This window comes from Falco cherrug, chromosome 1 (assembly GCF_023634085.1).
Source record: "Falco cherrug isolate bFalChe1 chromosome 1, bFalChe1.pri, whole genome shotgun sequence".
NCBI classification, from domain to species: Eukaryota; Metazoa; Chordata; class Aves; order Falconiformes; family Falconidae; genus Falco; species Falco cherrug.
The window spans coordinates 91,717,508-91,788,348 of record NC_073697.1 but is presented as its reverse complement, the minus strand read 5'-3'; the positions used below and the strand labels follow the sequence as shown (position 1 = coordinate 91,788,348).

The following is a 70,841-nucleotide window of genomic DNA, read 5'->3' as shown; positions in this document are numbered from 1 at the left end:
CTCCTATGTGGTTCTCTGGACACACATCGCTGAACTTGCTGTGTACAGGAGTCTTTGAGAGGGAATGCATTTGTGGATTTCATGCCTGTGAGCTTCACGGTTACCCCAGTATGAGCAGAATAAAGAAGGCTTAGAAATGCTGATGAAGTTAGTTAGTATACTGGAACATTCCTGTAGATTTCTATAAGTTCAGCTCCCTAGTAATTTCCAGGGCTGAAGTCTGAGCTCACTTCCAGTAGTGCAGCTGCTGTAAATTTATACTAATTAGCAGTAGTCTGAGTAATTTGGGGAGTAGTTAATGTTTTGGCATTTGTATGCTTGTTTGTTTTTCTCTTTGGAGGATTAGGGGGAAATGTATCTGTGCTGCATATTGGATCTGGTAGCAGGAGGGGGTGTTTCTGTTGCCAGTTTTGGACCAGATTTCCCGGCTTGTGCAGACCGTGTTTGTAGAAGTGGAGCTCAGAACGTGGCCAAGCCTTGAGCACACAGACCCCTTTGATCCCAAGCAAGCCCTGTGGCTTAGCACCAGCAGTTCTGTCCATCGGGTATCCTGTGCTTCTGGAGGCGGTCTTGAAGCTGTCTGTGTCCTCTCTAGGTGGGGAAGTGTGCGGGTCTAAAGGAGCATGATGTGCTTTAAACGAAATCGCTGCTCTCTGTGAGAGGCAGGTGAGACATGAGTAGCAGAACTCAGATAGGGCAGGTATGAGCTTCAGGATGATGCTTCATCCATAAAGTATTCCTGATCCACAGGCATCGTTTTGCACTAGGCTGAGATTTAGCAGTTTAGGACTGAGTTGCTATGCAGGATGTGCGTCATTCCTGTTACCTTCCACTCTTGGAAATGAGCGAGGCAACAGCAGCATCTGTCCTGCTCTGTCTGCATGGAGACTTAATAACATAACCAGGCATCAGACATACCCCCCAGTGCATACCCCTGCGTCACAGAGTGGGAAGCATCGTGCTGTTACCACTTCATGTCTTTTTTGGTTTCCAAGGTCTTGTATTTCACATGGATGGGTCTGTCCTGGTCCCCTGTTCTGCAGGAGACCCAGCTAAGGTCAGCCTCACAGCGCTGAGCTTGTCACGTGCTGTGTACATCAGGACTAAGAAATCTAAAAAATAGATACTTCATTTAAGCTGATTGTCGAAACTCTCTGTTATCTGTGAAAGGGTAGGTGCAAGTCATCACCGCTGTTGTGGGAAGGTATAAGAGCTCGATAAAACACCTTTCTTTTGACTTCATGGGGAGCCTGGGGTAACCAGCATGGTCTAAATGTCTAATCAAGGGGGTGTGAAGGAGGGAAGGGATGGTTCCACGCGATCGGTTAGTAGCAAGACAGGAGCAGAGCCCAGGTTTCATAATTTCCCACTCCCAGGACTTCACCTTGTTTATTATCCTAATATCCCCTGTCACCTTGGTTTATAAGCATCACACTTAAGAGAAAGGGGAGATGTCACACATGACTATGCTGGGGGTGTAATTGCCTTGTAGCTGGATGTCAGAGCTCTGCTACTGGGAGATAAGGGAGGGGTGACAGAGCATGAGAGGGGACCACCTGCCTCATCGAGTACAGGCGCTTACAATTACAGGTGACCATGTAATAGCCGCTTAATCTGGAGGGGTCCCCAGAACATCCACCACATACGCTGCAGGCCATAAAACACTTCCCAACACCCTATAACAAATTTAAGACCGTTAGTACAAAAGACCAAAAGCCACAAAAACTCGAACATGCAGGAGAGATCAAGGGCATTGCCAGTGTCCCGGGTCTCGGCAGTAGCAGGGAAATTGTTAGGTGAAAATGTCCAGATGATCTTAGGAAGTGGACCATGGCCCACCCTACAGAGGAAAGCAAGAAAACCTTACCAGTCCCTGCCAAATCTGACCCGAGGGGAAATTCTTTCCTGAATACAGGCCAAAACCCAAAGTAATTGCACATGTACTCTTTAAAAATGGATTTTATTTAGGAGAAACACATTGTCATCATCATCCTGTAAACTGCGCCAAATGTGTGCTAAGGACTTCCCGTAGAAGGAGAAATGGAAAGGCTATAGTTTTTATCAGAAATGCTGTGATGGGTAGGTACCTCCATCCCACCACCACCTGACTGCAGCTAGGTGGAGGACCCTCTGTAGATACCCCAGGTTTCTTGGGGAAGAGGCATTACTTAGCTGGAGCTGCTTTTTTTTTCTTGCCAGAATCCCCCAGACAGCTGTGGTACATTGAATTGATGGCTTATAATCAATCTCAGTCTTCTGAAAACAGGACAAAGCTTTTTGGAGGGTGTACTCAAGGTCCTGGCCTGAGGAACTTTGCTCAGGGTTGGTACGTCCATCATGGTTGATTTAGCATAAAGCAGCTACTCTCTGCCTCTGATGAAATTCTCTCTGATGCACAGGGCTTGTAAAAGCCCTAAGTACCACTTAAATCTAACTAACGGATACTGAAGGACTTGTTCTCAAGGCAAATTTGCTTCTGTTTCCTGCAGCCCCAACCCTGTTTCTCTCTTTTCCATCTCTGCTCCCTTTGATTCGACTTTCTGTTCTCAGTTACGGCAGCAATTGCAGTGAGAGCTATCTAGGCTGCAGTTTAACCACGGCTGTAGAAGCAGATGGATTTTAGAGCATTTGCCAGTAAGATTTACCCAAATTAGAGCTCTGCTGAGTTTCCCGCCTTCCTAATGTAGCCAGCTTTATGCTCTGGATAGAATTAAGCGAGGGGGTAGGAGGGAATGAATAGACGCTCACTTGTTCTCTTACATCCTTTTGCGAAGTGGTGTGATGCTGAAGCCCAGTTTCCACAGTGGATGAGGCCACCATGGGAACTCAAAGTACTTGTCCTACCCAAGACCTTAGTACTAAGTGATGACATCATGAAAGACATCAAACTGCTCCACCGGTTTACAGATAGGCCCACAATTGTTTGAAAAATGGTCCAAAATTGCACAGAGGTTTTGGACTGTCCATGCTCCTGCCTGGTGTCTGAGATGCAGAGGTGTTGCCTTTACTAGGTTGGGGGGGGCATCAGGGCTGAACATGACAGGTCTCCCCAGGGTACTCCTCGGGGATCATCTGCAAGCATGGGACATGCTGTTGGCCCTGAGACCGCACAGTGTGATAAGGACACTTACATACTGGGGACTGTGCAGACACCATCAAACCAGTCCAGAAGCTATCTACAGGGATGAGCAACAGCTCTTACTCCCAGGTTTTCAAAAAGCTGTCAGAAATGTAGGTATTTGCAGCCCACTGAAATTGAAGTGGACATCTGACTGTCTTGGTCATTCTTGTCTATGATTGTGTCACGACAGTAATGCATGCCAGGAACTAGTATTTCCAGCTCCATGGGTGCTGCAGAGTGCTCCTGGGTGCAGCCATGGGGGAACAAGTTGAGGCAGGGATGTCCCCAGCAAGGGACTTCCTCAGGGTGAGGTCTTAGCCCTGCAGCCATGGTGTTTGCCATAGGTGGGTGACATGGGTGTCCTCCCTGCCCCATCCCGGTGACCTTGGCTCTGTTGTGGCTGTGCTGAGGAGCCTTTCTGGCCCAGGAGGGTGGCTCACAGGCAGCCTGGGCAGTGCCTGCCATTTGGGATCCAGCAGCATGCTGCTCCTCTGAAATCTGGTGGCAGAAAAGCTTTGGCAGAGGGAGTGCTACAAGCAGCAGCGGTGTCTCCAGCACGCCTGGCTGACTAGCAGCGGTGATCCAGGGCAACTGCTTCAAGCAGCTGCAACTTCATGGTTCTTCCTGGCCCCAGATCTGCTCTGGGTGGACATCCAGGGCCAGTGCCCCTCTGAATTCACCCTCAGGAATCTCAGGCTGATTCCTGAGCACGCTGAGCTTTCTGGCAGCTTGGTTTTGATGGGAGCCTTGCTGCAGGCTCCCTGCTCATGCCTGGAGAAAGACAGGAGTGCGGTCCATGCCCAGAGCTGGGTGCCAGCCCTCCCAGCCAGCAGACCCCTGCCCAGCTCCTACTGGTGTTTCCCATGTGAGCCTTTGCTCATCCAGTTGTTGCAGAATATAAAATAACAAGATTTAATGAGAGCTAACCTGTTAAAGTTGAAGAGGTAGTGCTGCTGTGTTGGCGTGGGTTTTTTTCCTTTTAATAGGGGGATTTTATTTATATATATTTGGAAAGAACAGGTTAAAAGCAAAAGTCATGATAAACATGCACGAAAGAAATAAAAATAGCCCAGGCTGGACTGGGGGGGGACAACAGGAGGTTACACTCTTGCCGTTAAAAATAACAGTTTTAACAGAGGGTGAGCTTGAAACTTTGACAGGACCATGCACATCCCCTTTGGAGACTGCTCCTGCAGACCAGGGCGGCAGGGCTTTCCCTCCCGCTGATCACTTGCTGATTAGTGTGCCCCTTTTGGGTGTGGAAAAAGTTCACTGAAAAGAGGGGATCGCAGGGTACCTTCTGAAATACATCAAAATCGGCTCCTACAGACAAACTGCTCTCCTGATGGAGATTTGATGTGGGTGCTAACTGCTGTGCTCTTCTTTGTTCCTCTCTGTGAGGAAGAACAGTATTAAAGAATGTGCTCAGGTGCCACTCCGGTTTCTGAAGGTGCCGTGGGGCACTTGTCTGGACTTCAATAAAGCTCAGTTCCTCCATGCTTCAGCACCTGCTGAGCCTCAAGGCCAAGTCTAGAGCACATTTACTGGGATGTGTGTCCCAAATTACTGCATGGTGTGACTGGGACTTTGCTGGTTCCCACGGGACTTGGCCTTGCCCCACACTGCTGGCTGCAGAGGTTCCAATGGGATGTGAATGGCTGCTTCCTCTTCCAAAACCACTCAGGGGAAATGATCCCCCCAAAGTCATGAAAAGGCAAAAGACAAGCTCAAGGGAAAATAAAACCCCAAAAAATCCAACCTCCTCAAAAAACCCCTCCAAAACACCACCTCCCTTCCTCTTTTCCGTGATTTTGAATGGATGATTTAAAGCGGTGAGACCTGTTTTCACTCAGCCGAGTGGGGCCATCCTGCTGGTGCTGCTGTAGCCAGGCAAAGCCAGGTCCATCCCCACGGGCCCCAGGGCAGCTGAGGTGGCTGTAACCCCAACCGATGGGCTCGCCTGGGCTGGGCAGAGCCCTCAGCAGGCATTAATAACCCGGGGGGAGGTTCATGCTGCTCTGGCCAGAACAGGCCTTGCTGTGCACCAAACCCTGAGCCAGTTGTAGGGGTCAAGCTAATGCTGACACTGGGGCCTTTGATTGTGTTTGATTCATGTGTGTACACCACTGGTAGGTCAGATGGGCCGTTAATCCCTGAGTCCCTTCCCCCTTCCCCAGGAAAAAAAAAAGAAAATGAGAAATAATTTTAGTGGGTGACTTCCCGGCTTGCTTCAAGGCTTGTGGTGCGAGCTGGCTGCAAGGTCTGGGTGTTCAGAAATGTGTTTCCTTCTTGCTTTGGGAGGCTTTTTTGGTAGCCTGGTGACTAAAAGACGTTGGAGGGGGGAAAAAAATCTGGGCTGATGTGTGGAGCAGAGCTGGAGCTGGCGGTGATGTAGTTGTAGTGTGTTTTGGGGGGACCTGTGCTCCCTGGGAAGCTGTGTGAGAAAGGGGGTGACCCTGCTTTGCTGTTTGTATTTAATCCCAGGGTTTAAATTTCCATTTAATCTCAGCACCGGGTGGGTTGAAGGGCTCAGGGTTGGTGCAAAACTGTGCATCTCCACCTCCTGTGTGTCCATAGGAGAGAACTTTGGCCCTGTTTGAATGTGACGGGGAGTTTTTTTCCAGCTGATAAAATGTATTCGATGTCACAAAAAGACCTAATAAGCGCTTTATGGGTGTGCTCTGCCAACACACGGAGGGTGGTTAGTGGGACAAGCCCTCCTCGGTGGGCGATGCTGAGGGAGCGATTCCTGCAGGGAAGATGGGGCTGGGAATCTCCTCCCTGGGGCCTGATCCCCTGACGGCTGCCTCGGAGGGTCCCCCCGGGGTGCTTGGGGGGCCGAGCCGGCAGCACTGCCCGGGGTGGGGGGATGCGGGGCTTCCCCGCCTGCCCCAGCTTTGGCGTGTGCGAGTGAGTGGAAATGAGAAAAGGTGATCTCGAGGGCTTTGGGAAGGGACCAGCCCGGGGAGCAGCAGCCGACGGGGGTCCCGAGGGTGCAATACCCCCTTTGGAGGCTGAAAATAGCGTCTGCCGGGCCCGGGACTGGGGCGGCGGCTGTGGGCAAATGACCAATTAGGGAATCTTTGTCAGATTCGGGAAAACCGAGATAAGTCTCTTTTATCAGCCTATAAAAATACCACTTTCACTTATCTGGAGCTACCTACGCCGCCCAGCTGCGGGAGCTGGGAGGGGGGAGCGGAGCCGCTCCGCAGACAGAGGAGGAGTTAGGGATGTGCCTGACAGCGAGGGGGTTTGGAAAACCATTTTCTGCTGGAGAACGAGCCCTTCCCTCTCTTCCCCCCTCCCGCCACCACCCCCCCCAACCCCCCCCGCGGAGTCCACCCGCTCCCCCTGCCGCAGCCTGCGCAGGGCGGGAGGCCCCTCCACCCGCTCCTTCCCAAAATCTTGTTGCTTCTTTTGATTTTTCCACCCTTTTCCTCGGCATCATGCCGAGGGGGGCTCGGCCAGGCGGCAGGGAAGCCGGAGAGTTATGAGGTCAACGCCGGTGGCCTGAGTGGGGACGGAGCACCCACGGGCTGCAGGCAAATACACGGGCGCGGTGGGTAGAAGCTGGCTCTGTGCCCACTCGTGCCTATAGCTTCCCGTGTTTACATCGAAATACTCAGATCCACGCAGCCACCCTCACCCCCAGGCCGTGGGGCTGATGCGTCCGTGGGTCCCGGTGTTTTCTGGACACCCCAACTGCATTCTGCATCTGTGCGTCTGCATCTGAAGGCATCTCCTTATGGATATCCACACGCAAACAAGGGATCAAGACGTGGAGAGAGTGCTAACATGCATTCCTACTGTGGGAAAACATGCTGCACTTTGATTATTTTCTCTGTGGTTTCCAGTCTTTGGGCTGTAGGAAAACGAGCAGATAGAGCGTGGAGGGGGAAAAGAAACCCATCAGGCAACCCAAATCTCAGATCGGTGCTTTCTAGGGTTTTGAGGGAGTGCGGGTGGGGTGAAAAAATCGGGGGGAAACACAGTTTTCGTTAAAATACCCCAAGCAGGTTTGCTCGCGTGGGAGGAGGGCAGAGAGGCAGCGGCTCTACCTCGCCCCTCGTCCCTCCAAGGTCCAGGCCCACAGGACACCCCCCTGATTATTTTTTTTTAGGGCAGAACAAACATTTTTTTTTTAAGGCAGAACTTTGGCTGGCACAGACAAAGTTAGAGCCTCCCCGCAAAACCTTAACCCACAGGAGGTTGTGGGGGCATTTGCCAAACCGTGGCTGTCGCGGGTGGGGATGGAGCAGGGTGAAGTTGCCTCTCTTCGGGCTTGGGCAGGCAAAGGTTTGAGTTTGGTTTTGGGGTTTGGGTTTTTTTGCATCGTTTCTCTTTCGAGTAATAAGACACGCGGGTGGGGAGCAGGATGCTGCCACCGGGGCGGCCCCGGAGCGTGGGGCGGCCCTTGCAGGGGGGGTCGGGAAGGAGCAGCCCCCGGGGCAGCCTCTCCCATCGGGCCGGTACCTTTCGCACAGATTTGCTGGAAGGGCATCCAAATTCTTTTCCAAATATAGCCCCGGGACGGCCGTCTGCCTCCCGCCTCCCCCGTGTGCCCTTCACAGCTCCGAGCCGCACCGGGGGACCGCCGCGACTTCCCGCCCCCCCCCCCCCCCCCCCCCGCCCCGCCGTGCCCAAACCCGGGGCGGGGAGCGGGGGTTGGTTCCACGCAAAACACGCGTGGAAGCTGCGGATCCCCGCCGCCCTCGGCTTCCCCCGGTTTTCAACAGACTTTTTGGGGAGGCAATAGGATGTTTTGGTCCCTTGTCCCTTGCTGTCACCTCTAGACCCTTCCCGAAGGAGGGGACCTTCCCTGCTGTCCTGTCCTGGAGAAGGGCCAAGAATTTCTTCTCCTACCCACGCGGTCTAACCCAAACCTGGGCATTCCCATCCAAACCGCCTTGGCAGAAGGCAGGGGCACTGCTGGTGAGTCGGGAAGAGCCCGAAGCAAGCGCTCAGCTCTCGTGGGGCATACACGCAGCTTTTGGATAAGACACACCACCCCCACTTCCCCCCCCACCCCATCATTCCCGTCCTCCAGTGGAACCTAGGCCGGGGGGCTGGATACCACGACCAGCATCTGGGGTAGGGGGACCCCTCCCCAACGGGCCCTTACCCTGGGAGCCTTCAAAGATCATTTTAACAACCATAAATGTGACTTCCCCCCACCTTCCATTTATAAAAGGCTCCGCCTGGGATGTTTCTCCCCCATCACGTTTTTATAGCGAGATCAAGGACGAACTTGTTGCGTTGCATTGTGGTGGCGGGTCCTTGGAGTTTGGGGGATTTTTTCTTTCCTTTTTTTTTTTTTTCTTTTTCTTTTCCAAATGCTCTTCGGGGTAAAGCTCGGAGAAGTTTGCAGTTCTCCTGCTGCAATTAAGAGGGAGAGGGAGCGAGATCTTGATTGCTTCTGCTCGTTCTGATCGCTTCGGGGGGGGCGGGGGCGGGGGGGGCGGGCGGGAATTGATTTTAGATTTCTCTTTTATGTCGGGTCTGGTTTCTGGTGATTAAATTTCTCTCTTATGTGGACTGAACCTAGGGATAACTGATTAATAACATGCCACTTGGCGCCAACACGGGGTCTCGAGGCCTTTAATCGGCAAGATGCACAAGAGAACAGAGAGAAACACAGAGCAGGACAAAACTCCACCAACTATTTTAGCCTGCTGGTCTCTGCCTCGGTGGATTTTTTTTCTTCATCTTTTCAGTATTTCCTGCTAAACTCGTAAACTTTATTTGATTTACAGCTATTTCATGAACCTGCTTAAACTAACATGTGTTCCGTCTTGTCCAACTGAATCATAAAAAACAATCTTGGATCCAAACGAGATTTTTTTTTTTTTTCAAAGAAACGAGTTATTAATGACAGAAAATAGGCATTGTCTTGAACGGCGGCCGCTCCGGCCCCCGGAGCGGGGAGGCTGGCAGCTCCTGAGCCCGGCGCCGGGGCGGGGGAAACTGGGCTCGGCTCCGCAGGTACCGCCCGGGCTCCGGGCTTTGCCCAGGGAGGGTTTTGCGCGGAGATTTGACGGCTCCTTTCCCCTAAAAAGGATTGTTCGTTGGAAACGAACGATTTCCAAGCGTACAGTACCCAAAACATGCTCGCAAAGGCATTAACCCACAGCCCCTGTGTTGGCTGCCTGCAGAGACGCACCGGAGCAGGTAAACACGCTTGTCTGTGCCCAAAAAAAAACCCCAAACAAACAAAAAAACCAGTCAGGCACGACACGAACTCCTAATTTTTCTCAATTGCGTGAACAACAGCGTTTTCTGTGCCCCCAACCACTTCTACATCTAGACTAAAATAGACAAGCACGTATCCGCCGTGAACACTTTATATACGTGGAACAGGTATAAATCTGTGGCGATGTATAGGTGGAGGCGCACGTGGGCTTAGAGAAAACCGGGTTCGCCAGACCGGTTGCCAACACCGGCATCTATTCGCAGCCAAATCCTCAGCCCCGTTCCCCACTCCTGTTGGCGTGGAAAAATACTCCGGGAAAGCTACCTGCATCCCTGCGAGTCCGAGCCCTTGCGCGCCGGGCAGCAGGATGCGGCCGAGCCCCACGGCTCGCGGATGCCGTTGGCACACCCGTGGGTCTCTGCCCCTCGGGGACCCATTTCTGTCCGCGCAGGGCGCTGAGATTCACAGCAGGCAGGGCAAGTCCCTATAAAGGGGAAAATACGCTCCCCACACACACTTTCCCTCCTGTAAATATTTTTTCTTGCACCTAATGTTTGCTGAAGGCAACAACAAAAAAAAACTTGCCACAGAACCGTTTAGGTGATTCACATAATCTGTATTTTCTCCGTGCTGATAAAAAAATGGTTTTAGGGAAAAGATGTTTGTTGGGGAAAGATGGTTTTTGGGGTGCCTGTGATAGCCGCGTGAACCCGGGTTAACACCGTTCCCGTCCGCGGAGCGGGATGGGGGGCCGCAGCCGTCCCCCCGCCTCCCTGGGAGCTGCTCTGGCTCCCGAAATTTGTGGGATGCTGTGAAAACGAAGGATAATGTGGTCATCACGGATCGGCCGGGCTCGGCTGCGCTTCGCTCTGCGGTATTTAGGGCAGGGGAGAGAAAGCGAACGGGGGCGAGAAAAGGGGGGAGAAACGGAGGAGAGGAAGAAAGGATGCGAGATGGATCGGAAGAAGGAAAGAAAGAAGGAAAGGGAGGAAGCCAGTCTGCCGGGGTGAGGGGACTGTGCGATGCCCGGGCTGTCCCCCCCCCGCTCAGGGCTCGTCTCCCCGGCCCTACCGCCGCGGGGGCAATGGCAGGACCAATTGCAGGTGTCGCTTGTGCCGCCTGCCTTCAGCGAGGGGTTTCAGGCTTTTCAGTTCGGGCTCCTCTCCCCATCCCCCCCCCCGCCCCCCCTTCAAGGTCATTGCAAGATCACTTTCAGGGAAAGGCACGGGGAGCTGAAGACTTTCCCCCTCTTGCCCCATTAGCTTTCTTCCCAGGGCGAGAGCCGAAGGCCTTCTCTGCTTTTATTTTCTCCTTCGGGCCGAGATAACGCCCTGATTGACACCCTGTTTGGCAAGAGCGGATTAGCCTTTCCATTCTGCCATCGATAACGCGCCCCCCTCCATCGGGAGCATCAGTCATTGATCGAGGCGGGGAGGGGGAGCCGATGGGCACCCCGTGCCAAAAGATCACCCCGACTGCCTCTCTTGGGGGGTGAGGAGGGGAGAAATGCAGCCTAACTCCCCCTTATCCAGCGCAGCACTGTGCCCACGGGCAAACTTGGGGAGGGGGCCGAGCCCCTGCTCCCCCGGGCTGTGAGTAATTCCGGGACAGCTGCTTTTTTTTTTTTTTTAGGCAGACAGTGGAGAGGGGCTAGATCCCCCTTGCTCCAGGGATGCTTCTAGCTTGACTTTGGGATCTCTCGCCCCCCTCCCCGCTTGCCATTTGGGAGAAAAAGGGATTTCCATCCCACGGGCACGCGTGGGAGGCTGCGCAGGACAGCGCTGCAGCCGCGCCACGCGAGGCTCTGCACCCCTCCTTTGCCCGGCTGCTTATTTTTCATTTTCGTCACCGTTTTAAAGTCTGGAGTTCGCCTGGGAAATTAATGGGCTGAAGGGGGGGGGGGAATGGTTTTTAATTGCAAACTTTTTTTTAAGCAGCCAGAAGGGCGGGAAAAAAAAAAAAAGAACCCCAACCCCACAAACTTTAAATGAAAAAATGCTGTTCACCTGTAATTATACAAAAATAAAACAAAGCTCGACCCAGGTATCTACCCCCGAAGGGTAGATTTGTCTAAGCGGACAAATTCTAGACCACTAAATGCAGGATTTTGTAATGGAAATACTGACACGAGGAGAACGGTATTGGCGTTGCTTTGACACAAAGATCTCACTGATAAACCCTCCATCAATGCCGTCAGTCACTGCCCCCGTAATTTAGAAAAAAGAAACCAAGTGAATGGACCAAAAACGCTTCCAGGGAGGATGATCATTTTAAATACTTGCTTACGCCCAGGTGCGTGTTTCGCCAAAGCGGGTATGCGGTCAACAAAAGGGAATAAAAGGGGAACTAGCGGGAGTGGGGAAGTAAAGTACCTAAAAAAGGAAAGGGGGGGGGGGGGGGGGAAATCCCTGCTATGGGGTAGTTAAATCTAGGGGGGGACAAAAAGAAGAAAAAAAGAGCGTTAGAAATCAAAAAATGCCGAGGTGTGTATATATGTGTGTGTGTGTATATATGCGTATCTCTCTGTTGTGCAAGGCGGGGGCGGCCGGCGGCGCGCTGCCCTGTTCCGGGCAGGGTGGCTGCGCGGAGCCGCAGGCTGCGGGCGGAATGCAAAAGGCTTTTCCATGTGGTTAAGCCGCCCCAAGAAGTGATTTTAAAGCCGGGGGTGGGGTGGGGGGGGCGGGGGGAGCGAGTTCATGCTCGGCACTATTTCTTACTGCTGACACCTCGACCCCACTGCAAGCCAGCACCCCGGCCATCCCCCCCTCCCTCCACCTCTCCAGGGTAAAATCCGAAAGGAGAAACCTCCAGGGCGAGTGACACCCTCCAAAGGTAGCAGGAGGGCAGAGGGGCTGCGCAGGGCTCCGGCCATGCGGCCCCCAAAACCGGGGGCTCCCAGCGGCCTGAGGCCCCCGCGAGGGGCAGTGGGGCCCGGGCTGCGCGGGCCTGATCCTGCGCTCCTGACTGCGCCGAGGAGCTGAGCACCAGGGATCGAGGCCCGGGGGGAGGGACACTGCTGAGGGCTCGGGGAGACCCCCGCCCAGCCACGCACTCCCACACCCACGTAGGTAAGTGCCCATGGTGTGGGTGTTTGGGTTCGTGGATGCTGATGGACGCTCCAGTATTTCCATGCATGCAGGAGCTTATATATATATAAAAAATATTTTTCTTTATATATACAAATTATATATATATATGTATGCGGTAAGACATATGGGCGATGTGCACACATCTATCCGCTCGCCCGGGCTCTGGGTGTGTGCAGGCTTGCACACACAGGCACTGAGCTGTGCAGGGGATGAGGGCAGATGGATGCTTGTGCGCACACAAAACCTGCGGGTAATCCATAGGTGAAATGTATATATTCACGCGCCTGTATAAGGGACGGGGCACTGCTGGCTTGCACTTGCAGAGGTGCTGTTGTGCAAGCGTGCATAACGGTCTCGTTATCCGCAGCCCCACGCACGTACGATTTTGGGATGTGAGCGTGTGTCTGTGTCTGTATACGTATATAAACAGACATATATTCACGCATAGCCACGTATCTCTGCACTCACGCGTTTATGTTGCACGTTGAATCTAAAGAGAGAAAATTTGCGTCAACACTTGGGTAAGGGGAAGGGATGGTGTGCGTCTGCAAACTGTTTGCATGTCCAGACTCATATATGCGTGTACACCTATAGGGATATCTATATATCTGCGTACATACGTGTGCAAGCTTTCCTACTGCTCTTTTTGCGGCGGGGTGTCGGGCCCCCCAGCAGCGGGACCCCGGCGGGTCGGGGCCCAGCACCTCTGGGTAGGCAGTGCCAGCCCTGCTCCCCGCAAGAGAATCACCCTCCGAGGAGTTTTCCCCTCCATCTGGGTTATTTGGAAGGACCCCGAGCTGAGGAGCGTGGCCAGATCCAGCGCTGCACTGGGGCATATCGGGGCAAGAGGGGGCCTTTTCCCCCCCGACCCCCCCCTCCCTTCTTTCCCCCCCCCTCCCTTCTTTCCCCCCCCTCCCTTCTTTCCCCCCCCTCCCTTCTTTCCCCCCCCTCCCTTTTTCCCCCCCCTCCCTTTTTTCCCTATCATTGCTGGTGGTTTCAGCTAAGGGCCTGGCTTCCCCCGAGTGTCTGTAGAGCTTGGTGTTAGTGGGGAGAGCTCAGCCTGGGGAACCCGGGTAAATCCAGCAGGATTTTGCTGGCCGGGAGGGGACGGCTGCCTGCAGCCCCCTTGGCAGGAGCAGGGCTGGGGGTCTCTGCCTGGGAACACTCACCCTCTGCAGTGTCCAGCTCCTGCAGGAACTTCTCTCTCTTCCTTAGCTGTTGCTCTTTATTTTCTTTCTCCCTACTTCTCCCCCTTTCTCTTTCTGTTGGAGGAAACAACGGTTTAGCATCTTTTTTTGAGTGAAATCTTTCTGCAGGACCCACGAGTGCATCCCAAAATCCCTCCAGGCTGAGGGACAGCTGGGACGCAGGGAAGCGCCGGCAGCTCCTCTGCAGCCACTGGCTGCACTTGGAGAGATTTTTGGGGGTTTGGGTGGTTGTTTTTTTTTTTTCTTCCCTTGTCAATCTCATTTGGCAAAAAATCGCCTTGATTTGCTACTTTTTTTTTTTTTTAATCAGGGCAAATAATTGGTTCCCGAAGCACACTTGAATCTGTGCAAATAACCAGGTTATCATTTACTATATATAGCCCAGCGTGCTTGCTTTCAGAGGCGCCTGAGCTTTCATTTGACAAGTTTCCTGCCCGCTCTAATAATATTAAAATTTAAAATAATTAAGCTGAATAACACCGATACCGTTGGATTAACTGGGCTGTTCCTGGTAAAGCGGGAGCTTTGCTACTGGTTTATTCCTTTTTCATTCCAAGAAAGAGCAGGTTTTCATGGAGTTCCCAGTGACTCCCTGCCTGCTTGGGTGATGCACACTCACGTATGATATATACCCCCTCACACCCACATATATACGTGTCTTGGCCTGTGAAAATACATATATACATATTTCTGTGTATATATACACATACGCGTTTATAGAGAGAGGCTGCAGGCACACAGCCTCTCTGTATTTGGCGTTGCACCGAATAGATTTTTTTTTGGGGGGGGGGGGGGGCGGGGAAAGGCAGGAATTTCACTGATAGAGCTTTAAAAAGGGGAGAATAATACAAATTAACCTTCCATTACTGCTGCAGTCAACCATGACAGAATAGGCCAGTTGCGTGGCTGGTGACGTCTCCGTGTCCTATAGGAGCAAAGCTCGTGAGATAGCAGCTATCGCCTTGAACTCTCTTTATTTTATCGGAGTATGGCTTGTAATAAACAGTAATATTTAATTTGTCTGAGACCACAAATCGGCTTCTAGCTGGACGGCTCCTTCGCCTTGACGTTACGGTCCTAGGGAGCCTGGACTTGCTGTCCTTTTCCCAGCTGCCTTTTTTTTTTTTTTTTTTTTTTTACCCCTTCTTCACCCCCCACCCCCCCACCCCCCCAACCTGCAGACGGAAATAAATTCGATTTATTTGCATCGTTTTCAACTTGTCTTCAAGGTGTTTGAGAGCTAGTTTGGCACTGGAGAGGTGAGTGCTTTCCCAGGCAGCGGCCGTGCTCGGGTTCCCTCTTCCAAACTTCAGGGATTTTCACTTTTGCCTTTCTTTCTGGCGAGGGGAGGGGAGCTGGTGTTCTCTATCACTAGCAGCTGCGAGAACCCTTTCTTCCCACTGCTTTCATTTATATATATATATATTTTTTTTTTAAGAGAAAAAGCTTTTCTTTCGGGCGAGATGAATGCCTCGGGGGATGCTCCCAGCACCCGGGCGCTGCGGGGCCGGCTGCAGCCGCCGCTTCCTCCCCGGCTTCCCCGCAGCGCCCAGCACCAGCAGCACGGTGGTCTCCTCCTTTATTATGTTTTTTTCCCCTTCGCCCCTCGCCCCACGACGTGCACCCTCCCCGGCAGCGCCCGTGCGGTGGGAAGGGCTCCGCGGGAGCTGCCCGCTCGCCCCAAGGCCGGGGCTGCTGCTGCCGCCCCCCCTCCCCGGGGAAACACCGCCCGCTTTGCTCGCTCGTTTATTTGTGTTTGGAAGGGCCTCCACGGCTCCTTTCCCCGCTAAAAATAATGAAATATGGGGCAAGCTTTGTTCTGTTTGTTTAAGTAGCGTTCTCTGGCTTATTCTCTGCGGCTACAAGTGCAGTTATTTTATTATTCTGATTTGCAACCGTTTACTGTTGGCTGTTTCTTCTCCAGTAGCTGTTTGAACTGGCGTGCACATGGAAAGGGTTTGGGAGATGCCAAACTAACCCCCCTTCCCCGCACCCCCTCCCCAATAGCCGCTCACCCCCAGACTTTTCGCTTCCTCACCTCAAACTTTCAGAGGGCTCCGGTGTTATCGCGCCCTGCGAGAGCTGGGAGCGAGGGTGGATTTGCTGAAAACTTCCGCGAAATGCAAAAGAAATGACCGAGAGGCAGAAAAAAGTGAAGGATTTTTTTTTTTTTTTTTGGGGGGGGGGCTGGGACACACCGAGGAGAAGAGGGTGGGGGCAGGAGGAGGAGGGTGGGCAGATCTAAACCATGCCATTTATTCCGAGTCTTATCAAAAATCCGCCTCGCCAATCTGGTTCTCTTCAGCCTGCAGAATGCGACAGGGAGGCTGTTTACCCTGCGCTGACCTATTCAACTTTACCCTCCAAATAATACATTAAAAAAAGGGAGCGAGAGGGAGCGAAGGAAGATGCAGATAAACCCACCTCCCCGCTCCTCGCTGACGGTTTGATTATTTGAGCACGGCAAAGAGCTCCGGGGGGCTGCGGGGCAGCCGAAGCCGCGGCCGGGCAGCGCGGCGTGGGGTGAGGAAGAGGATGGGGAAGGGCAGGGGAAGGATCCAGATGCCTCAGAAGGGAGGACAAGGGCCACAACCCCACGCACATCCCCCGGGATCCACCTTCGCTGGGTTTCAGTCCCACTCCCACGCGTTTCACCCCACTACCCCCTTTTCTTCGCCCCCCCCCCCCCCGGTTATATCCATTAGGCAAGTCCATTTAGGGGGATTCTCCACACCCCCCCCCCCCCCAATAAAAGGCCTTTGTGAGCACTAGCAAATACAGAGTTGGGTTTAAATCCACACCTCTAGGCTGCCTTTGGGGGCGGGGGGGGGGTGGGGGGTGGCGGGGGTGGCGCGAGGTTAGCGGAGCCAGCGATTTATTCAAAGGGGTGTGGGGGGATATTCCCAGGCGCTGAATTTTCTCTTTGGTTGGGAGAGATGGATGAAGGAGGGAGGGAGGGAGGGAGCGGGGAAGGAGGTAAGGGAGAGGGGGAGGGTTGCTGGGGAGTTTGATGATTGTCTTTGTGCCTTGTTCTTGTTTGCCGGCCAGAAAAATAGGCTGGAAAAGGAGGTTTGGGGGGTGGGGGCGGGGGGGAGGGCTGTGTGAGAGTCAGTCTCTCCGGAGCAGGATCCCAGCTGGTTGGGCAGTGGGTCCCGGCACTTGGCGAACGGAGCTGGACGAGCCCACGTCACCTCCGCGCTCTGCTCCGCGCCTGGCTCCGCGCAGCCCCGGCGGCAGCGCCGCGAACCTGCCCGGAGGGGCGGCGATTGCCAGCCCGCCCGAAACTTTCTCTTTTTTCTTCCTTTTTTTTTTTTTTTTTTTTTTTTTTTTTTTCCCCCAAGGGGGTGCTGCTTTCTTTTCCTTTTCTTTCGTCCTCTCCCTCTTTTTTATTACTATTTTTATTTTTAAAATTATTTTTAGCTGGGGAGTAGAAAGAGTGGGGTGGGGGAAAACTGTATCTTCCAGATCAGGCTGAGAAAGGGGTGGGGGCTTTATCTCGGTCTCGGGATCCTTTCTAGTGCGTCTGACAACCTGGAAGTGTTTGGAGAGAGCAGGGGAGAGAGGGAGAAAGAAGCAGGCAAGCAGGCTTGCATTGGATAGATTTTTTTCTTCCAGGCTGGGTTTTCACATGCTGATCCGCAAATAAATAAATAAAAGGAAATATGCACACGAGAAGCCTGATCCCATTGTAATTTCCATTGCAAAGGGGAAAATATACACATACATTATATATATGGAGATGCATTGATTGCATGGAATTCAACAAGCAAGGTAACAGCTCTTCCATTGCCATGTATGTCCGTCGGTGTCTGTAATCTGTGTGTGCTTGTGTGTGACCGAGGGAGAGCGAAAGTGGCTGGCTGGGGGCTTTGTTAGCCACAAATTGTCTGTGCCGAGGAGCTGCGAGGCCTCGGGAGATGTGGGGTGCAGGGGAAGGCAGGGGGCTGCTCTCCCCAGGGCTCCCGCGACGGTGTGTGGGGCTGGGGGGGCCGGGGCGAAGCTGGAACAAAAGCAGAAGGTGGATATTCTTTTTTCTCCCCCCTCCCTTTTTTTTTTTTTCCTTCCTGCAAACCCACTTGGTGCTACTTTAGCAAGGCAAGATGCATTTTTTATACAGCCATCGCGGCCTGGTTCTGTCAAGCTCCATTTCTTCTCAGAAGCTCTTTAAAGGGGAAAAAAAAATTAGAAGCCACCGATCGCCAATTGCTCTTAATTGTTGGGCTATTCTTTGCCGTCCCTCCCCCCCTCCTGTTTTTTTAAATTATTATTTTTATATCTGCTTAATTATGCCTGGACGCGGAGAGCATCGGGGAGGCTGGCTGGAGCCGAGCTGCCCGGCGCTGCCATGGCTGGGTCCCTCTTTGTTTTAATAAACATGCCTTTTTTTTTTTTTTTTTTTTTTTTTGCCTTCCTCCCCCGAAAGTTTGCCAGCTCAGGGGCAATAATAGCTCCAAGCTGGAGGGAAATCGATTAAAAAATAGATAACCGGCACTTCCCAAGCTGCAGTAAGGAAAAAAAAAAAAAAAAAAACCAACCACAACAAACCCAACCAACACAACAGTCCAGGGAAAAAAAAAAAAAGAAAAAAAAAGAAAGAAGAGGAGGGGAAGAGAAAAGCCTTAAATGGTCCCTGGAGCTGCGGCTCTGCCCCTGCGGGCCAGGCCCGGGGCAGCGGCCCCCGCGGTGTCCCTCGGCCCCGCGTCTCTCCGCGCACTTTCCGCGCTCGCAGCGGTTTTGCTTCGCCCTTCAGCCAGTGACTGCCAGGCGCCCAGCTGGTGTGCGGTGGGAAAACAGCGCTGGGGGAGGGAGGGAGGGGGCACGGGCCGCTGCTGTACATGATCTTTAGCTCCAGAGGTGTGGACCTGGAGTCCTTTGCTTTTTGTCCTTTTAAATTATATATACTTTATGTATATATTACCCACCACTAGCAGGGAAGATCGTTTTCTCCCCCCTCCTTTCCATTCCCAATTTTCCTCTGCATTTAAAGGAGAATTGCCTTTTTTTCCTTTTTTTTTTTTTTTTTTTTTTTTTTATAAACGGCTTTTAAATATTGTTGCAGGGAGAAGAACTCATTTCAAAACATTCTCATGTACTTAAAACCAATATTGTCTCCATATGGCTGGCCTTTCAAAAATGAATCCTCTTCTTTGAAACATGCAAGAGTTATTTTTTTTAAAGCTACTAAAACTCTAAACTCCTTAAGAACAAAAAACCTAACAGATAATTCAATTGCTTTTATCTTTTTTTTTTCTTTTGGTGCTGCTTTGAAACTTTTACCATTCCTGATAGAGCCTTTAAAGCTACGTCAAAATACTGCTTTTAAAATCACTGTGGTTATACTCGCATCAGATGTGAACCGTGTATTTTTTAAGCTCGTTTTCTCTGCTGGTGCAGTTTTACTCTAAATGTTATGGTTTAGTTCAGCCCCAATTCCGCCCCGTGTTCACCAGCCCGAGTGCGCGTTACCTTGCACAGTGTCTCGATGATTGATTTATTTGTACTTTTATATTTTATATTATCTCCTCCATCCTTTGCTTTGCTTGCAACTGTACGGGGTGAGGGAAGAAGAGGCTCCCCCCCCCCCTTTTTTTTTTTATCCGTAGGGGTGCCAAAAGTTGAATTTTCTTTGAAAATGGGGTTAAACAAGGGGCTTCGCATGTCGATGGCATTTGCCTGGTTGAAACTGGAGTGGGGTGAAAGCTCCCACTTCCCTGGGAGGAAAGTGGGGGCTTTCAGCCCCCTCGGCCGCAGTGAGCCCAGGGGAATTGGAGGTGTTCAAGGCTTGGGGGACACTACCCCCCCCAACTCTGCCCTCCAACCTCTGGAGTCACTTATGTGATGAGTTGGCCAGTCCACGGCCCCCCGATTCCTTGCTCCCTGTGTCCTGCCAGACAGAGCTAAAATACGCTGTTTACCTTTTCCAAAAGATGCATTTAATAATACCGCCTCCCCCTTCCCCTCCCTCCTCCCCCCCCTCCCCAAATCCTATCATCCCTTGCGGGCTGCGATAATAAATAAAAGTCTTTATTTCTCCCTCTCCCAAAGTTAAAGGGCCTTGTTCCCTCCCCGGGCAGCTGGAAGTGAGTTGTGGGCAGAGCGGGTTTGCCGGGTAGCCCTGCCTAGCGCTTTGGCTCGCTCTCCATCTCCTCTGTATGTGTGTATATATATATATATATATTTTTATTAAAAACAGCATTAACTTATGCGTTTCTTATCTCTGCTCTCTCCTCGATGTGTGCCTGCAGTGGGGGATTCAGCGAAGGAAGCTCGTAACATGGCGGATAGCGAGGAAGGCTTTGGGCTCCCGACCCACGCCGGCTGACTCGGAGGCCAAGGAGCTCCAGGCTGAAGCCAAGCAGGACACTCAGCTGGGGGCCACCAGCAAGTCCCCCACCTCACCCCAAGCAGCCTTCACCCAGCAGGTAAGGCCCCACAATCTTCTCACCCCCCCCCCCCCCCGATATTTTTTTTCCTCCCTTTTCTCTGCGTTTTTTCCCCCAAATACCAGCTCAGCTGGGTGGCTGCTGCAGCTCTGGGCGGCAAAGGGTCGTTTTAGGCCCCACGGGAGTGGGAAATCTCACCTGATCGTGGGCCTCATCCTGCTTTAGTGCGATTTTGGGGGGGCGGTCAAGCACCAAACCGGCGTGGAAGGGCACGCGTGGATGTTGGGGTGTGTGGAGGGGCACCCACGGAAAAGCACCCGCAATACCAGAGCGAGAAACCCGCTGATGCAGCAGCAGGCGCACACCCACTGGTGTCCACGCCTGAGTGTATAGGTGCACACGCACGGACAGCTGCCTGTGTGCATTTGCTATGCCCGTGCATATTTGTGTAGGAGATAAACATATATATATGCACCCCTCGTACACCCAGGCGTAGGCACACACCTCCAGATACAGCTGCACTCAACGCACACACAGCTCTGCCCGCATCCACCCAATGGGCCCTAAGGGCAGGGGGTGTCACGCGTGGGCCCCCCATAACGACCCTGGGGCCAGGCATACCCTGGGGTGCCCCTCGTACCCTCCATCAGCCCTCGCCCCCCGGGTGCCACGTGTTGCTAGGACACGCGTGGGCTTCCAGGCGGGCCCCGGCGCCCCCTGCGCTGCCCGGCAGAGCCGGCCGAGGCGCAGCGGCCAGCCCCCTCCCCGCTTCGCCCTCCTCGGCCGAGCGGCGCTGGGAGCCGTCCCACGGGCAGCCCCGGGCCGGGGCGGGGGGGGGTGCAAACGCTGGGAGAGGGGCTTTTCCACCGAGGTCTCCTCGCCTTCAGCGGCTGCCGAGCCCCTCTGGAGAGCCCCGCCGGTCCCCTGGCAGGTAAAGCCCCACGGCAGACCTCCGCCGCCGTGGATGCCGCCCACGGGAGGTGGCGGTGGGGGCCGGAGCGGCCGCGGCTACCGGGGCCACCGGGCGCGTTTGGAAACCGACCCCCTGACGGGGTTTGGTGGGGCGCTTGGGCGCCGTGTTCAGTGGGGGCAATACGTGCTTGGCTTAGGGGAGGGGGTGGGCTGTGCCTCCCACCCCACGGTAGAGGGATGTATTGGCCCTGCGGTGCTAGCCGTGGGGCTCGCAGGGCTCCCACGCCAGCAGCCCTGGGGGGAGGTGGGCTGGGGGGGGGGAGGTGTTTAAAATTAACGGGAGAGGGGAGAAGAGGTGGCCCCCCAGGGTGCTCCAGCCCGCAGAAGTGGAGCTGGCGGGTGTAAATCACCCGTCGGAGGGGTGTAAATCTCGGGCTGGCAGCCGGGCCGAAGCACCGGGGTGTTTGTCCCCACGGCGGGCTGGGCTGGGGCCGGCTCCGGGGGCTCCCTGCCCCCTTCCCCCCTCCCCGGCAGCACCGAGGCCCGCAGGATCCTGCCCCACGCCCCCCTGGACCAGCATCACCGCGCTCCGGCCTGAAACCCTGTTCTCCCCGGTTTCGCAAAGGCGCAAGCGGCCGGGTTTTCTCGGGAATGCCCCGCGCTCCGATCCCCATCGCCCGGCCTTTTCCCTCCGAGCTTCCCGCCGGGGCCGTGGGGGCCCGGTCGCCCCCCTCCCTGCCGGGGGTCTCCCCGCACCGCCCGGCCTGACGGTCTGTGCCTTCCTCCCACGCAGGGCATGGAGGGGATCAAAGTGTTTTTGCACGAACGGGAGCTGTGGCTGAAATTTCACGAAGTGGGGACGGAGATGATCATAACAAAGGCCGGGAGGTAAGGGGGGTGGGGGGGTGTGCGCGTTCCCCTTCGTGTCTGCGTGGTTGAATCTGCCTTCTGTCGTGCGTGGGTCCGGGGAGGGGGATTGCCTGTGGGGGGTGGCGTGTGGCCGTAGCCCCGCTCTCCCTGGCATTGGTAGGGTCACGTCGCTCGTGTACGAGACCCCCCCCCCGCCCCCCCCCCCCCCACGCGTGTGTGTGTGCTACGGCCCCGAGCGCCCGCAGAGCCCTGCCCGGCCATGCCCCCCCGGGGCGGGCGGAGAGCCCTCCCTGCGAGGTTATATTCAGAAGAAATTGTTTCTTCTGGCTTCTTTTTTAACCAGAACAGTTGGATCGTTAATCCCAAATTCAGGCCTTTGGAAGCTTTCCAGGCGAACGCGAGTTGCAACTACTTGGCCAAAAGCTAACCTTGTTTAGAGCAGCTCTCTCGGCGATTTCGTTATTATTATTAATTAAAGGAGCTGCTCGGCCCTTTCTGCGATTTTGCAACGCCTTACGCTGTTTACAGAAGTTTCTTACTTACTTTGCACACGCTGAGGCGAACGTATCCCGAACACCCACACCACCCCATTGAAAAATATATGTGGTCTTAAGCTACTGTTTATATACTGATAGCAAAGCTGTTTAGATGCATAGATAGATGTGTCCGCAAATAAATAGCATGCGGATATAACTGCGTCCAGATACGCGTTTCTATATGTGTATGTTTGTCTGCGTGGGCGTGTAGAAAAATATACAGCCTTGCAAATCCAACTTTATTGGGATTCGCGTAATCGATTCCATCACCGGCTTAGTAAACCTGATTCATAGATACTTGTATGTGTACGCGTGTGTATTTGAGTGCGTTTGAGGCGATTTAATATTATTCTTAATATCAATGTGCTGGAGGACTGTTAAATTGAAGAGTGCCTAAGCCAGCGAGACCCAGGGAAGTAGTCTCTCCAGTCCCACGGCAAACTGGGGGCAGCCCGAGAGAGGCTCTTTTCGTTGTGATTTTAAATTATAATACTCGGAGGAAGTGGGGTGGAAAATAGTAGTAGCTTTAGATTGCAAGGGCACAATAAACAACACAGAGTCAAACTTTCATTTTGCTCTGTCATCTGGCATTTGTTGTGGTCTTCCAAAATTTGCCTGAAGAGGGAGGAGAAAAAAATATAATAGAGCTGGTTGTATAAAATTTTAGCGAATAGATCAGTCTTACGGCTCGTCTTCCTTTTGAACCTCGCTGCTACTGGAAAAATCGGTTTTAAAGAAGGGTCTTGTGTCCAAGGGGAGGGGGGAAACTGCCGGGGGCCGAGGTCCTGCCGCCCCCCTGTGCCGGGCCAGGGGCTGGGGGAGCAGAGGGACTTCTCGAAAAAGCCGAATTCACAGGAAAAAAAAAAAAAAAAGCAGCGCAGGGAGGGGAGACATAAACCACCTTGCAGAAATTTCAAACAAATATGGCAGCAGACAGAAATCTCATCTGGAGAGTAATAAAATAGACATTTACAGTGCGGGGGCTTGAGGGGAGATACGGGATAAGTTTCCTCATTTATATATTTCCCCATATTTATTGTTGGAAATCTGTGTTCTTGCTGGTCAGGTGTTTTCGACGGGGTTACAGATCATTCTTCAGGTGGAATTTAGTAGTTTCTTCACCCGTAAAGCGTTAAAGCTAAATCCCCGTTAATAGCACACCACCCCCCCCGCCCCAGCTTTTTTTACAACGGAATTAAACCCCAGCCCCGATGCTCTATCGCAGAGATATAAGCCCCAGCCTGGGAGAAGAGTGCAGTATTTTTAGAGGTGTGGGGGTTTTGTTTATGTGTGTTTTAAGTCCAGGGATACGTTTTCAACTGCTTTATTTTTAAATATTTGGAAAGCTCAAACTAAAATAACACCAGTGTTTTAAGTCCCTGCCTTGCAGTAATGGAAAATATTTCGAAAAGCCCCTGTCTTCAGTGTGTACCCGAGGGCTTCCAAGTATTTGTCAGGTGTGTTTGCTGATGTCTGTGTACGGGCAGATTTGGTGCTACACCTGAGTGCGTGTAGGGTTTGGTTTTTTTTTTTTTTTTTTTTTTTTCTCGCATCTGCACATAGACCAGTTGACACACACACGGGTGGTTGAAATATACATATTTTTAAATATATATATTTATAGAAATATATATACACTTTTTTTTTTCTTTCCGGAAATCTCCCCTCCTCTTCCAGCGGTTTATGTATAGAGGGGAAGTAACTTGCTTCCAAAAGTTCTGACGATCAGATTTGTTCAAGGAAGGGAGAGTCGAAGTTTTGGCGAAGCAAGTAATTAATAAAAATACGAATAGGCGAGCAGGCATATGAGTTGGTGAATAAACCAGCCCCCCAGTCTCTTAATTACAATTCTGCCTGGATAAATCGCCTGTTTCTCCGGAGTGGCGACCTGGAGCGGTACCCGAGCATCGCCCGCAGCCGGGGGGGAGGGAGCACCCCTCCTCTGCCCCAGCCTCTCGGGCAGGACCGGCTGGGAGTGTGGCCTTGTTCTTTTGCTAAACGAGCCCCCCTGCTTCCTCCTTGCAAACACACACACGAAACCACCTCGGAAAAATTTCCCTTCTCCGCTTTTATACTTACTTAATTTTTTTTTTTTTTAATAGGCGTATGTTTCCCAGTTACAAAGTGAAGGTCACTGGGCTTAATCCAAAAACTAAGTACATACTGTTGATGGATATTGTACCAGCGGATGACCACAGATACAAATTTGCAGATAATAAATGGTATGCATGCGTGGGGGAAAGGGGAGGGAGGAGACCTCTGTGTCGGGCTTTCTGGGCTGGCCAAACCTAGGCAGCGCAGGTTGGGGGATGCCCTTGAATCAGCAGCTCATTCTTCTTTTTCCCCTGCAAAGGAGGGATGTTGAGCTGCAGGGGCTTCACCTGAGCCATTCGGGATGCTCCCACACCCCTTGGGAGAGAAATGTTTTTTTTTTAAAAAAAAGAGAAAAGTCCGTCGCAATTAGCTAACGATAGCTGTAATCCTGTTTGACGATGAGATTGTTGGCGGTTGTGGAGCCGATAGTTTAATTATATTAAGGAAATGAATATCTCTGGGTAGGAAAATCTTTAAGGGATAGGTACACGGTCCGTCCTTTGCTCCTGGCTTTGTGTGCCAGGAATTCGGGAAGGGAGAAGGATGGGTTAAACGGGGAAACGGCGAGAGCCATCTCCGACGGGAAAGGTGCCAAAGAGCTCAATTAATTCCCCGAGCAGTGTTTGTAAATGCCTTTTCTCCCCAAGCACGGCATGACTGTCCGGCACCGCTCTGCCTCCGCGTACGGGGACACCTGCGTGGGAGGGAACCCACAGGGGGGAGCAGGAGCGCACGGGAGGGACCCCGCCGGAGGGGATGGATAGGGAGCCCACGGGAGGGACCCCGCCGGAGGGGATGGATGGGGAGCAGGAGCCCACGGGAGGCACCCCCCCTCCGGCTGCAGCTCAGTGCCTGTGTCCCCACGCAGGTCGGTGACGGGGAAGGCAGAGCCGGCCATGCCCGGGCGGCTGTACGTGCACCCCGACTCCCCGGCCACCGGCGCCCACTGGATGAGGCAGCTGGTTTCTTTCCAGAAGCTCAAACTCACCAACAACCACCTCGACCCCTTCGGACATGTAAGTACCGGGGGTGGGAGGAGGGCACCGTGCCTATGGGGGGCTACCGGGGGCCCCACGCGTGCTCACGGCACCCACACGTGGTCTCCCCCGCCACTGCCAGTGCCACCGAGGTCACGCGATGTCACCCACCCCCAAATCCATTGCGTTACTGGGCTGTTATTTTCTTCCCTGGGAGGGGGGAGGAACCCCGGTGAAGGTCCCCCCCCAGATGCAAGCATAAAACTTAAAAATGAACTGTTCCGCAGCACTGTGTGGGAATTGATTACGGACCGTGGGGGCTGGAGTCCACGAGTGGGTGAAACTCGCCCGGCTTAATTGAGTATTTAGCTACCTGGATTTAATCTCATGGGGAGTCCTGGAGCGTTCAAATCTGCTCACTGCCTCCATGGATTTGCCTAACAGGTAAAATCAATCAGGCATAATTATTCGAGGAAATAGGACATAAAACCACGCGAATCCCTCGATCCAAAAAAATTGCAACAATAATTAAAGACAATAATAATAAAAAATTGAAATCCCGCTAGAGCTTTTTGGACATGTAAAGGTCTTTGCTAGACTCGTGGGGCTGTGAAAGCTTGTGTGAATTCTGCAGCCAGAAACAGCCCTCCTTCGGAGGTCTCCAAAGATGCGTGTTCCTCTGAGCAAATATATATGTGCAATATGAATAATATATATATCTATAAAAAAAATATATAATTACTTAAGCGGGTATGCGAATCCAGATCCTGCCATCCCTTCCAAAAGCGTATTTTTCTCCAGTCTCTTTTCAACACTTCGGCTTCATTTTTTCCCCCCAAGTTTTTTATTTCTTCGCTTTTTAATGATAAATCTTGTGCTATTAAATCCTCGCTCACGTGGTCGCTGAGAAGCGATGGGGGGATGCTGCTGGGCAAAGCAGCCAGACGGAGTCCCCTGCCCACCGAAGTGCTGAACATCTTTTTACAGCACTCCTTTCCACCTCCAGTTGGGGGGGTGTCGATTTTTTTTTTCTTTTGATTATTTCATTTTTGCTTTGAGCTGGGGGCAAAGCCCTTTGCAAGAGCTGCTTTCCAGGGATCAGGACCTTTCCCGCTCCCCCCCCAGGAAGAGGGAGGGGAGGGCAGGGACTCCGCAGCAGCTCAGCTGGGGGGACCTTGCCCACCCCCGGGATGGTTTTGGGGATCCGGCCTGGGGGGGGGGCCGGGGCCAGGCACTCCCTGCTGCGAGCAGGCGGCTCTGGGGAAAAGTCCCTCTAAAGAAACCGAAGGCGCAGAGAGGACAATAAGGGACTTCAGAGGAGGAGCTGCACCAGGAGTCTCTCAATTAGAGTCGCTGTAATGAAATTAAAAACCATTAGATCGTTCACCGTTGATGTCTACGACTTTCCTGGATGTCAAAGCAATTTGCTTAAACCCCCAGGACGGGGGAGGCGGCGGCGGGGCGCGCTGCGTCTCGCTGTCGCCAGGGTCCGGCAGTCATTATCGTGACCTAGCGGCCCCCCGCCGCCCCCCCCCCCCCCACCCGCCGCCCCCTTCCCCCGAGATTAACCCGGTTCCGAGCAGGGACCGCGTTTTATCTTGAACACAGCGCTGTCCCTGTCGTGTCCCCCGCCCTTTGCCACCCTCCTCTCCCATCCTCTGTGGGTGGCTGGCAGGGGGACACGATAAATCCCTCCAGCCCTCCGCTTCCCTTCCCCCTCCCTGCCTTTTTGCCATCCCGGTGGGGGGCCGGGGGGGCTTGTGGTGCCCAGGTCGTCGTGGTGGTGGGCTGGGAGGTCTGGGGGGCTGTGAAGGGCCTGGAAAGGTGGCAGGCTCCCCCCCCCCCCCAGCAGCAGCAGGTTCAGGATGCTAACACATGTTGGGGGGGCAGCTCCGGCTCCCCACCTGCCCCCCACCCCTCAGAGGGTGTTGGGGGGACAGCAGCACAGCCCAGTGCTGGCAGAGGGGCAGCAGGTAAGGAGCAGCATCACCTGGCCCTGATGGGCTCCTTAGTCAGGATGTGTGTGAGTGTGTGGGGTGTCCTTGAAAGGTATGTCCCCCCACCCCAGCACCTACATCAGCCCTCTGGGGGAGCCCTGAAGAAGGAGATTTTGGGGAAAGGGATGCAAGGACATGTGGGCCCTGCTTCTCTTCTTCCCCCTCCCTGGGTAGTGGGTGGTTGTACCGGGCTGTGCCCCCTCCATTCCCACGGGGTGTCCTCTCCTTCTCCCCTTGCCCAGATCATCCTCAACTCCATGCACAAATACCAGCCCCGGCTCCACATCGTGAAAGCAGACGAGAACAACGGGTTCGGCTCCAAGAATACTGCCTTCTGCACCCACGTCTTCCCGGAGACTGCCTTCATCGCTGTCACCTCCTACCAAAACCACAAGGTGAGTGGCTGGGCTGCCCTCGCGAACAACGTCCCCTCTCCTTCCCTGCTCCCGGGGCTCTTCCTGAGGGCCTCAGCTCCCCTTTTTCCTCCATCCACCCCCACCTTCTTCTTTTTCTTTCCCCCTTCTTCTTTGCCCTGTCTCCTTTCTCCTTGCCCTGTCTCCTTTCTCCTTGCCCTGTCTCCTTTCTCCTTGCCCTGTCTCCTTTCTCCTTGCCCCATCTTTTTCCACCCCTTCTCCTTTTTTTCTTTTTCTCCTTCTCCTCCCCCCTTTCTCCTTTTTTCCCCTTCCCTCTCACCACACACCCATCCCATCCCCTCTGTTATTCCTGGCCACACAAAGCATCCAAAGACAGGGCTGAGGGTGAGCTGAGGGGGAATTAGCTCAACAGGATGGTTTGCTCAGAGAGGAGACGACCAAGCGAGGAAGTTGGCTTTATCTTCTCCCCACCCCGGCATCGGTCAAAGCCTTGTAATCTGGTGGGGGGAGCCTGGCGCTCCCCTCCGCAGCCGGGGCGCTGATAACCCGGGCTGGCCGCGCTCCGGCCCTTTGTTCGGGAAGGAGTCCTGCCCTGGCTGCCCCCCCCTGCGGGGAGGTCGGTGGGGGGCTGCGGGGTTGGCAGTGAGGAGGCCCTGGAAGGAAAGGGAGGCTCTCTCCCTGAAATCAGCTCCCTCCCTGCCCAAGCAAAACAAAGCGCAAAAAAAGAAACAAACAAAAAAAAGATGAGGGTTTTATTGGGGTGCTAATGGGCAGACATGTGTGGGTTCCTGCTGCCACCCCCGCCATCTGCCCCTGCAGGGGGACCCTGCTGCCCTCTCTCCTTCCCCTGCTCAGCTTTTGGCCTTCCTCACCCAGCGAGGAAGGAGGAGGAGGAAGGTGCAGGGCTGGGGAGGAAGATTTAGGCATGGGGTAGTTCTCAGCCAGACTTAGGGATGCCTTTCACCAACTGTCCTTCACTGCTGCCCGCAGACACTCTCTAGGGCCAAGCCCCATGAAAAGCCAATTTTCCTTCATAAAACCCCAAAATTCCTCCCCCAGTTGCATAGAAAGCAATTATTACAAGCTTTTCCTTGTACTTAGGGCGGGTAGGGTGGCTCCTTTGCACTTGACAGAGCAAAATCATTGTTTTTCAAATGGAGAAAGATTATTTAACACCCTGGATAAATCCTGGATGCTTTCCTGGAGATGTAAGTAGGAAGCTCCTAAACCTGCGTGAAATGATTGCATTTCCTCCGTTCATCAGCTGGCAAGGGAGATGCAGAGAGCAGAGGCAGGCTGGGGAAGAAAGAGTGTTTCACCGTAACTAGGGAGAAAAGAAAATACTTCCCTGCCCTTTAAAATAGGAGCTGTTGGCACGACCAGGACAAGCAAACTGAATCCAAATTGAGTCCTCGCCAAATTATGCCTTAAATTATAACTCCACTGTGGATGCTATAAAATCAAGTTTAACTTCTGCTTGATGGATTCAGAGAAAGAATATAATATTAATAGAACTGGGAGTTAATAAAACAGGACACACTGCTTGCTTTAAAGGCATTTCCCTGTGAGAAAACAGGCCTGAATTTAACTGCTTTCCTTTGAAGAAAAATAGGACTGTTTTATAGAAAAAGAAATTATCATGCAAATAAAACAAAAGCAAAGCAGAAGCATGTCAGTACAGTAGTTTGGGAAAACTGCCATATTAGGAGGAGCAAGAATATTTGATTGTAAATCAGCAACATCTGGTTGATAAGAAATGACATCTGCGTATCCGTCTCTGTCAAAACATACACACTGACAAATGCATGAATCCCTACAGACACACACGCGCTCGCATCCCAGCAGACGCATGCACCCGCGCACAGACACCACTACATATTTTACACACCCCTCTACACATCTTACATACACTTACATCTCTCCCGCCCCCCCCCAGCACACGCATTCCTCCTCTTGCTGCACTGAATCACTGGGGGAACAACCAAAGAGTGGCTGTAGCCCCAAGTTAAAGACTCAACTGAGAAAGATAGAGCCATAAAAATAAACCAGGGAATGATCTACCCTAAATGGCATCTCCCTCCAGGGAAGGGAATAGAATTTGTAGCTTGCCCCACTGCAGATGGAGAATAATATTGGGGCCGAGGCGGCGCGCAGCTGATGCTGTTGCAGATGCTGGCTGTGTGCAAGGGGTGAGATCCTTCAGCTGAGTTGAGTGGCTAAGTGGGGTCTTTTCCACAGGCAGAAACCTGAGTTTTCTCAGCTTTCACAGCTGAGATGTTGCTGGGCAAAACATGTTTTCATGTTGCAATGCAGGCTGTTATTTCCTGTGGCCCTCAATGATTGCAGTACCACCCGTCTGCATTGAGGCCCCCCAGGAGGGTCTGCTTCTCCGTCCCCACGTCATTTTTTCAGTGCACTATTTTTTCCCATTTACAGCCACGTCTCACTTCCACCCATTACCTGCAGCGCATCCTTCATACAAACTTTCTTGTCCACGCAATCACACACAGCTTGTATACACCAACACATTTTACACGTAGTTTTTATACACCCATGTATTTTACACACACGTGTAGATCTGCACAAATTTATACGTGCATGTGCTTTAGGTTTCCAGAGCTACGTTATAGGTGAATTATACTAGCTTGTATTAATTGTATGACTTGCCCACAAATGCATTTGAGTCTATGCTTACACAGCTTATAGAAATACCTGCCTGATTTCAGATCCATCAATTTATTTCAATAGCACAGCTGCAATCCCAGTGTAGGGCTTGTGCTTATTTCCCCTGATATTTTAGACAGCCTGAAATGATATTTAAGCACACGGGGATCTCCCCCTCCCCAGCTCTACTCCCAAAAAGAGGGCTTAAGCTACGAAGAAAGTCTTGGTAAAGTTTTCAGTGCAGTTGTCAGCAGCTTGCTTGACCACCTCCTCCCTCTCTGCAACCTTGAAAAAATACCCCAGAAATATTGAGGTGTTAAAATAGGTCACATGCACATTTCATTTCCTTGCAATTTACACAATGGGTGCTTGCAATCAGGTTGATTCTTAAATATTAACTTCCCCTGCAGTTAAGTACCATTTTGCTGTAGCTTAAATCATTGAGTTACTAGCTTGTATTTATTAGGTACTAGCTCTCTGCTTAGGACCAGGAAATGAACCCTAATAGACAGAAATAATTAAGGTTCTGCCCTCATGAGGGTTCTTTCAAAAGCAAGAATTCACAACAATTATTCTCATTAATTTTTACAACCTACTTTCCCTGTTAGCTGGACTTGGGCTTTATATTGGTTTCCCCCCCTCAGGATATCCAGTTTTATGCTGATTTTTTTCCCCCCTAAGTTATTTAACATTCTTGGTAGCCCAAATTCTTTTGAGGAAACATTAGCCCCAGCTGGGATGCTATAGGCATCCAGAAATGCTATGTGCACTATAGCAAAGCAGAGGACCAGGGAAGGGCCTGGCTCAAGACTAATTTGATGCGCTCCCAGGTAGCTGGTGGGCTTTCTGAATATATAGGTTCATCCCACCCCCGGAAAGACCTCTGTATTAAAAGAGTGGTGTTAAGTTGGCCAGGTTGACTGGTGCTTCATCCTGCCAGATTTTGGAGAGCTGCCTGCGTGGCTCCTCTGAGCACGTGGCCCTGTGCCACTCTGTTGAGGCATCTCGCAAGGTTGAGTAGGTGTAGCCACTGCTGGAGGTGGGCAGGCCCTTGGGCTGGGATGTTTTGCCGTGAGAACTCAGTTCCTCTTGGCTTTGGTTGCAGGCGGCCACCTCTGTCACTTCAGTAGAGGCCACCTGGCTGGCATCCCATGGAGTGCCTTTGTGCAGAGACTGGACCCAGTCCGGTCCCCCGAAGAAGCCCGGCAGAGCTGTCCCCCTCACACTCACCCTGCTCCGCCTGGGGCCAGTGGCCCTGTGTCTTTCCACCTCCATGGCAAGAAGGGGCAGCCCCTCTCCTTACTCAGGGCAGGCTTTTCTCCGAAGGGGGGTCCTTCAAGAGCTGAGAGAGGCAGGGCTCCCTGGGGTTAAGTGAGGTGAGACCATGTATCTCCTCTTCATTGCCAGGACTGGTGGCTTCTGTGCAGCCCTTGGTTGCTCAGGGACCACAGTGAGCTCCTCTCCTCCCGCTGACCCTCTCTGGGGCTCCTCACATCTCTGCTCTCAAGTGCTTTGTCCTGTCCCAGACTTTGGTAGGAGAGTGCTTCCTTCCAGTGGTCCTCTGTCCTTCACAACCTGTGTCTGAACCAGCCCTGTCTCCCTCTACCCTTTTGTTCTCAGTCTTGTCCCTGTCTCCCTGCCAGCCCCAAGACAGGGTGCTCAGCCAGTCCCGAGCCCCTGGGCCCTTTTGATACTCAGTCCAGACCCCCTCCCAAAGCTCTGCAAAGGCACCCTATCTCTCTCCAGTCCCATTCCTGCCTCCCGACCCCCCTCCTTCCCCCGCAACCCAACACTGTGCAAGGTCTGTCTCTTTTCATCCTCCTCCTTGTCTCCCAGTTCAGCCAACAGCCTCCTCAATGAGCCCCTCTGTCTCTCACCAGTACCTCTGACCAGCCTTTGGCTCTCAGTCCTTCCCATTTCCTTCACTGGCTTCTGGGTTCAGCATCTTCTCCCTCCAGCCTGCAGCCCCTCCTTCCCCTGGCCTTTACTTCGGGCTCCGAGTCCCAGCTCCCTGTCCAGCTCCTGTCTTTGTCCCGGCCAGATGTACGTAGTCTCAGCAGGCACCTTGTCTTCATCAACTTCTTTCCTTCCCACTGCTCTGGTTTGGCTTCCTCCTCCACGCTGACTTGGTTTCCACCTGGGATATGTATGCAAGAGTGCAAAAGAAAAAGGCTCTATGCTTTCAAGCCCAAAGCCCGGCCTCCCAGTCGCTCCCAGTATAGACGGCTGGAGTGGTGGCAGTGATGGTCCTGGACTATGGTTACTGCAGGGCAGGGACAGCATGTATCCCCAAAGCACGGGGAGGTCCGTGCATGTTCAGCTCAAAGGGTAGTCACCTCAACCTCTTCAGCACTAAATGGGGAGACCTGAATGGTGATATTTTTTTTCCCACTCAGGCTTTTAAGTTGTCCAAGTGGGGCAGATGTTCACAAGGAGAGAGCTCAGAAACTAAAGATCCCCATCCCACGCAGAATGTGAAGTCCCTCTCCCAGAATGCCCAGCCTTTTGGGCAGTTTCAGGAGCTTCCAGAAGAGCCCAAGGGGGTCAGGGTGTGTGTTTTCCCTCAGCTGAAGGGCTCAAAAAACCCTGGGACTAGTTTGGTTTATAGAAAAATAAGTAAATAGAATGGAACCTGGGGCATGTACCTGGTATGGAACATTTCAGCCCTATGAATATTTTGTCAAGTTAGTAGAAGCAATTCAGAAAAAGCTTATTATGGCAAGTGTTTGATAAAAAGTAGTACTAAGTGGTAGTTTTGACCCTGGCCATACCAATATTTGTGAGCCCGTAGACACAAATACCCATATAAATACATGTCCATATGGGAGTAAAAAAGGAAAAAAAAAATCTTTCCTCAACTTAACTAGATGCAGAGTTAAATTTTACCACGCTGTAGCTAAGGATGCCATTGGAAATGTCTCAGCAGAAGTGCTTTGTTGTCAGTTAGCCCAGAGAAAAGAATGCAGAGGAGCGGTGCTGAGATGTCATTGGAGCTGTCGCTTCCTGTTAAAGTGAAGATGAACCCATGGGTCAGACAAGCCCTGAAAAGTGTAAATCTGGGAGGCTTCACCCTGGAAAGCTCTTGTCTCAGAAGGGTCCACAGGAGCTTTAGAAATCAGTGGTCAGAAACAAATTTTGCCATCAGTTTCTTTCAGTAACAGATACACAAAGCCCTACAGTTTTATTGAATCTGTGCTATGTAATTTGGCCCTGGGCACTCTGTCTTAATGACCTTGCAGGACATTGTAGTTTTTTATTTTTCATGATGTAATTGTCATTTGACTTTCTGACAGCTTTTTCTTTCCCTCCTCAATGAGTTAGTGTCAATTAAACAAGAGTTTTGCTATGGCATAGTTGATCTAGAGAAGGTTATTTCCATCCATTTCTTTGCTTTTCCACCTCTGAAATAGTTTGTAAGTCAGACAAAACCAGGCCAAACAAAATATCTTCCACAGGCTGTTTTCTAAAGCAGGGATTCACCAACTTTTTCTCTGTTTTCTATTTTGTTGTGTACGGTTTCGGTAGATCTGGCTTGGATTCTCCTGGCTTAGTGCTAGGGCTGATGCCACAAGTTATCATCTAGGGAAAGTGTTCTGAAAGCTGCTGAAATCCATCTGAAGCACACTAAAGAGCTGAGACCTAATATAAAACCTTCTGTAGTCCCTGGTTTCTAGATGCCTTCAATCTAGCAGATCTCTCATTTTAAGGAGGCTGAAGTCAGCCATGCTTTGCTTGGGGCTTTCTGCTGCCAACACGTACCTTAACACCTTTGCTTGCAAGTGTGTTCCTGATGCGGGTTAGGGGACTTCTCTACTTATGAAGCAATATATTTGCAAGATCGAGGTCCCATATGATATTTTGTCCATTTTGTGGGTGACTAAAGGTTTGATTCATCAAACAGGGCATTCATCTTAAATCAGGGGCTAGTGTGTTGACGGCTGCTTCTTTGGTGAATGGAGAGTGTTGGGGACCTGTGAAGGCAATGCTACCCACCTCAGAGCCCCAGTGCCCTCTGGCAGTCCCCATCTCTCTCCATTGATTCCAGCAGGAACACCGGGAGACGAGGTTCCCAGTTGCAGGCGCCTTGGTTAAAATGCCTTCGGTTAGGTTGGGATGAATCTGGCCCTTTGTACATTTGTGTGCTGGTGCCAATACTGTAAATCCTCGCTCAGTGAAGGACTTCACTTATGCGAGCAAATATTGCCATTGGGTTCGGCAAGTGAGGACAACTCGTACATTTAGTGTGCTGCAGAACGCAAATTGCATAGAAACATTCAAAAAGTTGAATAATGCCTATTATTCATTATAAAAGTGCCACCACCACTCTCGTGGAAATTGATAGGCAGTTTCTTTGCAAAATACACAGCTGGTTGTCTAATTATTCAGGGGTTTTAATTACAAAATGCGCCCCTGTTTTACTGCTAGAGAACAGCTCAAATGGCAAATTGGACCAAATAGATTGTTTGTTTACCCTTCTCTTTGAAATCTGAAATGTGTGACAAAAAAAAGTGCAATGCCCTGTTTATGTACTAAATTAGGTCCTGATTTAATGGAAATGCCCATAGGGAAAAGTGTAGGGGTGATGGGGTCTTTGTGTGAGATTGGGGCTGCGTTAGGCAAAAATGGCAAATAAACAAATGGCCTTTGGAAAAAAATATGCTATTAGATGAGAAAATAGCAAAATCATCTGGTCATGCAGACACCTGGCGAGGTTTGCTATTGACACTAACTGGGCCAGATTTTTCTCTTTGAATTTTGGCAAGGAGGTGGGTCCAGTTGTGTGTGCTTGACTTGGTGAACATGAACCTCTCTCTGTTCTCCCGCCATTAATCTTGGACTTTTTCCTTCCTGTTGGCCAACTTTCAATAGGAAGGAGGGACAGTGTTTCCATAAAATGTGGTGAGTGCATCAAGTTCCTCCGATGGCAAACACAGGGTTGTCTCTCCTCCTGGGCAAGTGGCTCTCCCAACTCCTGGCTGAGGGCTTGCACTGCTAGGTGGTGATGGAGAAAGAAAAGAAGGGGAAGTGTTGCCTCTTCTGCCTGTTAGGGTATCACAGCTAGGTCACACCTGGTCCAGACTCTGTCCTGCTCTGCAGACACCAAAGCATTTGCATCAAATTTGGCATGGCAGAGTGAGTTCGTACAAGATTAGCAGGGCATTTGAGGGCGTTGCCGGTTAATATTTGCTTAAATGACAACCCCTGGCTTGAGAAAACCTGCTCACCTAAGCCCTCAGGAGAGGTATGTGAAGGGGGGAATTGCATCTCTTTGAGCTGCACAGTTGCTTTGGATACGGGTGTGTTCGGTACAGCAGCTATTTAACTAAGATGTTATAAGAGAACCAAAGTTAAGAGACTGAGAGGGGTTCATCCCAGCAAGTCTCAGATGCTGAAGGTAGCCAACTAAGCGAGCAAACTAGTCCCTCTTGATTCCTGCCAGAATTAATGGGGCAACAAATATTCCTCCCAGACATGATGGACAGAGGTGGAGTTGCCCTCCAAGTCGTAGCCCATGCAGTGCTTACAGGTGTGGGGCTTCTTGGGGAAGGATTTCAGATGCAAAGCACCTAGGGTGCATTTAGCTGGTCTGAAACGCAGAAAAGGATGAGCCTCACCAGTCTGTGAGATAAGGTTTTGGTCATGGCTGCATACTGACAAGAAAATACTTGTTGGTGTCAGTGGGATTTGTTCAAGCAGTATGACTTCCACCCCGGTTGCGTGGTTAGTGCAGCCCTTTCTGTCCCCAAGCAAAAAGAAAGTAACACTAAGAAAGCAGATTTCCCCCAGAGAGAAATCTCTGTGTGTGTGCAGTTCCACGTGTTAGTTATGGGACAAGCTTGAGAGAAGCGAGAGGTTGTTGACAGGAGGTATTTTTCCAGTGGAGTGATCTAGGGGAAGGCCCATGTGGAACGGTCAATGCCTGAGCTGAAGGATGACTTGAGTTCCTGAAAGCTGTTTCCCCCCACATCCCTATTGACTTGGGTTTAATAAACAATATCCCCTCTCTCCCAGGCCATGCCTTGGACTTGCAATGAACTCGTTGCATTTCCTCCCTTTCAGATCACCCAGTTAAAGATTGAGAACAACCCCTTTGCCAAAGGCTTCCGCGGCAGCGACGACATGGAGCTCCACAGGATGTCCAGGATGCAGAGGTAACGCGTGCCTCTGGCGTGGCGCTCAGGACCATGAGAGCTGCCTGGGCTTTGCTTTGCATGTCACTTGTGGCTTGAGCTAAGCCAAGACTTGGTGGCAGTCCCCTCTCTGGCATCTGCATATGCGTTTTACGTCAAGCTGTTGAAATATCATCAGGATGTGGGGCCAAAATCCAGGAATTCCCACCCAGAGATGAATGCCTTAGCTGCTGGGTTAGAGAGGCAGGCTCCCACGTGCGGGTTGTTCTCTTGGCCACAGGGACCTTGTATTTCTTTCTGACACATCCTCAATCAGAACAACCTCTAGCTTTGTGCTAAACAGATGTCTCTGCAGCCACATGTGGCCTTGAACCTGTTGAAAGCAACAAGAGACTTGGACTAGCTCGGAGAAGCTCTGGTCATCAGGCTGTGGCAGCAGAGCCGTTGGGTGTTTTTGCCCCAGGTGGCAGTGCTTTAAAGACAAAGCTCACAGCCTTGTTCAGTGAGCGGGTTCGTTAAAGATGCTCGAGATGCCTCTAGAGATCTTGGTGTGGAGACCTGTGTTGTGCTGGTTTTTGGCTTTCAGAGGGTCTTTGGCAGGAGGGGCATGTTTGCCTGGTCGGTTCTGGATCTGCAGGGCAGGAGTGTAGACGTGATGGTTTCAGGTTGAAGAAGGCGGGTGTTAGAAAACGTTGGGATCTCCAGGGCCAGGTGGCTGAAGAGGTCTTTTTGAATCTCAGTTTTGGATGCAAGTACTTAAGCTGAAAATCAAACCTAAATCCTGTTTAAAAATCCTGTTTAAAGCCCTTTTCTAAATATCAGGTCCTGCTGGTAATTAACTTCATGCCTTTCACTTCACTGAGAACTTTGTCCATGTGTCAAGTTGCTTCCTGGTGCAAATGTTTTGCAGGAATGGTGCCACACCCATGATGATAGCTAAGACAGATGTAGATGCTCAGTATAGCATTTTCCGTCCGGGAGGGCACGCGTGACTCAGCTCCCTTGTTCTCCGGGACCAGCAGAGCTGGCTCTCGGTGGAGGGCTGTAGGGACCTGCGTTGTGACCTTCTGTTGGGTGGGCTCTCTCCACAGCCTGCCTGGGAGCTGGCTGTAGGTGGTCACTGCAGGCTGGAGTACAGATGCCGGAGTCTCTTCTGGTTGCCATACCTGGTGACCTGCGCGTGGCTCTCTGTAGCTGTGCAAACTGCACTGGCAGGCAACAAATATTGCCTGTAATCCTGCGAACGCTTGCGCCTGTAACCCTACTCAAATGTGCAAATGTACCCCTGTGTACAAACATTTTTCAGGCTCAGACCCAGAAAAGCCAAAAACCATATATTTTTTTATATATATATATATATAAAATTGTATGTATAACACTTACTCTTCTCAATCTAAATCATCTCTGTGGTCTTCTGAATGTGTCCTGTGTTCCCTGCCTGCTCTTTCCAACGACAGCACAGATCCTGGCATAATATGTCAATATTTATTTATTTATGGGTGCACTTCCACTTGAAATAGCTTTCCCTCCCTGCCCCCCCCTCCCGTGCCAGCCTCCCAACCTCTACTGGAACCTAAGTGACGATGTCCCCCGCGCATTTTTGCTGCTAAACTACCCTTTCATTACGATCGATGGAAAGATGTGAAGGTTTACATTCATCGTGGGTTTTTTTTGGAGGAGAAGGGAGGAGGTAGAACAGTGAGGACTATTAGAAGGGCTTCGTGCCATATGAAGAGCATGGCATCTAGCCATGCTGAGCTTGTGCTAAAAATTGCTTGGCATTTTTATGCTGGCCTGCGGTCATAGTTGGTGATACAGTGAACAGAAACACTTGGAATATATAAATATACCCACTCAGAGCTGGCAGGGTCGAAAGGGTTAAAGTCGACAGCGTAGACTTTACAGGATGATTTCTGATGCTCACTTCCTTAATAACTTGTCCTCTGTACCGATAGCGTAGGAACGACTGAGCACATTTACAACAATGTCATTTTTTTTTAAGGGAGAGCGGGATAGATTGTTCTAGTAAAATAAAGACCCATTCAAAGTTGAAAATATTAGACAAATATGCACCCACCTTTGTGGTTTTTTATGTATATCTGAATATATACAAACGATATATAAAAATATATGAAAACATATATAAAATAAATTATATACATAAAAATAAATTGCATATATAGCATAAAGAACCATTCAGGATTGAGCATGTTGGAGAAATCTGACCTGCCTTTGTGGGTTTATATAGGTTTAACATATAAATAATATTAAAATATAATTAAATATAAAATATATATTTTAATATATAAATGTGTGCGTGCGTATGTAGTGAAGTTGCTTCCCAGTGAGGGACCCACTCCCCACCAGGCAGGTATAAGTAAGTCTATCTTGGCTTTAGGGGAGTGCTGTCTATTTATGCCCTTGGAGAATATGGTGGGATGTATTTTTAGTGCTATTCCTTCATTATAGAAAAGAAGTAGCTGGAAAACCCCCACTTTTTTTAAACAATGCACAGTCTTTTGTACTGGAAACTGGTGACCTGACATTCATCAGGTCCCTGCTCATCTCCTTAAGGGGGTTACCCATGGAAGGAATAAGGGAATTAATTTTTCATGCTGAGGAAAGCCTCGGCACCTCTAGGTTTTCTTTATTTAAATCTCAAAAGTTTCTTCATCCCCTGTGTAGGGCTGTTGCAGAGGGGTGTCTCCTAGCTGAAAGCAGCCCTGGGAGAAGCAAAGCCCAGCAGACATCGCTGGTGATGCTGCATGGGTTGCTTTGTGGAAGGCTGGCCCCAGCTATGGCCAAAGCATGTCCCTCTGCTCACCCCGCGATGCTTGCCCACCTCGGAGCAGCCTTGGAGGCATGAGTCCTGGGGAAGATGTGCTTCCAGCCCTAAACCTTGAGGCCCTCGTGTGTTGCGTGGGGCTTGGATCAGGTGCATGGTGGTTGAAGATGCTGTCTGGAAGCAGCATCCTTGGGCTGGGCTGGTGCCTGGGCTCCCTCTGTGCAAAGCAGAGCGTGATGGGCACTTTCAGAGGGCAAAGCTGCTGCCCTGAGAGCTCACCCCATGGATGGCAGGGTGGGCGAGGAGCCCTCCCTCTGCCTGTCTTGCCTGCAGACTCCGAATGTTTTGTGTAGAGTAGATGCCTGCTTTTGAACAGCTAAAACTGCATGAGATAAAGCCCACCCTAACAGGAAGAATTGCCATCTGGCCGGCTCTGGTGGTCTCCTTGCACCTTCGGCTGTCAGAGGATGGGAGGGAGACCAGTTTGCTGGGTCCCAACTGATTTCACTGACCTCAGAGCAGGTCTTGCAGTGGGGTAGGGGTAGGTCTAGGTGCTGGTGAAGGCTTGGCCTGATAATTCATCCACTGAACATCCACACTTAGCAAATGGTAGGGGCTGGGAGGAAGGAAGAGGAAGCAGGGAAGACAGACAACTTCCAGTGCCGAGAGCGAGGTCTCGGGTGCCTTGCTGAGGACTGTCCCTCCATCTCTGCTTGCCTCTGTGTGCTCTGGCCAAGCAAGAGCAATGTGTTGGCCTGGGTGGCCTCGGGGGACAGGAGCTTTGCAGGGTGGATGGGGATGTCTTTGCAAGTCCATCCCTCTCCCTGGCTTTCTCCTTTGCAAGGTCTCTGGGTCGTTTTTTTCTCCTCCTATCTCCCAGAAGAAAAGTTAGTAAGTCTGTCCAGGCAGAAAACTTCATTCAGTGGTGATATTAAGCCTTTCAGCAGCAGCAGACAACTTCATTCAGAAAGAATAGCCATGAGCTCCAGAGAGATCCAAATTCCAGTGAACACAGACTTCCGATACATGTTCATTTTTCCCCTACTGCCTTTCTTTCCCGAGACACACAGGAGCCCTTTAGCAGTTTCTCTGACAGGATGAGTGCTTTGGGAGAACGGGTTTTCAAAAATTTGTAAGTTTCTGAGCATGAGATCAAGTTTGTTATTTCCTTGATTAAATAAATAAATAAATAAAGGAAAACACACTAGAGGAAAATGTGTAGAGTAATGTGAGTTATACTGCATCTGTATCCTGTGGTTCTGCTGCAATTGAAAAGCATAAATCAGGTAAAAATTACGTAGTTGTGATGCTGGGAATTTTAGGCAAAGTATTCCTTTAGGATGTCTTGCCCCTCTGTACTGTAAAAATTCCTTTTGTCTCCTCTTGGAACATCTGCCTGTGCCAAGGGGAATTTGGTGTGGAGAGCAAGAGCAAAACACGTGGCAGAAATCCACAGAGGGTGAAGCTTATGCAGAGAGATGATGGGATCTGCATTGCAGATGCCAGTGTAGGACTTCGCCCGTAAAATTCCCCATGCATGAGAGTCACTGGAACTGTACTAATGAACTATAGCTACTGAGTGATTTGGGGGGGGCTGCATGCAAGTCATCGCTTTTGGGTTTTTTGTTTGTTTTTTCTTTTTAATCTGTGACTGCCAAAAGACAGCAGGGGAGAAGTGTTTGTGGGTCTGGGGCTAGAGCACTGTAAAAGAGCAATACTGTTAAACTATTTAACCAATTTTTGCTGATCATCTGTAGCTCCCATTGTCTTCAGTGTTATTATGGGTGCAGAAGAGCTTCTGGAAATCTTGGGCCCTAGTTACTGTTCATTGAAATTAATGCAATTTAGTCCTTGAAGCTTCTTATTGGGAAAGCTATTGAGAGCAAAGATGATTACATGAAAGGGTAGCTTTTAGCTCTCTTGATGGGTATCCTGGGCCCTTTCAAAGAAAGAAAAAGATCCAGAATGATCCACTTGACAAAGAAGAGTGGCAGTGTAGTTTGATGTTATGTATGTGTTTTCTCTGTCAAAGATCATGAGCCACAGTTCGCTGCCTTTTGGCATTAATCCACAGTAATCTTCCTGGCTCCAAAGGAATTATTCCAAGGATTCCCTGGTGTAGCTGAGAACAGAAACTGGGCCAGACACGAAGGACATAAAATCAATACCACGATTTGGAGCTGGCATAATGGAGAAGAGAGTGTCTTTTGGGATGCCTGTAGAATAAACAGACGAGCCTCTAGGCTTCCAAAAGGGTTGTCTGCACTGGCATGCTAACACCGTGTTGGACTGATAGGTACCAGGCTGGTTAATGCAAGTAGGTCTTGGTCCACTGCAGATGGCCTTGCTCTTCTTGCACCTTCTCATTGCATCTTTACATTTCCACTTTTGTTTCCCATGTTCTGTCACTGAAATCTCCCAAGAGCCATGTGTTGTCTGAAACATTTTCAGTGTGAGACATAGAGTTATAACATCTGCTGAAGAGATGATGCTTTCCTCCAGCAAATGTCCCCAAGGGAATTTTCCTGGTCAAAGCCCCAGTGGAAACTGTAGGCTTGAACTGTATTCTAGGGAATCTGATGGAATTCAGAGGAAATCCAAACCAAGGCTCTACAGTCTTCACTGGAGGGTATCTGCAGCTCTTTTAAAGTGAGAAAGTCAGCTCAAGAAGCACAGGGTAGCTGCAGTTTCCTCCTTTTCCCCATCTTTGGGGGATCTGCCCAGTAGGACCTGATCTGCAGAAGCTCAGCCCAGCATGAAGGGATGCTGCCGCTGTTGGCCAACAGCCGTTCTTCGTCTCCTCTCGTATTCCTTTTACTCCCACATGAACAGTGGGATTTGTCTGCAGGAATCTAGCTTTTTATTTGTCTGATAATGACGGCTCTAGATCTCTAGCTGGTTCTTTTCACGGCTGGTTCTTGGGTTTGTTGCAGTGATCTCTTTGGGCTGCATTGCTCAGGTGAGTGATGGAAGCACTGGTTGTTAACATACCATGCACCCAAACCAGGGTTATTGGACCCCTTCACATTCTGGCAAGAAGTCAGGACATCTGATATGTTGGTGGAGAATGCTGCAGTGAACAGCCTTCCATATTTCTCAGTGATCATTCTGACTTGCATTACCAGACATCCAGCCTAGGGTATTATTTTCTGTGGGGCTGGCCTGCAGTCCCCATGCAGAGAGAGCTCGTACTTGAGGTTAAGACTGAAGGAAGTACTCAGCAGTTCCTCTTCTACCAAGACCCTTCCTGCTGTAGTTTGTCCACTTCAGACTCTCCAGACAGTCTCTTGAGGGTGGTTCAATTTTATTTCAACATGCTGGAAATAAGCTGTAATGAATGCACATTGACAATTGTTCTCTGGTTTATTATTTTTCTTGTGAGATGGTATATTTATTCCAGTCAGTTTTGTTTTTTTTTTTTTTTTTCCCTCATTCCTCTTTCTATATCTGCTGTGGCTGACTTCCATTTCTTTCCTACTCTCGAGTCTCAGCAGGAAGGACCAACAGCTGGTGGCCTGGGAAATATAAACCCAAATGCCTTTGAGTTATATTTGCACATCTGGAATTGGGGTCTGATTCTGCACCATTGTATCCATGGGTGCTGGGTGAGTGGATGGAACAGTACTGTTAGGATGGATGGCAAACATTTGTCCTTTTGCAGTGACTGACCAAGGAGGTGTTAAAATCTCCTGGCAATTTGGAAAGAGTGGAGGGGAATCACCGTGTTTGGCCACTGCTATACCTTCTGTCAGATTTTAGGTTGGGAATTGTCATTGTGAACAAGACCTAGACAGTGCTTAGCTCAGGAGCTTCAAAGGATGCTGTAAGAACCTGGTGGCAGCTAACCATGAGGAAATCTGTATCATGCCTCGTCTTGACCTTGAACAGGTATCAAATGTCAGGTCACAAGGATCATACAAGTTTTTTGAAGTCTTGTTCCTGTAAGCTGCAGCAGCTCTGGAAGGCCTTGGTATATAACGCTTTGTTGCAGAAGTAGCAGAAGCATCTTCATCACAAATAATCTGCTTAGGGCCAGTAGGGTTGGATGCTTCAGTGCAGAAGCTTCCTGGTTATAAACTGTGGAGCTTCAAGGAGATTTTTAACAAGGTTTTTGGCTGGTAGCTGTGTTTACTATGCATTGGCTGATACATTAGGAAGCATCAAGTCTGCACATGAAAATAGATTGAAAAGTATTAATTTCTTACAGCATAGTGATAAGCAAGAAAGTGGACTGGATGTCACTCTGTGATGGTTTATATTTATAATTAAATTTATAATTTTTCCACAAGTTGTATTAGATTGCAGAAGCAAAAATGGTTTCCAGCTCTGAGATTACAAAACCTTCTTGAATTTGCTCCTTTGACTTCTTTGCTAGATATGAATTTGTGGCATAAGTGATCTTATGGAGCTCCTGAGTCTGTCGTGGCGAGGGCATCGTTTGGCTGGGGGAGGGGGAAGATACTATGAGAGAAAAGGAGACTGAGTTTGCTAATTCCACCTGGCAGAGGTCTGATTTGGGTGGAAGTGTTCGGGAAGTGCAGGAAGAATTTACTTGTAAGGCCTGATCCGTAGGGCCAGGGTTATACACTGAACTCTAAAGAGGAATGTGTGCGCGCTACTAGGAGGCAGTTATGTGGAGCTGGTGTCTGATCCCACGAGTCTGGGAAACATCTATCCTCATCCCTGATTTCTTCCCTCAAGCTCTAATGAAAATCCAGGTAACGTTCTCTCCTGGTGGCCCTTCAGCTGGAAGCCTGGTGGTGCAGAGCTGCACAGCACCTTGCACGATGTGGCTCCCCCCTTCCTCCCTGTCCCCCTCTGCTATGGTAATACACCGACCACGCTAACAGTGTTCATCATTAGCCTCCAACAGACTTTAAATAGACCAGTGACAGCTTCCTTCCTTGTAAATTCTTTCCCCAACCAACTTTGATTTTTTTCTTTTGAATTTTATAATTTTTGACGCAAAAAAAAAAAAAAAGTAGCCCATTAACACCCCTGTGTAAAACTCACATTCTGGCCCATGAACAAACAGTCTCTGCCTTGCTGTGTGGACAATTTCCTATATTGCCTGTCTGAGTCAGGCTTTAGTGCTTTTTTCCCCTACCTACCTTGCTACAATTTTTTTTGAGAGCAAAATTTCTGGACACAACAGTCATTTTGTGCCAGCAGTGAACAAAACCTTTCATTCCATTAAACTGTGGCTCAGGATTACAACCAGCTATTTTGGAAATGGTGACTTTTAGGTACTGGGGGGGGAAAAAAGAAGATGCATTTTTAAAGACCAAAAATGGTAGCTGTGCACACTGCATATTGAGTGGGCTCAGGGAACAGTATAAATGTCAAGATGACTGTTGCTTTACAAGGTACCAAAGACACCTTTTTATTAAAGCTTGGTTCCTATAAGGAAGAAAAAAGTAGAAATACAGAGATAACTGCCTTTGTGTATAGAAAAACAGCAAAGTGAAGAGAATATTTTAGATATTCAGTTAAAAAATACTTTCCTTCCTCTCCCTCCTCAAATAGTTGATTTTTTGGCAAAAATAACACGCAACATGTTTTGACTGAAATGGAAACATTTCAGTCTGGAGAGAAGTCATGGTGATACCTCCTGGGAACTGCTGTTTGGAAACTTGGTGTCTCCAACCTGTTCCCTCTCCAGCGTGACTCCCTGCTCCTGCCATGTCTCCGGCAGAACATAATGGTCCTCTCTTATGGCCCTGGAGGCTGCCGTGTCCCCTGGGAAGTGCAGTCTGAAAGGGATTTGGTCCCCAGCGCACAACAGTAGCGTGGGATCCTGACACCACCTGTGCTGGCACTCAGGGTAAAAATATTGCTGTTCTGGGCATACAGCTCCTTAATGGAAAGAAAATACTTTTTTATCAAGAGAAAACAATTGAGTTTTTAAAATTTTCCCCTCTCAGCTCTCCATTGAGACAGAGAAAGGGTTGATTTAGGTAAGAAGTATCTGGGATGGGGATGGCTTCTTAGTGTTTGTGTGGTGCTTCAGACAGTGAGGGTCTGATGTGGTGGGATACCTGTGAGCTACTGTGAGGATTTACTGCAAGAAACCCCCATCCAGATCTAATCCATGTCCCACAGAGACATCCCATCCAGAGTGCATCCTCCAAAAAAGTCAAAGAGAACATGATGTACATCCTCCAAAAAAGTCAAAGAGAACATGATGTAGCATCACGCCATGTTATGTCTCTCCTTCTCCGCCACTGGTAGCTCACAGGTATCCCACTGAAACACGCCCGCCCCCCCCCCAAGGCTCTGTCTTTTCTTGGGGGATTGAGTGGTGGTGGTGGTGGAGCTGAGGAATAAGGAAGCAGCCAATCCAGGCAGCATCTTCTCATTAGGGAGGAGAGCTAAGGGCAAGGCCCATGTGTCACCTCCTTATGGATTGTCTCTTGGAAGGGAAACATGGTGGGCATGCAGCTCTGGGGTGTCCTGCTGGTACTATTTCCATGGAGTTTGCTGTGTGAAGGTAGAGCACGACAGGAGCAGGCAGCTCAGCACCGTGACCTGGTAGGGCTGGGAGAGCCTCTAGAACCTAGAAGATTTGAAGGTCACCCATGAGGTTTGGAGACCCTGACCTTCCTGAAGAGCCACCAAAGCTGCCCTCTAGCAAGAGCCTCTGTGGTGGAAGTGCTAGTGCTGGGTGTCCATAGGCAAAGAGGTCCTCTGCAGCCCACCGCATACGCAAGACAGCCATGGATGCCAGGGTATCTTGAGGCATAAATCTCTGCTTCCTCCCCATCCGTCTCTCTCTTGTTCCTCACGCACAGCCTGGATTTCAGTTCTGGGAAAAAGCTGCCTGGTAAGCCAGCCCAAGTGGGTGGAAAGCCATGCTCCTGACAGCCCTGTGGGGAGGAGCTGCTGGGCTTCAGGGGAAGAACCCCCACTTTTGGAATAGGCTCTCCGCAGCAAGCCACCAGTGCCAGGGTTTGGAAAGGTTTCATGGCACAATAAGAGACACATTTATTTGGTTTTGAGCTCCTGGGTGAGTTTCCCCTCCACTGCAGCTCAGTTGCTGATGTTTCTGGCAGCCACCACAGCAGTGGTTTGGATGAAAGCTTCCTGCTGTGAGTAGGTTTATATAATTGGTATTGTTAAAGTTTGTAAATAAGTTCTGAGTTGCTACAGTGATAGGTTCTCTCTAAGGGGCATAACTGGAGATTCAAGGCTCCTCCTCCACATGTAAGTGGCCAGGTGAGCCTGCTTATGGCATTTAAGGATCTGTCCTTGCTCCAGCATAATGATTTGGGGCAGGTGAGTAGGGTACCTCAAAGCCAGCTTGGTCCTCAAAGAAGAAAGCCTGTGTTGGGACCCAGGCTCTGGCTGCTCTGAGCCTGGTGGCACTTCACAAGATGGTGCTGAACCACCTGATCTTTATGCATTTTGACGAGTCCTTGGGTGCAGGGAGCACCCAGCTGCCTCGGAGACAGCCCAGGAGGAGGCTTGCACCTCGCTGGAGTTCTCTGGGACACCTTACTGAGCTTCAGTTCTTCCCCCTGCAGAGCAGGAATAATCTTGTCCAGCCACGTTGCAGATGTGCTTAGAGAAATGTCTCCAAAACACACTGTAGGGTCTCATAGGAGAGGGGATTTTCAGCCAGTGTTGGCAAAGCATCTCTGCTTCAAACCAGATTTCAGCAAGGGAACGAACCAGACTTTCCGTTAGTGCTCACCCTCTAGCCTGGCTCCACTGAGACGTGTGGCTCTGGCATGCATCAGGTCTTGGTGATTTATTTATTTCTCTTTTCTGAGCGCTCTGGAGCAGAGCTTGTTCCCTGGTCCAGGGATCCCCCATCCAGGACAACCAGGCTGGCAGACCCTGAGGAAAAGGAATGGGGACAGCTACCATATGGTAGAAAAAGTAGACCTAAATATTTAATCCACCTCCAAGTCAGCTTGGCAGAAATGAAGTTTTTAATTACAGGCATGTGCATGTCCACATATACAATATAAATAAAATATAGTTTAGAAATGCTATCATAATATGTAAATACTGATCTTGTGTATTTTGCTATAAATGCATATATCTATTTTGTCTATGGGTGTAAAATAGCAGTTGTGGTGGAGAGGCACAAATCTAAAGGGAGAGATACTAAAAGGAAAGGGAAATAGAAAAGTGCTGCATGGATAAAGTGTGACGGGGCTGCAGTCTCCCGGGAGGCATGTCTCTATTTCTCTGAAAGTCTAAACAAACACCATGACACTAATGTGCTGCCTTCATTTATTAATCCACTGATTTATTTATTAATTGATTCCTTTTCTGCCTTTTTTTTTTGTTGTTGTTTTGTTTCTTTGTTTTTAGTAAAGAGTACCCGGTTGTTCCCAGGAGCACAGTGAGACAAAAAGTGTCCTCGAATCACAGCCCCTTCAGTGGTGAGACCAGGGTCCTTTCTGCCTCCTCCAACCTGGGCTCCCAGTACCAGTGTGAGAATGGGGTGTCGAGCACCTCCCAGGACCTGCTACCGCCTGCCAACCCCTACCCGATCTCCCAGGAGCACAGCCAGATCTACCACTGCACCAAGAGAAAAGGTCAGACCTTGGCTGCTCCCCGCTCGCTTCTTTTCCCTTCCTAACATGACTGTCAGCGTGGTTTTCTGATGTTTCCCCTTGTCCACAGGCTGGACAGCCCCAGCCTGCTTTATGGTGACACTTGAGGATGAGTAAGGGATGAAGGCTGTGCTCTGGAGGTGGGCAGCTCCCCCCCGATGGGCTGGGTGGCTCCTCTCTCTCACCAGCACTAGCCTAAAATTCCATCTCTGCTGCTAGGCTGGGAGTGAGTGGTTTGGAGGGGTGGCTGTACCTTTCACCCACGTTGAATCCACATTCAGTATGATAGCTGGTGCTGGAGATAACGATGACTTATCTGCCTCCATAGCCCCTCAGACAGGCTTAATCTCCAAGTGGAGATACCTTGACAGCTTGGATTTTGCACAGTTTTCCACTAAGAGTCTCACAGTTGGGAGACAGTTGCCTGTCTGCAGAAAGCAATTCCACTTAAATGCTCGGTCTAATGAATGGGGCGTGGGATTGAAAATCATGATATCCATGTTCGTTCCCCTCTGGTGCGACTGACCTGCTTTGACAGAGCTTGAGGGATCAAACTGTGAGGGCTTTACACTGACTGCTCAGCTCGTCCTGGCGTGAAGAGCCCCATGATATCGATGGGATAATTGTTCTCGGGCAGGAGCGAGCACTTTGCAGTCTCTCCCTTCCTCTCCCAAAGCAATGGGAATGCTTAGATGCAGAAACATTTGCACGACTGAGATAGCAAAAGCCTCAGATCAGCTCCACCACAGGCCTACAGAAAAAAATAGGGAATTTCCAGAGCTGAATGCAACCCTGTGAGGTGGGCAGGGGATGGTTGCTGCCTAGCCGTGTTGCCCTTTCTCAGGATTTAGTCTACATTGCATGGGAAAAGCTCACAGGAGTCAGCATGCATCATGGCATTTGCATGCACCAAGAATTTCTCCAGCCCACTAGCCTCTCTCCACTGCAGATCCCTTCCTGCTTCCCTGCATGGTCCTATCAGTCAGCCACATGTCATTATTTTTAGTAACGTAACCCCTGGGGTGCTGGGATGTGCGCTGTAGACACACAGTCTAAGGTGGCGGATGCTGGGAAGTGCTGGCAGATGCGGCAGGAGGGCAGTGGAAATCTCTGTCACCTCCTTGGTGAATCCCCTGAATGTTGTAAAAGCACACGTGTGGTGTACAAGTATATATATATACATAAAACTAATTGACAAATCTTAATAGTTTCCTGAGAATAAGCTAAACAGTGGAAAACAGAGGCATCGTTTCCTGACCCCTACAGCTGACCAGGTGATCCTTGTGCTCGTATAGAGTGTATCAAAGCTGTGATTGGAAATGGTGATGCTGGACTTGAGCTGGCTGTAAGGTAGGGAATAAGGAGTTGCAGCGGCCTCCCAGAGTGTCCCCTAAGGTCAGAGGTGGCGCGTGTGGCCCTTGCTACCCCCGTGCTGGTGTGGGACTGTGGGTGCGAGGTGCTGGGACACCACTGGGTTGCTGCAGAGCCCCACTGTCAGCCATGGAAAGGCAGGTCCCGTTCACCGTTGGCATCCCTCAGCCTGCAATCCATCCTCAGTGTTCCTTTGCCCTGGGAGCCAAGCTTTCACCGCTCCTCTTCCCCTTTGCAAAAACTAACCAAAACAAGCTGGCCCAAATGGCAACAACCCCTTTGGACAATCTCCGACTGCTGCGTGTCCCCACACCGCAGGGCAATTCATCATTCGCCTCCACATTGTAATGTGATAAGGAATCAACAGAGGTTTCCTTCCAGTTTTGGGATTCTCGCTAAGTGGTGTCTCCATGGGTGGTTTCCCTCAATCCCCCAATTATCTCACTTCCTCTTATTGTCACAAAAGAGACGACTATCTGCCCTGTAATAAGCTCCCCGGCCCCTTTTGGCCTGCGTGGCCCTTGCGAAAGTGCTGGAGACTGGCAAAGGGAGCCCTTGTGTGTACGGCCGATGGCCCCTCATTATCTCTCCGATGGCTTGAGTGGCACAAGCAGTTAAGGGCCTTTTATCGAAGCCGCCAAATGCTTTAATCAAAGAGAAGCAGTGTCCTGTGCGATACCACCGGCTTCTTCCGCGAAGCCGTACGTCTCAGGAGCCTGAGTCTCTGCTTTCCTCTCTGTGCCTATTTCCCCCTCCCCACACATCTAGTAAATCGAAAACAGCCACCAGGGCTTAAAGAAAAGAAACACAAAGTTAATGGGAAACAGAGAGCCAACGTAAGCTGCCAAGCAGCTTTTTGCAAAGTGAAATTAATTAAAAAAAAAAAAAAAAAGTCACTAGAGATGAGCAATTCTGTTCAGATAAATCAGAAAGTGATCCAAGGTTTCATCCCAAACTCAAACTGAGCGTGGCACTTTCTTCTAGCACTGAGTGAGGATCTTTACTGAACTTGGGAAAATAACCTTACCTGTAATATTTGTCTTTTTCTTCCTTTTCCAACCTCTCCTTTCTAAGTGTAATATTAAGCTTTCCCTCACAGCTCGCCTGCTTTCCTACTTTTCTGCGTAAGCCAAGCCTCACCATCTAAGAAAAAATGTAAGCAGGAGCGTGTTTACTCCTAATGCACCCCTGTCCCCATTTCTGGACTGGAAGTTTTATTGATTTTGTTGGACAACAGCTCCCCAAACATGGACTCCTCTTCAGTCAGTTTAGGATTTATCTCAAGCAGATTATTTCCTTTTCCTAAGGCTGTGGTAAAGGATAAGTGCTTGCAAGGGCAGCTGGGTTTGAGTCCAGCTGGCGTCTGTATCTTCTGTAGCAAATGCCACCACTGTTTTCCAAGATAGTCTCTCAGATACGGCTCCTTCCAGCTTTGACATCTCATGGTAGTTCTCTGTATCCTTTTTAATCAGAAGGTCAAGTCTTGGTTTAGGCTCAGTTAAGAATAGGTCTGTGTTCAAGCGACTCGAAGGCACCTTATTCGACTTCTACTTCCTTGGTGACCTAAGACAAAGATTTAGCTCTGTGGTTGACAGTGTTGTTCTTAGCTGTCAAGGCAAAGATGGATTCGCTCAGGAGATCTGATATGCGGTTACATTAGGGGAGAGCAGCAGGGCTGCGAGGGGGTGTTATCTCTGAAGGGTCCTCTGTTTCAGAGAGGTGATGCTCTTCTGGGTGAGGAAGGAAGGAAGGAAGGACACATCCCAGACCTCCAAATCTGGCAATTCCTGGTGTGCAGGTGGGACTGCGAGGTCGCAGCATTGGGAATGACCCCAGTGTGGTGCAGTGGGGTTGCTGCTCCAGCATGTTCTGAGTGTGCTGAACACTGGGGAATGGCAATCCTCAAGGCAAGAATCATCCTGCATTGTATCCCAGCTCCACACTGAGATTGATTATGGCATTTCACTGAGCCACTGGTCTTGAGCGGATGGATTAACTCCAATCCTGTATTCTACCAAGGAGTGGCTTCAGTTCTTGATGTGGATTTTTAGGCTGCAACAAAGACCAGTTAGAGCTTTGCCTTTTTTCTGGTTGTTCTCCATCTCTCCCTCTCTCATTGTTGTGCTCAGAGAAGCCCAAAAGGACTTACCAGCAGGCAGCTTGCTTTCTGTCTTTCATTTTAGCCCCACGTCCCAATTAAGGCATTGGGGCTTGTTTTCCCTTGTGTTATCCTCTCCCTCAGATTTCCTGTGAACTAAAAAGCCATCCCTCTAAACCTCTGCTCCCTCCCAGCCTTACACAATCTCAACCACTTGGCAGATTTCTGGGATGCTTGTGATGCTGAACAGGAGGCGACTGGAACAGCCTCTCCCTGGGGAGGTTATAAAAGTTGTCATGTTGGCACTCTGAGGGAGAAGAGGAACGTGGCAGAATCCACTGGCTCCAACCAGCGAGGACCGTATCCTTCAGCCACCTAGCTCGGACATGACCCTGACCGGGAAAAAGAATGTATTTTTCATCTCCTTCTTGCTCTGATGAGGTCGGTGGAGATACAGCAATGCCTTTCCCTCTTCTCCCCAAGAACAGGCACTGTTAGGGTGGAGACACTGAACTGATTTCTCCCTCATCCCACCCAGCCTTCTTTCACTCAAAGACTCTGTGGGACAAAAGTCAGGTATGAGATATCTTCTTGGAGGACATGCTGTTTGTCCTCCTGATGTTAGGGGATGCAACGAGTTGGCCAAGACTTGAACTGTGCTGCAGCTTGGGTAGATGCAGTGGAGCCCAGGGCAAGGTGGCTGCTGGGACACAGGGTGAAGAAGAGCCTGCCTACAAGGTGGGGAGATATTCAGGGGGCTGGTGTGCACCCATCTTTTGCTGTGCAGCCACGGTGCTTGCAGTCCTGTAGTTTCAGCAGCACCATGTAAGCATCCTGCCCTCCTCTGCAGGCAGTGCCAGCAGCTCGCTGCCTCTGGAAGGGGTTCCAGCTTTTTGGGTCGGATTGTCTCTGCCCCACCACCCTTTCTGTTGTGTTCCCCTGCAATGCAACGCAGCTGTATCACAAACTGTGCGACTGCTGAAATAATTACTGTGTCTTAACTCTCATGTCCTGGGATGTATATCTTATTTGCCCTCTAGGGATGTTCATTTTGGTTGAATCTGCCTTTTTTTCTTCTTTGACAATCGTTGACAGTCAGTCTTGCACACCAGTATTGGCTGTTCAGGCTCATGCTAGATTCACACTAGAAACCAGACTGGATAAAACAACCGTGTTGGTGATAATCACCCTTTGTGTCTCCCTCATAAAGTCAGAAGGAACCTGCTGTAGTGCCCTGGAAGTGTGGGTGAGCTTTAAAAACTAAACCAGTTGGGTCCCATTCTTCATTGTCTTCCGTCCCAGGGAGCTGACTGTCATGAATGGGAAAGGAGCTCTCCTGATTTACACCAGGGGAAGCGGTGGGCCCAGTGCACCCTGAAGTCCAGAGATTTTACATGTTTGCATTTTATTCTGGATGGCCCTAATCCTGGAATTGGGAAAATTCCATTTAAAAAGCCATTTGTGTGGTATTTACAACCCAGCTGGAAGTAGTAAATACCGGAAATCTTGGAACTGCTTATGCTCTCGCTCAAGCTCCTTCATTAGATAGAACATCAAATTCCTTGTGAGGAAGCCAGTTTCCATCCCATTCTGCAGGCTCCGTTTTCCTTGGATCCACTTTGGAGCAGCTTCTCCCAAGTGCTGGCAGCTTCCCCTGCTTGGCAGAACCTTTTGCTTTTTGAGGTTTGTGCAGTATCGAGGGGCTGGTCACAAGAGCTGATCACCACCCTTGGCTTCCAAGAATAGCAACAAAAGCAAAGGATGGTCAGCATCTCCTGGAAGTGCCCAGAACCTCCTAGGGCTCAGTGGCAACAGGAAAAGGACAATGAAGTGCTATCAGGGAACCAACATCAAGAATCAAACCCAGGGCAGACCGGTCAGTTGTGTCATATGTTCTGCTTATGCTGATGCTGAGGAGGTGAGAGGACCTTCAAAGAGAGGATTAAGGTCTTGAGAAAGACTGTCCAGGCTCCAGAGCAAGTGGGGATGAATTTAAACTGCAGCCTTCAGCATTGTGTGAGAGCTCTGTTTGACGTGTCCTCCTTTTGCTGTTCTCTTACTTGAGAATGTCCTCTTTCCACTCCCAGATCTGCTCCATGCACCATGGGGATGCCCTTTGCCTGCTCTGTGCTGGCTCTGGTTGCCTCTGTGAGGAGCTATGGGATGATGCCAGATCAGACTAGAGAGTCTGGACCAGTGTAAATTCATCAGCTGGTGCCAGCTGAGGATCTCTGGTCTGCATCATCCCATCTGATGATGAACACGGACTGTTCTCTTCCCTCTCCAGCACTTTGAGATGACATAGATGGGAAAATCATCAGGAAGAGGGGCCAGAGGGCAGGCAGATGCTGTTAGGGTGTGCAGTAATCCTTCGTTAGTGACAATGTCCTCTTTGGAGATGCGTGCAGTGTCCTTACACATCTTAAAATCAGGAGCGATGGTGCCCTTTCCACATATGGCATTGGTGAGCCTGGCTCTAGAGAGACCAGCAGAGCGCCCGCGAGAGCTTACAGAAGAAGAGAGAAACCTATAGGGTTTCCACTGAAATCCAAGTTGTTTTTGTTTTTCTCTCTTCACCTGTGATGAATTCTGGAAGCGGATCCATAGTGCTGTGGCTCTGCCTGGCTGGGCTGTGGCAGACGGTGAAATGTCTGGGCTAAATGGAAAAATCAGCAACCACAGGTTGTAAGTCAGGCACATTTTTACACAACGGAAAAACAGAGTTTGACTGTTTTGTGTTGTATATTTAAAAAAATAAAAATAAAATAAACAGTCAAACCCCAAGCCAATGATTCCTAATGCCAGCAGAGTAATGCGGTTTAATGCTGAAAACTTTATTAGCAGAACAATGCTTTATTTTACAAGACATTGTTTTTCCACCGTAGTGTTCTTATTACTCAGTAGTGGGTTAGGGATCCAAAACTTTTGAGCTGTCTGTAAAAGCTAGAGCTCAGGCTGTTCTCCCAGATGTACCTCCTGTGACAGCCCTGTGTTCAGGAGGGAGCTCGGACCCGTGCGTCCAGCTTTTGCCTTTCAGGGGACGGCATCCTCTCTGCCACTCCTATATAAAATGAACCTGATCAGGATTGAGGAGGGTGACACACTTTTGTGCCTCTCTGCTGACCATTGCAGCTGTTGGAAAGGTGCGATTGTGTTGCTCGCTCACCCCATCCTGCTTTCTGTCCTGGTGTAAGAGGAGGCAGAGGAGGAAGGTAACGTTATTGTCAGGGCTTCTGCATCGCTGGGACTAAGGAGCCACATTTTGCTGCCGTCAGGAAGAAAGGATGAAATGGGACTGCAGCTTTCCAGCTGGATTTACGGGCAGCTGCTAACAAAGGACACCAAGGGGAAAGTCTCGGAGGTGTGTTACCTCAGTACCTGAGGTTTTCTGGGGTTGTCAGGCCGAGAAGACTAACGGCAGCTGGACTTGGTAGACACCTGAGTTGGAGTAATGGGTTGTATTACAAGTGGAGTGGGTGCAGCTTCCAGGAGAAAGCATGGTGCTGTTTATAGCAATAAGGGTGTGCGCTGTGCGTGCTTACAAGAAACAAAAGGTGCCTGCACTGCCCATCTGCACCTCCTGAAGGGGAGACCTGGGCATTCACCTTGGAGCAGCCCGGAAACAGCACCTGTGTTTTTGCAAGTGCTTCTTGGGGGACAGATGCTTGTAGTCCTCTTCTTTTGTGGAACTGGTTTTTTTTTTTTTTTTTTTTTTCCTTTGTAGTTTGGAGGTAAAAAGATTATGGCTCAAAACATGTTGGCTGAAAAAATTTGAAAAGGGCCATTTCTTGCAGTATTCTTTGAAATTTTTACCCTTGTTGAAAGGGTGCAGCCAAGAAGGCTGTAAGCAAAGTGGGATGTTTCTCTGCCAGCACCAGAAATCTTGTTCTTGAAGCAACCGCAAAGTTAATCTGGGTCAGAACAAGCTCCCCTTCCATTGCTTTGCTGTCCTTAAAATCTCTTGGTGAAGTGCTCGTCCCTGGGAACTTTGCCATCCATTCCAGCAGAGCTGGATTTCATTTGATGACCCTGTGAATGAATAAATAAGTGCATATTTATTTATTCATTTTGCTTCACCCTAGAGGTTTCACCTAAATTGTTTATCTCCTTCCCTCTGTTGGCCTGGGATGCTCCAGGAAACAAAGGGCTCTGCAAGCTGTGCCTTGTTGTTTCTAGCTGTGAAATTTACTTTTCTTTCTTGTTACACTTGGCTCCAGCACACAGCCCTGTGTGGATTTATGTGCCCAGCTCCCTTGGCACAGCTAAAGACTGGAGCTGTAAAATGCCAAGTCTGATTGTCTCAACTGTGCGATCGCTGATGCTCTCCTGGGGGGATTTTTATTGTGATCTCCATTTTTGTCTCATTTATCACGAAAATATATCATTGTAAAGGCTTTGGGTTTGCAGCTCTGTGCTCGCAGCTGGGAGTGGGGATCTCTGTTAGGTGCGCTGTATCTGGAGGCAGATGTTACTCCTCTGGTCAAAGTGCTGGCAGCAGAAAGGAGACAAGGAACATGGGGGTGTGGGGGTGTGCATGGGGTATCACCAAGCAAGCTAAGCCTCAGGATCCCTCCAGCATCTTAGAGCCTTAATTTTCCTCCCGGAGCTTCTAACTAATCCCTGCCCCAGTCCAGCAGACAGGACCAAGTGCAAGACTTGGTTTCAGCAGGATTGATCCAGATCGATTCCAAGGAAGGCATCTGGATTTACACTGATATAACTGAGAGAAGTGCCTGGATCAGCCCTGTGCGGGCTGTGTCCTTGGGAAAATGAGGATTGTGGAGACGGAGGTTCAGTCGAGGGCATGGTATTGTTGTCCGCTACCAGGAGTTTTCTCTCCCAACAGATGAGGAATGTTCCACCACCGAGCATCCCTACAAGAAGCCCTACATGGAAACTTCTCCGGCAGACGAGGATCCTTTCTACAGGTCCAGTTACCCCCAGCAGCAGGGACTGAACACTTCATACAGGACTGAATCAGCCCAGCGCCAAGCATGTATGTATGCCAGCTCCGCTCCCCCCACGGACCCTGTGCCCAGCCTGGAAGACATCAGCTGTAACACTTGGCCGAGCGTGCCATCCTACAGCAGTTGCACAGTGTCTGCCATGCAGCCGATGGACAGGTTACCCTACCAGCATTTCTCTGCCCACTTCACCTCGGGGCCGCTGATGCCCCGGCTCAGCAGCGTGGCCAATCATACCTCCCCCCAAATAGGAGATACCCATAGCATGTTTCAGCACCAAACCTCGGTTTCTCACCAACCCATCGTCCGGCAGTGTGGACCTCAAACTGGCATCCAGTCCCCCCCCAGCAGCTTACAGCCCGCAGAATTCCTGTATTCCCACGGCGTGCCTCGAACCCTTTCGCCTCACCAGTACCACTCGGTCCACGGCGTGGGCATGGTGCCAGAGTGGAGCGAGAACAGCTAACGAGGCGGTCAGGAAAGTGCAAGAGCATTAGCCACGGGGGAAAAAAAATAAATATGGGAAAAGAAAAAGGAAAAAAATACCCTGTCGATAATAAAAGTGAAAGTATTTTGCAAGACTGTTTTAACTGAATGTTCACCGATAGCACTCGAGAGGGACGGACACTGATTGAAACCACAGATGAAATAGTCATCGGCCTCGGTGTGACTTACCCCCCCCCCCCTCCTTTTTCTTTTGTTTCAAAAGAAAAAATCAACAAATCGGCACACTTCTCCCCTGCCACCATCCCCACCCAGTTTGTGTTGCAGCCACCGCCAGCCCTGTGCCCTCGTCCCCCCCCACCCTCCTGCTCTTTTTGTTCTCCAAGGGACACCAAACTCCTGCTGCCTTTCTCAACACAGTCAGAATGCTTGAACGAAAACAACTAGGATGTTACTTTTTTTTTTTTTGTGGTGTTGATGTTGACAATGTTATATAATAAATAATAATATATATATTTTTTTCTTTCCATTTTCTCAAAAAAAAAAAAAAGACACCGGCACACCAGCCCTTTTTACCAAGGGTGGATTTTGGAGTGGTGTTTCTTTTTTTTTTTGTTAGTGTTATCCTTGTTAACCCACAAATAAGAAAAGCAGGTACCTACCTCGCCCAGACATTGTACCACGATGGAATTGCTCCTTGCAGGGTGCCATGTGTCCTTAAAGACGCCCCAAAACGTGTCCCTGCAGGAGCCAGCCCCATAAACTTATCTCCTTTCCCACTTGTGTGTAATTCTCTCACTGTTCTTTCCTTCCCATCTCCCGGTCTTTCCTGATCCATCAGCTGTTTCTGACAGAAGCGTGGGGTATCTTTCAAAGTTGAAAACATCCGCAGCTTGTCTCCTGCCGAATTTTTACCGGCATGCGGAAAGCGAGGCTCTGAGCCAGCGGCAGCGGGGGGAGAGTGGGGGGGGGGAGCATGCAGACAGCGAAAGGAAAAAGTTTGCTCATAAAAATGATGATGATGCTTGTTTGCAATCCTGGACTTTCGTTTTATCATGAGTTCTTTTTCTTCCTTTCCGGAAAAAAAAAAAAAAAAAGGGATACTGGTCTGAGTATGTTAAGTGAGATATTAAGTAAATGTGTTTAAAAGGAGCAGGCTGTGATCGTGAGAGGCTGGGAGTGGGGGGAGGCAAGAAGAGAAGAAAAAGCAAATGTGTGTAAGTAAAAATGTCTACTGCAAAAATTTTCAGGTGTAAAATTTCCTGGTACTATTTATTTATACATGGGAGTTCAAGTAACTCATAGTATGTCACAAAGCCAGCAAAGCAGCTGATTCAAAGGGGTTAAAATTTTTATTGAAACCAAAGTTTGCTTTCTTTTCTTCTTTTTTTTTTCTCTCCAAGCTGTGCACACTATATAATTTACATATATTTTTAATTAAAAGTAATTCTAATTAACAAAAGAGGTATACCTGTGTGTCAGCAACTGAGAACGTGGGTGTGAACGTGCAGTAATGCCGGTATGCGCGTGGAAGGGATTATAGGCAGGTATCCAAAGCCATGTAGCTAAGAAGAAGAAAATAATCCCTACCTGGCTATGCTTTCCTGTTCTTGTGTGCCAATTTATGTCTAATAAATGTCACGCACTCTCAACGGCAAGGGACCTGCCCACTTTTTTTTTTTTTTTTTTTTTTGGTGTGTTTTTTTTTTTTTTGGTTCTTTCTGCTTAATGCCCATGAGCGTGACTTCTGTTTATTTCTGGTGTGCCACAACAGGTACATCATCCCTATGAGGATGGCTGTTAGGCAGTGATGGGCGGAGCTTGAGGCTGCTGTGTCTGGGGCTGTTGCTTGTCCGTTGAAGAACTGCCTGGGTCCCACAGGTCCTTCCCACCCAGCCCGTCCCCAAGGGATGTGCTCTCCTGGGGTCACTTTCCCATCAAGGCAGATTTAGAAGCGACCTTGGGAATCTGGGTGGGTGCTGGGGTGACATGGGGAAGCCCTTGTGGAGATAGAGCTGCCCTCCATTCCCATGTTGGTGGGGTCGGTGGGGGACATCTGGCCCAGGGGAGGTGTGGGGCCGTGTCCCAACCTCAGCAAAGGAGGAGAGGATGTTAGGTGCTTCGTGGGTTGGAAACAAGATGGGAAAATCAGCTCGACAGAATTAAAGAGATTGCAACTGAGAAGCCCAGCAGAGAAGTCGTCTCTTCCGTGTGGCTGGTGTGCCATGGCCACCCCAGGGAGCAGCATGGCCAGGTCAAGGGAACGAACAGAGGAGGTGTCCCCAGCCTGCCCACTGGCAGCAGCTCGTGCGCCTGCAGCAGTGGCACTGCCAATGCGTGGCTGGCAGCCTTGGTGGCCTCTGGGCACCAGACATCTAGGGACACCTTGCAAAGGGACAGAAGGTGAGTAGGATTAGTAAAGCCCTTTCACAGGTGATGCTCCCACCTAAGTGTCCCATGGCAGAGGGGACCTAGGGGGTGGTGTCTGCTGGGGCTATCCCAGCGCTGGCTACAACGCAGCTTTCTTCCTTCAGCTGTCTCTGCTTCTACAGGCTTCTGCTTGCAGCAACTGGGTTTCATAAATGTTGGGTCAGACACAGTCAAAATGCGATGCTGCGCTACCCTGGGAGCTTGCTCTGGGTATCGGCCACATCTGCAGGCAGAAGGAGACGCAGGCATCATGTAACCCTTCTGTGGGCATGGCTGGGACCTCAAGTTATACTTCAGCTTCGTGAAGCCACCTCCCAGGGAATTACTGAAACGTTGCATTGCTCAGTAAATCACATGCTGTGCCTCCAGAATGTGAAGTTGTCCCAGATTAATGACTGAGTTAAGTTGCATTTTGAGTTAAGGAATAAAAAAATTACACTGCATTTAGCTGTCAATTACATTGTACTTTCCAGGCTTTGTTACCCCACTGCTAATCATGTAATCATCTTATCACTATATGGTAATTTACATGTAATTAAATGGCCAGCAGTTACTCTGTAAGTAAAGAAGTCTTAGCAGAAATGTGTGCCATGCATCTCAAAGAGTATTAAGGAAGCCAAACTCACGTGGTACATTCCTTCTCAAGCTTTGGAAGGAAAGCCTCAAGCTTTCAACGTGCCTAATTTCCTCTGAGCTGTTTTGGGTCTTCAGGGAAGCACCGGGGCTCTTTGGTGGAGTCTGCGGTGGCACAGTGGGCTCTCATCGCTGGGTTTTGGCTGCTGAAAAGCCAGGTGGCTCCCTGAGGACACAGCCTTGTGCTGCCAAGTTGGCATGAGGAGCAAGGAGGCCATCAGCGGCAGGAGGATGGACCTGTCACACCAGCAAAATCTGGGATGAAGGCAAAGGTGGGTGGGAGGATGTGACATAGCCTTTTCCTTTTCTTAAAAGAGTTTGTTACTGGCTACTGCTTCAATATAGCACTTCTGGGCTTTAGCCTTGGTGGAGCCCAGTTGTGCTGCATGAGCGCAGCCCGCTGTGCCATTTGAATGAGCAGGAGAACTCTGAGGAGGTGGCTAGGAGATGAAAGACAAAGGTGACTTGTTCAAAGACCCATGGTGAATCCCACCGTGGATGTGAGCATGTCTGGTCTATGTTGAGCCTTGAGGAACAGCTTGTACTTCTTCCCAGCTGTCCCAGAACAATACTGGGAGCTGTCAAGGAGGAGAGTGTGATTGGTTGGTGATTTTATGTTACAAAAAGCCTGAAGCAATTTCCTTCATTTCTCTTCTTACAGACTTATTCCTTGGCAGAGTATGATAATGATGACGATAACAATAAGCAAACCAACAAAAAAAAAAAAAAAAGGGAAAAAATTATATAGGAGTTACTGTCATTGGAAGAATTGGACAAAAGAGGTTGCAAAATTCACCCTACTCAGAGCTAAACTGGCAATTCATCCATAAGAGGCCTTGAAACTTGAGGAAGACCGTGGTACAGGGGAACAAGCATGGCCACCACTAGCCTTTCCCTTCTTGCCTACAAGTCCCAGGAGCCACAAAATCCTCAGCATTGCTTGGTGGTTTCCCATAAGTGCCACTGAGGGTGTCAGAGGTGGGCTGGACCTGAGGTGCTTCTGCCATGGGCCTGGTGACAGGAATGGTGGAGAAGCCCAGGAGAGCTGGACTTGCTGGAGGGCGAGCTGTGTTGCTGGTGAGGAGGGAGCTGGGCTCCAAAGGGAACCCTGCAAAGCCAGTGGAGGAGGGCTGCTGGTCTGGTGGGTAGGGGAAGCAATGGTGGCCTGTCCTCCTCCTCATGGGCAGGGGACCTCCTTGCCTCAAACCTCTCCCTTTTGGTGAGGAGCCTTGGAGCAAGCTTGGTGCTCTGGCAGCATGGAAAGTGGCCATGAAACATCACCAGGCAGAAGAAAAACAGGGCTTTATAGATGAACTGTAATAAATAAGTGCAGGCTGCACAATTCCTTCAAGTGGAGAAGGAGAGAAAGAAACCCAGCCTCAGCTAAAAACATCTTTTAAAGAGCGAACGCGAATTCCTGGGCTGTGGTCACAATGCTGTTTTCTCAGCTGCCTTCCTGGGCTAAAATACTCCCTGCAGTTACTGTGGCTGGTACCTGGAGAGGCTGCAGATGCCCTGCGCAGGCACACAGAGAGCTCTTTGTCTGCCCCTATCAGCTCCCCTCCGCATTTCAGGTTTCAACAGCTGGGATGCTGAGTGATTCTGGGAGGTGGCTTTTCCCCACTCTGGTACCTGCTGGGGTCAGCAGCTACCAAATCTGCACTGGTGAGATTTTCCCTAGGGACAAGGATGCTTGAGAGGGGCAGTAACCCTTCTGCTGCTCGGTGCTGTGCTGCCAGGGCAGAGCCGACCTCCCAAAAACTACCTTTGTGCCTTGAGGGCTCAGGGAAAAAATATCCCAAAGCCTCAGGATTCTTGGTCATAAATCCAGGCCACAATATCATAGATTTTATGGTGCTGCCAACTCTGACAATTTTATGATGGATCTCATGCGATTTGCAAAACTGTTGTTTTTTGTGTTTTTTTGTTTTTTCTTCTCTTAAAGTTTCCAGTTTCTGGAGTCCTGTGATTATATGAGACTCTCAGGGGATTCTGAGTCTTTCCCCCCCACCCCATTTTTTCCTTCTTTGTTGGGTTTTAGGATACGTAGAGAAGTTGGAAATTTTACTGGAAAGTGAGGCAGAGAAAAGAAATGACTTGTCTGGAGGCGGGACTAGAACTCATCACCAGACAAAAAATAATTTGGTGGTTTTTTTTTTTTTTTTGAGTTCTCTCTGGAAAACTGAATGCTTTTGCTGCATTTTTCTGAGTCATAAAAATTTCCAAGTTTTAAGCGAACGGAAAACATTCAGAAAGTGGCTTGAATAAATTCCCACCCCCCCCAAAAAAGGAGAAATAGTTTGTTTACATTTAGAAGATTTTACTCTCTTGAAATTTCAAAGGAAATTGTTCAACCTGAAGTCCTTTCCGAGCAGAATACTGACGTGTTTCACTCGGAGCCCACCGCACCCAGTGGCTCTGATGTCTTCTGCTTCCCTTGTTGAAACCAACCCTCCAGCCCCAGTGGCTGGTTCTGCCTGCGCTTGGCAGTGGGTTTTGCAGGCTTTGCCCTGCACCTGGGAGGGCTCAGCTGCAGTAAAGGATAGTTAAGGGTCAGCAAGTGCCTGCCGTGTTTCCCCTATGGGACAAATACAGACGTTTAGGTGTGACAGCTCCTACTGACAGTCAGAAGGGCTGGTGGTGGGACACTGCTGCTTGTCTGAGCATCCCAGGCGGCTGTGCTGTTGGCATCACCCCGCTCCTGGGAATACTTGGGCAATGCCCATCGCTGCCCATCAGCAGGGGGAAAGTCCTGTGGGACCTGCAGCTGCCCTAAGTTAGGCAGCAGCAGCTGGAGATGCTCCCCAGGGCTTGCCCCCAGCTTCATTTCCACTTGGATGAGCCCTCCCACCACAGGGGTTAAAGGCAGAGACAAGAGCAGGGTTGGGCTTTGCCACAGAAGTTTTGCATCCGCAGTTCCTAGTGATGCTGTCAGCTCCACAGCCCTGCTGCTCTCAGGAACACATTTAAGCACAAGTAAGTGAAAAATGGGGATGTGATGAAGAGGTGGAAATTGGTCCCTATGAATGGGTTTTTATGTAACCCATGCAGTGCTCTTGCTCAGGAGCATATGATGTGCTACAAGTCAGGAGGGTTTTGGCCTCTGCTTAGGACCTAACAAATGAATTGTAACCTGCCTCAAGGCAAAAAAACGTTGCTTGAGTTATGAACAGAAAATACAGCCCTAAATTGGAGGGGGGAAGGGGCAGAAACCTGCTGCAGCACATAGTGAGCCCTTTAATAAGGGACTGAGGGCTCCTGTGGTACTTACGTCTGTGAAGGGTGGTGTTGAGATGTTTTTCTTGCATAAGTCCAAACAAATGTATTACTGTTTTTATTATGATTATGATAATACGCTGCTTTTCCTCTACTTTGTGTGATCTGGCATGTGGAGAATGCCATTACTAATGTGTGCCTGTATCACTGCAGGGTTTCCTCATTGCTCGTTATGATATCCTCCTTGCTAGCTCCAGGGATCCCCAAGTCATCAATATTTCACTCCAGTTTTTACTTAGACCTCGGCTGTGATGAATCAGAAATTTGTTTGTTGTCCCTGGGGTTTTCAGGGGAACATTCTCATCAAAAGGTAATGAGGTGGTCATGATGAAGTACTATTTCCTCTTTTCCTGCTTTTGGTGTCTGGACTTCCAATACATCCTTTATGATCCCATCCCTGGACCTGCTGGCTATGTTTCTGCTCATATAGATTTAGGGTGCAGCTGATCTTTGCTGCAAGGTTCCATGGTTGGCTCCTGTTCAACCTGTTGTTCACCAGGACCCCCAGGTCCTCTTCTGCAGAGCTGCTCTCTAGCCCCAGCTATGGGGTTGGCCATGCCAGAGGCAGGGCTTGGCCTTTGAACCTTTGAACTTCATGGGGCTCCTGCCATTCCACGTCCCCAGCTTGTTGATGCCTGTCAGAGTAGCAGCTCTGCCTTCCAGTCTGTTGGTGGCTCTCCCAGTTTGGTATCATCTGTGAACTTGGTGAGTGTTCTGTCCCATCACCCCAGTCATTAATATATGAATACATTAACAAACATTGGTGTCAATACTGACCCTTGAGGGATGCTGCTAGTAGCCAACCACCAACTGGGCTTTTTGCTGCTAATGCTCACCCTTTGCACCTGATGGTCCAGCCAATATTCCACACACCTTGTTGTCTACTTAACCAGTCTGTACCTTGCCAGTTTGGACTCGGAGAACACTATGGGAAATTGTCAAAGGCAGTTACAGGTCCCAGTGTTCAGTAGAAACTTAGGCTGGGAGTCCCCCAGCATTTTCTATCTCAAGATTGTTGTAAACCTGAGGATGTCTGCATGTACCTTCTTCATCAGAGCTTTTAATTAGAAACACTGCAGCCCGCTAAAACACAGGATGGTTTTTGTGGGGTACAAACCTGTGGAAAGCAAGCCTAGCCGAAGCCTATTTGAGCAGCTAAGTTAGCATGATCTATTTGCTGCTGTTCAAGTAGTGTTGGCTACCCTGCCTGAGCCTGGCGTTTGGGCTGCCTGGGCAGGGAAGGAGAAGTAATTGCAAACTCAGAGAGCTTTTAATTTAAGGCAGAAGGTCAATGGACCACGGATGGTCCATGATGCTGTAAGCAGTCTGGAGCTGGTCAGTGAGTTATGAGAGCGTGTGCCTGTACACAGACACTTTAACAGCCTCGCTGAGTGACAGGCACCAATATTACTGTTGGGTCGATGCCAGTCAAGGTGGTGATGACGAACCCAGCTTGGCAGTGGCTGCAGCACTTGCCTACGTGGGGAGCAAATAATAAAATTCTATTCTGGTTCATTTCCAAGTGTCCTACACTGAGATGGTGTAGCAAGGGAAGGAGGCAGCACTGCATAGCCAGGGTCACAGGCCACAGGTGAGGCAGCCTTGCGTGGCTGGGTGACCTTCAAAGCCTCCAGAAATGGTTTGCAAAGGAAATTAAATACCAATATTAGGACAAATGTGGATAACTGCTTTTTTTGGGTGTATTTAACCAGCACCAAAACACTGCTTAGGCTTGAATGACATCATTTGCTAAGCTCACAAAGAAATAGTTGTACTTTTCCCTCCATTTTTAAACAAATCACCTGAAACAATAAAATATCTGTCTATGTAAAGCATCTCCTAGAATTGGAAACATCAAAGCTGCTTAAACTTTCACATAAAACGTTGCTTCTGGGTTGGGAGGTAAAAGTAGTTCTCATGGTGGTTGTTGAATGTTTATGTAAAGGCAATTTGATGTAATCTGCTTTTTTTTTTTTTTTTTTTGGTGGAAAAAAGACAATTCTCACCTCATGCCACCCCACCATCCCAAAATATTGCTCAGCTCTAATCAGTATTCAAAAGAAAAAATGAAACATAGCAAAGTCAGGACTAGGAACCAAGAAGATGACTACCTCATGCTTAGTTTTGCTATAGCATTAAAAAAAAAAAAAAGTCTTAAGTATTTTCGTAATGCCTGTCTTCCAGACATCGTGGTTCAGTCTATACCAATATTTGGAGACTCTTGCCTGTAAGGAAGTGAGCTGTTGGTCTGCGCAGGATTATCACCATCCCAGGGTATTGCTGATCCTTATATGGGTTTATTTTTAATGCTGGTTGCTTGGATTTTGCTCATATTTACACAGCTGTTAATAAAGTACAGGAAAGCTGTGTGTGATATCTCCTTTCTCATCTGGTTGTGGCAGCTTTTAGGACAACTCAATTTGGTATTGATGGATGGGACATGAACCCCCTCAGTTCGTTAGCTGGGTCCAGGCTGTAGTGCTGTCTCCTGTTCCCACTGGTTGGCAGGAGGCTGCTGCTCTGGCCAGGACTGACTTCCAAGAACTGGAGAGGTGGCCCTGTTCCTGTGAGGTGCAGCTAGCTGAGATGTAACGGTAGCTATATATAACCTAAATGAGCACCTACTCTGAAGCCAAACCTTGGAGGCTTTGTGAGCCAGGAAAAGTTTAACAGGTACTATTTAAAAAGTGAATTAGCTTGAAAAACTCCTCAAGCTCAAGAGCTTCTTACTGAGGACCCTTGAGAATATTTAACTTGAAATTTTTAATTGTCTTTCTGTTGAAGGTGGTTGAATTTTGCTGGGGAATGTGAAAAGCTCCCAAGAGACAGCTGCAGTGATTTGATTAGGCTCATTTCTTTAGGAAATGAAGCTACAACATAGTCTCTGGACCATCTAACCCCTAACCAAAAGGCTTTATCCATCAGTCTTGTCTGCAGTGGGGCTTGTTACTGGGATTCAGTAGGAATGCTCCTGTAGACAGGTTACATATGTGCCCATGCAGGGTTAAGCTGGAAAAAAGGTCTTGTGGTTGTGGTTTTTTTTTTTTTTTTTTTGAATCTGAGCCATCCTGATGAAGTTCAGTGTGGTGGAAATATATTAATTAAATCCTGTGCTATTGGGAGCCTGTCCTCCTGCAGGACAGATGAGTGGGATAACTAGGGGATAAGTTATTTGTACATTAATGATAATAGAAAGCGCAGCCACTGTCCAGACGTGGCTTGTGCAACTCATTGCCTGTACCACTTGGGATTCAGACGGGGACATGGTACTTGCCTGGAGAAGAGGGATTAAATGACAGCATAAAAAGAGTAAAGTAGAAACCCAGGAAACTTCCCCCACTGCCCCAGGCTCTAGTAAAAGCCAAGCAAACACTGCTTTAATCTCACACTTCGGAGTGACCCCAGCAGTGCCGGCAGGGAGATGCTCCCTTGTGTCTCAACCCTTCCAAAGTGCTTAGTGCTGCCGTTTGTAGCAAGCAAGCAGCTTCTTGGTGACACAACCCTGAGCTGTTCTCTGCTCCCATTGCTCATGCTAGTGCTGAAGGGCCTCTTTATTAGTGTCATTGATGACCATGACCTTTCCGTTCAGTCTCTGCTAGAGTTCATGGTGCTCTCCTGTGCTGGGGAGGAATCAGGCTGGGAGACCTGGCAGTGCTTCCTACCCATCTGCCTCCTGGCTTTAGGTGGGATGGAAAAATCTTCAGGCTACCTGCCTCCATTTCTTGAAGTGAACGAGATGAGGGGAAATGGAGGAAACCCACTTATATCACTGTAGTTTTTGAGACATAAAAGCTTTTCTTTGAGAGCAAATCTTTTTTTTTTTCTTTCTTTCTTCCCCCCCTTCCTCATGGCATTAGGGCTCAAGAAATTCCTTGGAAAATAATTTGTCAAGGCCCTGACTGATCAAAGACATATATAAAAGGACCCTTTTTTTTAAAGGGGAAAAAATCCCCCTCCGAGCTCAGAATGAATTGGCAATTCATTTACCAACTGTCAGATAAAGTAGCTCAATCCCTATCACGTCTTTAGCTGGAGCTGTGGCCAGAAGGAAGCAATTCTCGGCCCACTGTGTGTACATGTTTTGGGTATGTTAGTGATTAGAGTATTCCTGCCTGGGGGATGCAGAAAGATATGACTCAGATTCGCAAAAGAGCCATAAATCTCCTTCCTTTTATTCAAAATGTGTGTTTTATAGCCATTTCCTGGCCAATTTCTGCCTTGAATAAATATGTAACATATCTGTGTGTGTACAGTATTTTAGGTCCAAGTGTTGGGCTTTCTCTCAAGAGTGAACTGTCTGCTCAGTAGAAGTTTGGATGGGGTTCTCTGCTGTTCTTTCATTCCCAGAAAAAATCCTCATTGAACCTTAATTGGCTGAGCAGTGACCCGGTGGCACCTGCTCCTGTTCTCCATCTGCAGTGGGGTGACCTGGAAAGGGACTAGGTGGGAGACAGGATCTGAAGGACTCCAAAAGGTCATCCAGGCCCTAAGGCAGGATCACCTAGATTGAAAACTAGGATTTTTGCTCCAAAGGCTCAGGCAGGATTTTGGTAATCCTAGCTATGAGCCAGGCCTCACACAGCACTGGATTTGAATGTCAACAGCAAGTGATGCTCAAAAGCTCAGTAGGTGCTCTGCTAACATCCCATGATTGGGCTAATGCTCATCTAGGAGCTGGGCTTATGGTAGTGTTGGAGCCCTCCTGTCTCCGCAGCTGGAATCACATCTAGTTCCCAATTTGTAGGTGACAATATATCTCCAGCCCATGGAACCTGTTGGACTGCCTTTCCCCATCTCAAAAGCAGCATCACTCATGCAGCTTTCCCCTCCTTACCCTCCCACTCCACACCCCTTCCAACCAGCTTGGTCCCCCAGTTCACTGCTCCCACACCCTCTTTTCCACCCCTGTTTCCTGAGTGTCATCTCTGCCTGGATGATACAGAAAGGACAATGTAGACCTGAAGGAAAAAGCAGGGGGAGATGGGCAGCAATCCAGGAGGAAGTAAAGGCAGGAGTATTTCTCTGTTCTTAGGTCCCCATCACAAGCCATGCTAGTAGAAATGCCCAATGTCCCTTAATTGTGTTATCTTTTGGCACTGATGGGCTGTTGTGCCTGAGAAATGCTCACCAGGAAGGAGTTGAATCATATGCTCTTCTCCACGTTTAGGCAGAGGATGAGTCCTCAGGAAGAGCAACAGGAACAAGTCTGCTCTTGGAGAGTAATATCACCAAGTTTTCAATCAGTGTCTTGCTCTTCCAAGTCATGCAGATGCTGATTCCCCTTGGTAAAACAACAGGAAAACCCATCCTCTATGCAAGTAAAGCAGTAAATGTTGGGGTCTGGCATTGCTGGTACTTTATTTTTAGATCTTCCTTCTAATCCTTTAAGCCTGTAGTTCCTTTCTGTTTCCTTTTCCACTAAACCAGGAGCTGCAATCATTTGGCCCTGATTCAAAGTCTCAAAGCCAACGGCAAACCTCCCAGATCCCATGCCAGAGAAGTCTGGTAGGGGCCTAAGGTTTATCTTGTAGAGTGCTTGATCTGAAAGCTGCTAAAGTTGGTGGGAATCTTACCGCTAACCCTGAGGACTTTTTTTTACCGTGCCCTTAAACATACCCTGCCTATCTGGCAGTACTCTGAGTGCGCACATTATATAAAAATAACACATGTGGTTGCAAGAAACAGTCCCCAAAAAATTCCTAAACTTTAGTCTAAGACTAGAATTGATATTGCATACATGATGTGATACCTTAAGTAAAGGATAAACTAAGGAAGATGTAGCAGATTAATGACTGGGGGATGGCAGGAAGTTGTTCTGAAGGTAGATGGCAGAGAGCAACATCATCCACTGGAGTGAAATAAGTGTGTGTACATGTGTTTCGGATGCTCCTCAGGGGAAAGGCACTGTCAGGCTGCCCTTTGCTGCTTCTAGTGATCTCTTTTTGGATGGACGCAGGCTTCTTGTTGCAGGGTTAGACCCTTTCACGAGCCATTCCCACCATGTGAATAGTCCTGTGACTCCTAGTGCCGGGACACGTTTATTCCCTTGAATTACTCATCCCTTTACTATTGCTATTACTTCTGCATCAGGCACTACTGTTACTGGTGTCGTTTGTTAGCAAAGGAAATTACTTCTGGGGATCTCCTAAGTGCTGAGATTAGTAATTCTGTACCTGGGGGCATGGTTTGATGTCAAATCAAGAAACAGCAGATCTGAAACCCTCCAGACGAGTGTCTTTCAGCTCTGGCTGCAGCTTTTCACTTAATTCCACACCCTGCCTGCGATGGTATCTCCATTTAAGGCCCACTCATGTAAACATTTATAAGCACATGATGGTTTTAACAATGATTCATCCTATTAAAGTCCAAGTGGCTACTCACAGGAAGGTTTCCAGAACTAGGTAATAGATATAAAAAGGGCAGTGACCATGACTTTTCTGTGCTATCTCAAGTGGCTAACACTTTAGACACAACAGGCTCAATTTCAGAGGAGCTGGTCTCCCATGGCTGTATAGTGCTTAGAAACTTGATTTTTTTTCCCCTGCCTCTATGAAATCCTTTCTGTTCAAACATCCCAAATAGGGTCAGGTTGTTGGGACAGTCCAAGGTTTTCAGGTAGTTCCAGTGATGGTTTCAAGCAGAGGTCTTATGTAAATGGTCCTGGGAGAAGGAGAGTGGGATGCGACATTTTACTACCAGGCAGGGAAAAAAATAAAAAAAAAGCTGAAACATGACAACTTTTCATCTTTTGATCCAAACAGAGGGCTTCAGGGCAGCAATAGAGAGACACCACTCTGAAAAGCTTTTTTTTTTTTTTCCCCTGACTTGTGACACTTGCTGAGCCTGATGCAGCCCCAGAGTGCAGCTGGTGGAAGGGCTGTGAGGGATGCGCCTGGTACCCAGCTCAGCATGGGCGCTGGGGAAGCCACTGGCGTGCACGTCGGGAGCAGCGTCCGACAGCAGCTCCTGGCTCTGTGTGGGGACAGCCTGCTGCCCCGGAGAAGGCACTTAGCTCTCGGGGCTACGCTCAAGCACTTCACATACCGCTGTGAAGTGGCCTGTGTACCCAGGGTGGCTCTGGGGACCCCTGCTCTGGCCGGCTGAGGAGGGTTAAACTAGCTCTGTGCTGCTGCAGGCACGTTGACAGCGACGTCCCTACCTGGTGGTGTCACACAGCACGTCCCACCACCGCAAGCATTCTCTGGGAGCCTGACAGGGGCTAGGAAAAGGCCAGGGAGGATGGAGAAGGGTGAACCTGGGACTATTTCTTAACTCCTGTTTGTGAAAGATGATAAAAACTGTCTCAGGAATGGGGCTTGCTTTTTTTTTTTTTTTTTTTTGATGCCACCTTGTGTGTTTAGGCAGAGAACCTCAGGAATTTCAGGGGATGTCTATGTGGTCCTTTGCAAGCAGACGTGACCTTCGCTGCCCGTACCTTCAGCTGGCTGGATGTCAGCCAGCTCCGCACTAGAAGGCATGTAGCTTTGTCAGTGGGGTGCTAAGCCTGAGCTATTACCAAAAATAGGAATTAAAAATGCATTCACTGCTTTTTAAAATGCTTTTTTTAAGATTAAAAGTAGGAGAGGTTTTTACCAGCAAAGAGTATGTTTTTCATGTGAGGCTTAGATGAAAGCCAAAAAAAAAGAAGTCCAAACCTGAAGCTATGGCAAAATTAATCTTTTTCATTACAAGATCATTCAATGCAGAGAAATGTTTCATTTTTTAAA

The 70,841-nt window shown here is 49.6% G+C and overlaps 1 protein-coding gene across 1 annotated transcript; it reads left to right on the top strand.

Moving 5' to 3' along the window:
* Positions 1–19,882: 19,882 nt before the first annotated feature.
* Positions 19,883–57,194, top strand: TBX5 (T-box transcription factor 5). Its single transcript, XM_014284998.3, is given in 9 exon segments — positions 19,883–19,915; positions 19,917–20,030; positions 21,697–21,791; positions 24,412–24,531; positions 25,272–25,419; positions 27,620–27,772; positions 36,476–36,567; positions 47,654–47,880; positions 56,214–57,194. Coding segments are annotated over 9 exon segments (1,566 nt in total). The 3' UTR covers positions 56,798–57,194.
* Positions 57,195–70,841: the final 13,647 nt, after the last annotated feature.